General features: G+C 67.5%; 3 protein-coding genes across 5 annotated transcripts in view; 1 reads left to right on the top strand and 2 right to left on the bottom strand.

Moving 5' to 3' along the window:
- Positions 1-19,077, bottom strand: part of PKP1 (plakophilin 1) — a 24,639-nt gene extending 5,562 nt beyond the window's left edge. The window contains exons 1-11 of one of the 3 annotated variants that reach the window (XM_016150583.2): positions 18,655-19,077; positions 12,926-13,032; positions 6,172-6,566; positions 5,414-5,558; positions 4,526-4,733; positions 3,640-3,817; positions 2,494-2,608; positions 1,728-1,883; positions 1,015-1,191; positions 254-407; positions 1-3 (exon numbers count right to left, since the gene is read on the bottom strand). The exon at positions 1-3 is cut by the window's left edge and continues 184 nt beyond it. In XM_016150583.2, the coding sequence (XP_016006069.1) occupies positions 1-3; positions 254-407; positions 1,015-1,191; positions 1,728-1,883; positions 2,494-2,608; positions 3,640-3,817; positions 4,526-4,733; positions 5,414-5,558; positions 6,172-6,566; positions 12,926-13,032; positions 18,655-18,856 (1,840 nt within the window). In that variant the 5' untranslated portion in view covers positions 18,857-19,077. Of the gene's footprint in view, positions 4-253; positions 408-1,014; positions 1,192-1,727; positions 1,884-2,493; positions 2,609-3,639; positions 3,818-4,525; positions 4,734-5,413; positions 5,559-6,171; positions 6,567-9,938; positions 10,250-10,814; positions 10,984-12,925; positions 13,033-18,654 lie in introns of those variants that run through there. The other 2 variants (XM_036235511.1, XM_036235512.1) reach the window with 2 other exon arrangements.
- Positions 19,078-34,140: 15,063 nt separating this feature from the next.
- IGFN1 (immunoglobulin like and fibronectin type III domain containing 1) lies at positions 34,141-56,327 on the bottom strand. Its single transcript, XM_036235378.1, has 24 exons — positions 55,767-56,327; positions 55,250-55,372; positions 54,025-54,164; positions 53,391-53,490; positions 53,081-53,125; positions 52,840-52,885; positions 52,143-52,320; positions 51,210-51,323; positions 49,967-50,135; positions 49,206-49,478; positions 48,073-48,528; positions 44,062-47,418; positions 43,508-43,623; positions 42,863-43,004; positions 42,319-42,618; positions 41,620-41,919; positions 40,939-41,112; positions 40,222-40,350; positions 38,908-39,210; positions 38,075-38,163; positions 37,171-37,366; positions 36,319-36,618; positions 35,289-35,615; positions 34,141-34,555 (listed from the first exon to the last, which is right to left on the bottom strand). The coding sequence occupies exons 1-24, from the start codon at positions 55,771-55,773 to the stop codon at positions 34,542-34,544; spliced, it is 7,398 nt and encodes a 2,465-aa protein (XP_036091271.1). The 5' UTR covers positions 55,774-56,327; the 3' UTR covers positions 34,141-34,541.
- Positions 56,328-56,423: 96 nt separating this feature from the next.
- On the top strand, positions 56,424-61,414 carry LOC118613345. Its single transcript, XM_036235377.1, has 8 exons — positions 56,424-56,462; positions 57,021-57,171; positions 57,801-57,863; positions 59,437-59,510; positions 59,998-60,103; positions 60,687-60,758; positions 60,802-60,948; positions 61,230-61,414. Exons 1-8 carry the CDS (start codon positions 56,424-56,426, stop codon positions 61,412-61,414), a joined length of 837 nt encoding a protein of 278 aa, XP_036091270.1.
- The last annotated feature ends 5,265 nt before the right edge of the window (positions 61,415-66,679 follow it).

Genomic DNA, 66,679 nt, shown 5'->3' with positions numbered 1-66,679 from the left:
TCCCTGGAGAGAAAGCAGCGGCCTTGAGGGGTCAGGGGAGCGAGGGGCCGAGAGGCCCAGGGGCCGAGGGGCCATTGTCGGTGACCATCAGCCGCGCCGAGCCGGGCGGCCCCTCAAGGCCTCGTCCCGGCTCCCACATGGGGCTCGGCTGGGATGCCACCTCGACCCTGCGACCCGCCCGCGACTGCCCCCTCCCACCTCTGGCTGCCGCTCCCAAGGCACCCCCCAAGGCGCCCTCTCCGGGGTCACTCACCCATCACTCTGTGCAGCGCCGGGTGGCGTGACATGTTGCTGAGCAGGGAGGCCCCGGACCGCACCACGTCCGAGTTGCCGGACTGCAGCAGGCGGGCGATGTGGGGCAGGCCTTTCTCCTTGAGCCCGATCAGCTGGCTCATGCCGCTGGACATCTGGACAGGGGGTGGGGGGTGAGCCGTGCTGGCCGTAATCCCGTCTGGGCCGGTTCAGGCCCCAGGACCCCCGACCTCACTGCACACAGTCAGAGGCTCCTCACTTACCGTCAGCCCCCCGTGGCCCACCTGTACCCCGCTCCTTCCGCCCCCTGTGCAGACGGGGTGGCTGGCTGCCTCCCCGCGGAAGGGCTGCCCCCGGGGCTGTCGGCCACGTCCTCAAACCAGGTCTGTCCCCAAAACCTCTGATTCTGCGCATTTTACCCCGGACTTGCCCGCACCCTGAACCCTCTCTTTTTACCGCTATCACTTCAACAAGCGCGGGACGCCCCCTCGCCACCAACACTTTCCACCCTGTGCCCCGCTCCAGGCAGGGCCAGCGTGGGGCCAGGCATCCCAAGGCAACGGGGACCCGTGGGCGCAGAGTCCAACGGAGGGGGCTGGCCCGCTCCACCCCTCGTCCTCCCCCTGGGGCCCGGCCCACTGCCGGGCACGTGCCAGGCCCTCCGCTGTGTCTGCAGCACGAAGCCCCGAGCCCCCACGTGTCTGACGCGACTCGGGGCAGCGCTGGGGAGTGGGGGGCGGCCGGGGGGCGGGGGCTCCTCACCAGCCCCTTGCTGGCCGTCAGGTTCTGCAGCGCCCCCGCGCAGGCCTCCAGGGTGGCGTCCTTCCTGCTCTTGCCCATGAGGTTCAGGTAGGTGCGGACGGCGTCTGAGTGGTACAGCCAGCTGCTCCCCTTGGGGCTGGTCTCCTCCTCGGGGAGCGGGTAGTCATAGTTGTTGTTCTGCAGACCAGGGCCAGGTCAGCAGGCGGCCTCTGAGCGGACCGAGCCTGCTCCCACCAGCCCCGCCCCAGGGGCCTGGCTCCGGCATGGCAGAGGACCCGAGGGCACAGCTCCGAAGGTGAGCGAGGGACCGGCCGTGGTCCCTGGGCTGAGTCCAAGGCACAGGGAGCCGCTCGGATCTCGGGCAGTGTGGCTGGCCGCTGCCCAAATCTTCCGGCTGTGTGAGGCTGCCTTGGGGACTCACACCCTGATGTCCTCCCACAGTCCATGCTTGACCCACCCTGGGTCCAGGGGTGGCCCAGGGCCTGGCCCACACCGCCGTGCCGTGGGCGGAGCCCGCACCCCACGCAGCCCAGCACCTTCTGCTTCTGGGAAACTGGGCGGCTCGGGAGGCAGAGGGAGGCGAGCCAGAGAGGGACGCGGCGGGGCCCCCTCACGGTCACGCGGGACGTGGCGGTGGCGGGGGTGGGGCGGCGGTGCTGAGGCTTGTCCCCGGGGCTGGCTGCAGGCCCCGGGAGCACGGGGGGCCCGCTCACCGTCATCTTGCCGCTCTTGTTGCTGAAGCAGCTGGTGGAGGACTTCTCGGTGTGCGCATTGCGAGCGTAGTGCTCCAGCTGGCGGTAGCGGGTGGGCACCTCGGCGTCCAGGCGGTACGAGAGGTTGTGCAGGATGCACATGCAGTTCTCCACCGACTGGGGGAGCAGAGCGCACCCTGAGCCGCTGAGGGCCTGGGGCCGGGCCCCCCGCGGGCAGCCCTCGTTCCCCGGGGCACATCTGGAACCCGGGTTTCCTGCCCCTGCGAGCTGAGGGGCTGGCTGGCCACCTACTCCTGGACTATCAGGGCGATCGCACATGGAAAGTGCCTATCGTGGGGCCGAGCACCTCGGAGGACCACAGACAGAGGTGCGTCTCCTCTGCTACGCCGACATCCCTGTGGTCGCTGGGCTGCAGGAGGACACACCTCCCGTCCCGGTCACACCTCAGGAGCAGCCCTGACAGGCCCCATGTCCCCAGCCCTCAATAGTGAGGTGCTGGCCCAGCCCACGTCCCCACGATCAGACCCTGGCACCCGGCCAGCCGCTGCTCCAGGAGGCCCCCTTTTCCTCTGGGGGACCAGCCTGGGGTTTGGACACAGAGGCCTCCCCTCCCTGTGTCCTGCCTCCCGGGGCCCCCAGGGGGTGTTCTATCTGGGTCAGAGAGCCACGTGCCCACTGGGACCGGGCTGAGCAGCCAGGGGACAGGCTGTGCCCTGAGGCCTGCGGTCGCTCCCAGGGGAGGCGCCAGCTGGGGCCACCCTGTCACCTTGTCATCGCAGCGGCTGGCTGCCACGCAGTTCTGCACGTAGGCCATGAGGGCGTCGATGAGCCCCGTGTAGTTTCGCATGGTCTGACGGCCCGCATCAGCCGAGCTCAGGTTCCTGCGGGAGGGGAGAGGAGCGGGTGGAAGCGTGAGGGGCCGGGGTCGAGAAGGGGCGGCGTAGGATGCAGGTGGGGGAGGAGGCGCAGAGAAAGGGATGAGGACCAAGGAGAGCTGAGCCGGGAGCCGGGAGCCGGCCCGGCAGCCCAGGCACGCACCTGCCCCAGCGGGCCCCGCGCACAGGGCCTGGGAGCTCCTGCCCGCCCTGCTTCCCTCGTGGGGCCGGACACTGGGTCTGGGCGTGGGGCCAGAGGCCCCTCCCCCGGGGAGCAGTGTGCGCCCCCAGCCCTGGGCTCCATCCCAGGTGGCCCTGCAGCCCTGCGAAGTCCTTAATTAACCCTGCTTTTCATCTCCCCAGCCCCTCCCCCGCCGCTCCCGGGGGCTGCGGCTGGAGGCTGGCAGGGAGGAGGAGCACAAGCCGAGACAGGGAGCCCAGGCCGCCTGCACCCCATTCTGGGGCGTGCCCCCAGGACCCGGGGAAGGCAAACCCCAGAGAGCCAGGTGTGACCCCAAAGGGACTGCTCCACCTTGGGACCAGCTTGTCAACCTCTCCGGGAATGAACACACCCAGGTCCCACCTCCCCTCCCCGGGGGCTTTGTCACACCCTGGGGAGGAGCTGTGGGACACTTGGGGTGAAGCGCTGCCATCTCCCCGCCAGTGGATGTGGGAAAGGGCTTCAGCACGGCAGCTGGGAAGTGACTCATCAGCAGACTTGCGCCGGCAAGACTGGCCTTGCAGACGGCACATGAAGTGCGTTTTGCAGGCGGCACAGGAAGTGCGTTTTCCAGCGGCGGGCGCAGGGGTGTGGGGGAAGCGGGCGGCGTGTTCCCGCCCAGGCCGTCCTACTCTCAGATTTGGAGGAGGTGGTGGGGTCGCGAGCCCCGTCCAAGACAGGAAGTCGGGCTATGGGGCCACGTGTCTCGGGGCTGGCCCCCGAGGTCCAGGTGTGCCTGTTCCACGCTTCGCCCCGCTCGGCCTTGGCTGACCGGAGCTGCCCGGGGCAGGGGGACCCGCTCGCCCGCCTCTCTCACCTCAGGCAGCCCGTGGCGTTGAAGAAGACCTCAGGGTCCACGATTTCTCGGGACACGTTGCTGTTGCCGTCACACCAGCCGGAGAAGGGGACGATGACGCGGTCGGTCAGGACGGGCAAGGCGTCGGCGATGAGCTCCTCCTTCAGCTCGTCGGTGGAGGACAGGTTCCAGAGCAGCCCTGGAGTCGGGGACGGTCATGCCAGGCTCAGGGTGACCGAGGGGCACCCCGGCCCGCTCGGGCCAATGAGCCTGCCGACACGTCGCCTCCCAGCCGGACCTGGTCCGTCAGACCTACTGTCCTATTGCTTCGTGAGCCCATTTCCCAGCGTCTCAGATGGACTGCGGGTTCTCTGAGAGCAGGGTTCTGGAATCCTCTATCTAGGGCAAGATTACGCACGCGGAACGTGACCAAAAAACATGGACAGGTCGATATTCTCCACGTGCACTCGGAATCTCCCACTGGTCTCTATTTTCCACCTGCTGTCATTCTAGAAACATCAGTTACTCAGCCCACGGTCGAGGACTAGGGGACTCTGCCTCTGCGTCCGCCGAGCGCGCGGCGTGTTTCGTGGCCAGGGCGGGTGCCGCTACCCCTACAGCCCTTTCCGCCCTTCTCCTGAAAAGGTCTGCTGAGGCTGGATCCCGCCTGGACGCCAGTCTTCTGGCCCTTGCCCAATGTCCTCCGAAAGTCCTTGACCCCTCGTGGGCATGCGTAGTGCCCGGGGTCACCATCTGGACATCCTGACACTGGCCACGGCCGGTGCCATGGACATCCAGGACACCACAGACCGGCACCCTGTGCTTGGCCCAGCCCCGGGCACGGCCCGCGCCCCCTCCGGGCCTGGGCCCCCCACGTCCGCCGGCTCCCGCCGGCCGGGCTCCGTACCGGTCAGCTGCTTCTGGATCTCGGCGTTGCCGGTTCTCTTCAGGAGGCTGACGGCCTCGCGGATGCCGCCCTGCCTCCGCGTCTCCAGCTTGTTGGTGGCACTGCGGAACACCAGGTTGCGCAGGGCGCCGGCCGCCGCCTGCTGCACGTTCTGGTTGGGGCTGCGCAGGAGGTCCACCAGCTTGCAGATGCCCCCCAGCTGATAGACCTGCGGGGGGCGGGGGGGCACCACTGATGACTCCGGCCGGCGGGCCCGCCTTCAGCTCAGGAGGGCCCGGCCAGCCCGGAGGAACGGGCCGTGTGGCCAGCCCGGAGGAACGGGCCGTGTGGCCAGCCCGGAGGAACGGGTCCTGTGGCCAGCCCGGAGGAACGGGCCGTGTGGCCAGCCCGGAGGAACGGGCCGTGTGGCCAGCCCGGAGGAACGGGCCGTGTGGCCAGCCCGGAGGAACGGGCCGTGTGGCCAGCCCGGAGGAACGGGCCCTGTGGCCAGCCCGGAGGAACGGGCCGTGTGGCCAGCCCGGAGGGACGGGCCCTGTGGCCAGCCCGGAGGGACGGGCCGTGTGGCCAGGGGCCACGACGACCCAGCAGGGACCCTCGGAGGGGCACTCCTCCCCGAGCCGGCTGACCTCTGGACACCAGTGGAGGAAACACACCCGAGAAATGTCCACAGACCAGAGGGCTTCGCTCCGCACACGGGTTAAGGTGCCCAGCTCTGCCCTTGATAATGCCAAGCACACTCCCTGGCCCAGACAGCTGGGCAGGGTGAGGAGGAGCCAGCTGCAAATGCCCCCACCCATCGCTAAGTGCAGGGTTAGGCCGATGCACCCAGGCCCTGCCCAGGCCTTCTGGGTGGGGGGGGGGGCGGTGGGCAGGGGTGCGGCCAGGTACCTGCTGCTTGGCGGACTCGTCCTGGAAGCAGGTGTGCTGGATGTAGTAGGCCCCGATGGCCTGGTACTTCTCGTCCTGGGAGCTCAGGTACTGCACAGCCTTGGGGATGGTCAGCCCGCTGCACTCAATGTCCTCACTGCAGATCCTGCGAGGGGTGGGCCGCGGGGCGGGGGCGTTACGGGAGCTCTGGCGCGGGGACTCGGAAGGCCCCCTGGCGTCCCGAGCTGCCGCAGCCTTGTCTGCCCTCTGGAGAGCCAGGACGGGGCGCCGCGTCCCACGGGGACACATCCCTCCACTCTTAGAAAACCGATCGGGATGCCTGCGGGCTCTCACACTCGGGCGTGAATCGCAGCCCCCGGCGGGGCTCAGGGCGCGTGCAGGGCAGTGTCCTGCCCAATCCCAGGGCTCCGCATCGGCCGGGCTGCGTGGGCCTGAGAACGAGCATTGCTCATACGTTCCCAGGGCTGCTGCTGCCGCCGGCCGAGGAACCCACTCTGAGAACCACCAGCCTAGCTCACCTTCTCTGCTCATGGCCCGCAACCCTTCCAAACCTGCATCCTCCGAGCCTGGCCTGAGCTCCCGGCTTCTGCAGCCACTTCCCACTGGGAACATGCCCAGGCAGGGACAGGAGGATCCCTGGGGACAGAGGCCCTGTCCTTCCCATCTCAGGAGCTCCCTCCGGGGCAGCCAGGCGGGGTGTGGCCCCGGTCCCCAGCCCCCCGGCTCCCCGGCCCCCGGCCTGGCCCAGCAGCACTCACTTGGAGCTGGCCCTGGAGTGGCCGAAGGACATGTCCTTGCTGCAGGACATGGGCGGGATGTACACCGGCTCCTGCTTGGAGGTGCAAGAGGGCGGGCGGGCCGGGCACTTCTTGGCCGCCTTCTGGCCGCTGCAGGTGCTGTAGAAGCTGTAGCGGCTCTGCGTGGCCTTGTGGCCCTTGGCGCCGGGCACGCCCTTGCGCAGGGTGCCGCGGGGGTCGCAGTACAGGTCCGGCTCGCTGCGGCTGGCCTTGATCTTCTGCAGGAAGCAGATGTCGCTGCCGGCGCCCGCGGCGGGACAGCCGGCCCGGGGCAGGTGGCGGCCCCAGCTCTCCATCTGGCTGTAGGAGCTGAAGCGCCGGTGGTCAGCCTCCCGCTTGAGGGTCCCGTTGTAGATCTGGGGGAGAGAGGGGGGCTCGTGGGGCTCCTGACCGCACCCCGCGCCACGCCGGGGGCCCACGGCCTGGGGGAGGGACTGCGGCCGGGCGGTTCCCAGCAGTGGGCTGTGACCCGTTACGGACCGTGCGGTCCATTTAGCGGACCGAGACCGCCGTCCTAAAACCAGACTAGAGTAAGGTGCACGGGGACTCAAGCTGGCGGCCCCGGTGCCCAGACAGCCATGCTGGGCCCCGGCCGCGGATGCCGGCTGCAAACCGTGATTCCCGCTGGGGGCCGTCGGGGCGTCTGACCTCACGCATCTGTTCCCATGGCCCGTCCCGAGGGGAAAGGCGGGGAGCCCCGGGCCCCGCCCCCAGCCCTCAGCCCGCTGCTCCGTGCCATCCTCGGAACCAGCGGCTTCCGCCAGCGCGGCCGGCTCAGCCACCGCATGCAGCGCGGGCTCCTCGCCCGGGGGCGGCCTGTACCCCCGTCGCTTCTCTGCCGAACACGTACGTCCTCTGATACCCCTCTGCTAGGGCGAGAGGCAGACGGGAACAGGCCCCTCAAAGGCCAAAGGGGGGCCCTGGGCCTTCTGTTACGGGTGCCTGCACACGGGCGGGCAGGCGGGGGCCGCAGGGCAGGCTGTGCGTGAGGGGGCCTCCTGGGCTTTGTTGTCAGGCTTGCGGGGTGTGGGGTGGGAAGCTGGGCTCCACCCAATGGCAAAGCACAATGACAGGTGCCCCCCAGGCCGTGGGAAGCCGCCCGAGGGGCCGGTTGCTCTGGGGAGAGCCTGCGGGGCTGGGGACGGCTGGGCGCGAGCCGCAGGGGCGCCGTGCAGGGCTTGGCCGAGCTCACACGTGCTGGGCCTGCCCGCCGAGACTCGTCCTGAGACCACAGGATCAGCCCGGGGCCCGACACGCTGTCTGCAGCCAGCAGCCGCCTCGGGACGCAGGTCTGCGGTGGCCGGAGCCGGCCTGCACCCCGGGGAGCGAGCGAGCGCGTGTGTGGGGAGGCCTCGGGCACCCGGGTGGATCCCGTCCACGCCAGACCTAGCCGCACAGGCTGGGCAGCAGCCGCCCCTGGCCGGGTCCCCTTCGTCTCTGCAGGGTCAGCCTTGGGCAGCAGGAAACGACCCCTGGGTCAAGCCGCGGCCAGAGCGGCACCTGGACTCAGACGCCACCGTGAGCCCGGGCAGTGGCCCTCACCACCCATACGCCCAGCTGTGCACCAGGCAGTGAGTTTTCTTCCCCAAACTGGGTCAAACTGACTGACCCAGAGGGAGCTGGTGTGTGGGCGTCAGGGGCCGTGAACACAGAGTCACAGGCAGGGCCACACCGGCGGCTTCCTGGCTTTTGCACAGGAGTGTGCACCTTGCAGATCACAAAACACTGGATCGGGACGCTCCAGGCCGGGGCCACGCCCCTCGCCCCCGCTGCCTGGGGGAGGACGGTGACATGGGCTGGCTCCTGAGGGAGAGCCGGTTACTCCCAGACGGGACCGCGGGCCAGGCCTTATATGGACATGCAACAAGGAGCTGCCTTGTTCTCAGGAGATGACACTCCCCATTGTCATCTCAGGCACCCGGTGAGGCATGGGAATGCTCGCCCGGCCGAAACCCAGCAAAAACGCCATGGTGCTGACGGCGCCTCCCAGAGGCTTTGGGCTTTGCACTCCTGCACGCGGTGGGGGCGGGGAGCAGCAGGCGGCCCAGCCCCCAGGGGCGGGGGACCGCGCGGCCTTGCCCGCAGAGGGGCGGGGGGGGGGGGGGCCGGCAGGTCGAGATGCCCGTGGGCTGCATTTCCCAGCACCTTGTCAGCCACGCTGCACTCCTGAGACCCCCACTCCAGCCCCCACGCCCCGGCGGCTGAGGGCAGCCGTGGAGGACCCGTCACCATGTCACCGTCACGAGGGGCAGCCAGGCTTCCTCGTGGCCCCGTCCTCTCCCTGTGGCACGTGGGTCCTGGGTTCCCCTGCACAGATGGCCAGGCCCAAAGCCCAGGACCTTCCTCGCTTTTCAGTCAGGCTGAAATGGCCGTGGCACCTTGGGGCTCCAGACACATCCGTCAAGCTCACTGGGCTGAGATGTCCACAGCGCGGGACACGAGGTGGTCAGGACGCAGCCCTGGAGCCCGACCGCGTCCAGGACTGGCGAAGCCGGACGCTCCCGCCACGTTCAGACCAGACGGCACTGCTGGCCTCCACTCCCTGCTCCCCGCAAGGTCCATACGGCCAGGACAGTGACAGGTGACACCGTGCCATCTCCCGGGTCTGGCGCTCCTCACTGGGGCAGGAGGACGCCAGCCCCAGGCCAGGAGCACGCCTCCCCCTGTGGAGGGCGGCCCCTCTCCTTCCCTGCCCCTTCCGAGCTCGGCTCCTCCGTGGGGCTGCCCTTGGGACCACTGATTCGTTCTAGGGACCCAGCCCCCCACCCGCAAACCGATGGTGCTGACGTGGGGAGCGTGCTCTGCTTCGTGTCCCCAGAGGAAGGGCACAGGGCTGGGACATCACGGCTGCGAGGAGCTGGTCTGAGCAGCAGGTCTTGCTGATGCTACACCCGAGGCCCAGCGGCCGCCTGGGCAGAGATGGAGACCCCGCCTCTGGCCAGTGCTTCCTCTTTCCCTCCACCTTATCTCTGGTTCCCCCAAAACTCTGGCCAGGAGGAGGGGCCTCAGCACCACCGCCACCCCCCGCCCCCGCCCCGGAGGTGGGGAGTAAGCGCAGAAGGAAGGCCCTCCCGTGCAGCCCCAGCCTGGGGCCAGCCGGGGCCGCTCCCTTGGGAGCGGGACCACCCCAGTGGACCGGGGCTCACGAGGGGGGCTCATGCCCAGGGGACACCCCAGACGCAGACGTTCGCCACCAGCTTCTGCCGCAGTGTAAATACAGGGGGCGCCTCCGGCCGCCGCCAGCTGTCTGCGAAGACGCAGGCCTGGGCTGCTCCTCCGGGCGGCGGGGGGAGCCGCCCGCCCCCGGGCTCCTCGGCCTCTTCTCTCTCAGGCACATTCTGTCCCTTGGCAAGTACGGTCACGGTCTCTGCTTGTTGGGTAAGAGCCTGAGGCCCTCGTGGGAACTTCCTATCTCCCAGGGCTGAGTGGGAGTGAGTCACGAGCTGGCATGGGGACACCGAGTTGGCAAACGCAACCATCGTCACTCCTGGCGCAGGGGCTGGGCACCTGCGTCCACTCTGTCCCCCTGTCCTCCCGCCCCCACCGAGCTGGTGGATGCCCGGCGCGTCTGGCACCGGCGTTCGGAGCCGAGACGTGCCGCGGGCGGCGGGCTGGGTGCTGAGGCGGGCAGGGGCCAGGTGGGGCCTGTTTCCTCCCTTCCCAGCTGCAGGAGACGGCAACCGCCCTCCCGGCAGGGTCCTGAGCCGCTGCTTCCCCAGCACCCGCACCTGCTCGGACGAAGGCAGGATGCGCGGAAGCCAGCACCCGTCTGCAAGCCTGGGGTGGCAGGCTCGGCGGAAGGGGCCGCCCTGCCCCTGCGGACACTGGTCCCTGCGGCTACCCGGCCCCCTGAGAGGCTGGCGCCGAGGAAGGTCTGGGCCGGGCCTGACCTTCTGCCTTGCTCCGTGGGCGAGCGCGTGGCTGTGACAGGCCCAGGTGGCCCTGTGTCCAGGTGTCACGGTCACCTCTCCTCCAGGGACAGGGCCCCTGGCACCTGGTCCGCAGGCCCTTTCATGGCGGGGTCGGTCAGTCAGGTGCAACCGAGAAGGGGCGGGGGGAAGGCCGCTACGAGTCCTGGCTTCAAGTGGGGAAGGGGGCTGACCAGCAGGACAGAGCCAGGACAAAGGTCCACTCCTGGGCACTCACCCCCTCGGCTCGGGAGCATGCAGCTGCACCTAGCTGAGCTTGGCGAGTGACTCAACATGGCGGGCCCCCGGCCAGAAATGGAGATTTCAGTCTTAATCCAGAAAGTCCCCGGAAATCGAAACTCTCCCCTGGACTCAGCTTCTCCAAGGACAAAGCCATGTGAGGAAGCCGGCTTCCAGCTCTGCCCCCTGGGCTCTCACCCCTCGACCTGGTCCCACCTGGCCCAGAGGAAGGTGTTCGGGGGCCATATTATGCGGACCTCATGGTCTTACCAGAAACAGCTGTGGCCTGAAGCCACTCAGCTTGGGTCCCTTGCCTGGGAGAGGAGTGTAAGGTGTGTGTGTGTGTGAAGCTACCCTAACCTGGGGTGCCAGATGTAGCAAACGGAAACATCGGACCTCAGTACAGGTGTGACCCTCCATATGCGGCTCACGCCTGCATTCGACCTGTCTGCTGACCTCCGCTTCTCCCAGCTGGGCTGCAAGTTCATTGAGGGCGGACAGTCCCTTCAGCTGTGTCCGCTCAGCTCTGGCCAGGCCCCCATGGTCGCTGAGTCCTACCCAGCTGGCAGGAAATGCCCCCAAACCTCCTGAGGGGCTGTGCAGACGGCCGGCCCTGCTTGCCTCACTCCTGGCCCTCTGTGCCCTGTGGGTCTCAGCAGAGGGGAGGGAGTCACGCCCCCACAGGCAGGGGCCTGCCTGGCCGCCCCTCGTGACCTTGCCCTGCTCTGCCCAGCCCCGGGCCGCCGGTCCAGCATTGGCTATGCGGTTTCCGCCTACTCCGCCCTCCCACCGCCTGGGCCTCCTGTGCGCTCAGCTCCTGGCTGTTCCCAGAGCCTCTGCTGAGCCGGGAAGGGACGGGACGTGCCTCGGCAGCTGCCTGGAGTGAGTCACGTCTGAGGTCCCGCCAGCGAGGGAGGAGCGAGGAGGGTAGGCCTCCGGGGGCCCAAAGGCAGGGGATTTTCGCTGGTGGTCAGAACACAGGCGGGCGGGAAAAGGGGAGGGTCACATGGGAGCGTTAAGAGACGGTGAGAGCAGTTAATTAGCCAGGAGAAATGCTCTCCGCGGGCCAGCTGGCGAAGTCGACAGTCCTTGGCTACAAACTTACACGTTTGTAAACAAATTGGTAACACTCTCCACTTGGTAATGCAACATAGTAGCGGCCTGCACGCACAGAGGCGTCATCGTTGCCATTCCCACGAGAGCAAGTGCACCCCGGGCAGTCAGGAGGTTTGCCCAGAGTCACAGGGCCAGGCCCGGCCTTCTGGACTGGCCGCGTGAGTGCTCACGCCCACTGCGCGTCCCATGCGGCCGCCCGCCCTCCCGTGCCGCGCCTGGTTCTTACTCTGCACGACCAAATCGTTTCCCCAGACTCTGTGCGGTCACCACTCTGCGCCAAAGCCCTTTACTCACATCGGTGCCCGACCCGCCAGCTCCCTGGGCTCAGTCAACCAAGTGTATTATGTTGCACCGAGAATCAGAAAAAACGGGGAGAAGTAAATTTGCAGCAAACCTGGCTAATTCCTCCCGTCAGCCCTTAACCTATGAGAGATGCGAGAGATGAGTCCTCCAAAATTAGCCCCAACAAAGACGGAAGGGCAGCCCTCACCCCACCCACACGATGCCTGGGTGGGGGGCTCGCAAAGTTCCCAAAACAAAACAGGCCAATGTTGAAATCAGCAAAAAGAAACAAAAACCTATCGAATCAGGGTGCTAGGAGAGACGCTGGGTGTCATACAGCCCAGCAGGCCTGAAGTCAGGTGACAAGGGAAGTCATTTGCTGGGCTGGATGGTTGGCCCCGATCTCGGCCTCAGGGCGGGCTCCAGGGATGTCTGTTCAGTAGCGGGTGGGCGGGGCTTGGAGGGTTGAAGTCACATAGAAAGGCAGTGACAGGGCCAGGATTAAAGGATCAGGGGTCATCTCTACCCATGTAAATAAAAAAAATCTTAAGACTGATTATAATCAGTGTTTTCCATGTGCATTATTTTGTGTGATCCTGGAACTAGCCCCGCAAGGGGACTTTGTTACAGCCACGTCACACACGAGGAGGCCGAGCCCTGGGGTGGAAGGGGTCTTCCCCCGCGAAGTGGCGGAGCCGGACGCCTAACCCTGGCCCCCGTCCGCTGGGTCAGGAGCTGCCGCAGCGGCCCCACTCCTGGCTTCCGGGGCGCCTCGGCCATTGGCACAGACCGAAGGGACAGCGCCTTTCCGGGATTTCCCAGAGGCAGCCGCCTCACCCACAAACGGACCTCAAGAAGCCAAACCTCGCACATCTGCGACTGAATCGGATTGCAAGATGGACTCTTGCAAACGTGGCTCCTCTCTCCTTCACGCTTTTCCGAAAACGTTCTCACCCGAGACATTAAGAAACATCCACCGGCCCTAACAGGAGGGTGTACTGAGAGCCACCTGTGACACGTGGCCAAGCGCAGGGACCTGGTCCTATCCCGTGGAGCAGAGCAGCCTCCTCCCCCTGCACCCCTCCCCTCAGCGGCCGGTGCCCACTTCCTCTGCCCCGCCCCCTCCATCCCCCGACGCCTGGTCCCTTGGAGGGGAAACCGCTCCTTACCGGATAGGCCCACGAGCCGGGCCCCGCCTGGAACTTGGAGTAGTAGCTGCTCCGGTTGGCGGTCCCATAGTTGTTGTAATTGTCGGCCAGGCCATCGTACATGGAACCTGAGGGCAGAAGCAGGGTTAGAGGGCGGCAGCCGAGCACTTCGCCCCACCTCCTCGCTGGGCATCACTGGTCGGGGTCCAGGGCGCCCCAGGAGGAGACCCGGTCCGCGCTCAGTGGCTGGCGGGGGGGGCTGAGTCGCCCTTTACTCCGCCCCCCTCCACGGCCAGGCCCAGGGCAGCGCCCCTATAGACCGCTGTGGGACAGCTCCGGGTGGGCCAGTCCCTCCGGGAACCTCATGGCCCCTGCTCGTGGGGCAGGGGACACCCACAGGTCAGGAGCCAGCGTGGGGGGCCTCCGACCACCACTGTTCCAGTCCAGGGACCAGCTTCCCACTTGGGGACAACGGGCGGGGCCCCCACTGCTCTGTCCAGAGCTGCAAGGTCAGTGCCGCAGAGCAGCGATGGCCGCTCGGAGTCCAGCTCGGGCGGGACTCTGCTTCCAGCCCTCAGCCCGGCCCCGCCAGCGACGCCGTGACCCCCCGCCCCTCCCTGCATACCCTGGCTGCCACAGGTGGTGAGGGGGGCGTGGCCACGCCCCCAAAGGCCCGTGAGCGTGAGCGTTAATCAATGTTCCCGAGGGCCGGAGGCCACAAACCACAGGCGGGAGGGCGGTGTCATCAGGTTTTAGGACAAAGGGCCTTGAATCACGGAAAACAGCGCTGGATTTGGGCTCCTGGTGGGGCCACTCCCTCCTTTCCCCCTCGTCAGATGGCGGGTTGGGGTGGGGGCGCAGGCCCCTCGCCGAGCCCGCCTTCCCTCCTCGGCCACAGCCGGCACACCGCGTCCACCTTCCGAAGCCACGCTCGCGCCCCACGCGTCCGGCCCACCTCCATCGCCCTCCCGGGCTCGGCGGGCCGGCATTCGTTTGGTTCCGCCCCACGAGCGGGGATTTCTCACCAAAGGGCAGGCGTGGGTCAGCCAGATGCTGCCGGGTGGAAAGTCTGGAGTGCTGACAGAGGCCTGCAGAGCCGCGGGAGCCTCCCGCTGGCACAGGCCCCCGCGGGCCCCGGCCGCGTCCTGGCGGGTGCTGTCAGCAGCGCGGTGGGCAGGCAACGCGCCTGCACGTCTCACCCCCCTACTCATCCCTGTGGCACTGGGGGGCCCGTGGGGCCTTCTCGCCGTGGAGGCGGGGGCGGGAGCGGGGGGAGCACACCGCCTCGGGAATGCCAGCCCCCCGTCCCCGTGGTGACTCTGGTGATGACAAGCATTGGCCTGTAACGCTCTCCCCGCGAGCTCCTGAGCCCCAGCTGGGCTGAGGCCGCCGGGCCTGGGCCCAGGGTCGTGAGGCCGGGGGGGCGTCCAGAGCTGTCACACACCTGCGGTCACCCCTCGCGGTGCGGGTGGGGGCGGAGCTGCCTGGGAACCACCTTCGAGTTCAGCAGCTGGGGCGTGGGGCTTCCCACGGAGGAGCGGGGCTAGGCGTGGCCGCCCTCGCCTCCCCGCTGGCTTCTAGGAAGCCTTTCCTGGTCCCCGCCGCGGCGCCCATCACGCCAGGCCGACCGTCTCAGTACAGGGCGTGGTGGCCGTGGTCTCCCTTGGCCGACTCTCGTGGGGAAGGTGCTCCGGTACCCACAGGCCCCAAAGTCCCCATCATTGCTGTGTGGGACCAGGGTCCTTGAACTCTGCCCAGCCAGGCCTTCATCCCAGCCAAGCAGGCCCCTGGCAGGCCGGGGAGACCGGCAGAGCGGGGAGCGGGGTGCAGCCCTCACACATCCACGGCCACCTCCTTGGGGAGGATTCTCAGGGGAGGCGATCCCAGCACCCAGCTCGCCCAAGCTACACCCCGCCCAGGGGAGCATCTGCATCCTGCCGTGTGTCCAGTGGGGCCGAGGACGGCGCTTCTCAGGGAGGCTGTCTGCCAACCGGCCCAGAGGCACCTGCCCCCCACCCAGAACCCCGAAGGCGAACGTCCGCCCTGCTCATGGGCCAGCGGCACCGGCTGCTCCGTCCACACCGCTGGCCTGCTCGCGTCAGGGCCTCGGGTGTACGGCCGGCCATCTTAGCGCCCTGCCACCCGATGACGCTCTTCCCTGGACACTGCTTCCCTCTGTGCCTGGTCCCTCTGTGTCACGCCCCCCACCCCCCACGTATGCTTTCGAAGCCAAAGCGGTGCCTTTGTTAGGACACACGAGCTCTTTCTCCAGTGGGGACAGGCGGGCCTTGGCAGGGATGACTCATCCTGCTCACCTCTAAGCCTTCAAGTAGGTTACACCCTCCGCCCCTGAAACAGCTCTTCTTCTCGGCCCAGCCCTCTCCCTGTCTTCACAACCTCACGGGAAAAGCAGCCTCTCCTGGGGAGGGCCCCGCCCAGCTCCTGGCCGCAGGCAGGACCTCGTCCGTCAGCACCCGGCAGCCCGTCTGGCCGCTCGGCCGCTCGGAGCTTGCCGTGGGCTCATGAGAGCGACCTGCACGGTGTGTGTGTGTGCGCGTGTGCGTGTGCGTGTGTATGTGCGTGTGTTTGTGTGTGCGCCTACAAAGAACGCCACCCAGCATCCAATGTCCTTCCGTTTGGTTTTGTTCAAACGTCACCAAGCTTCTGGGGTTCGCACCCCGTCTCAGAGGTCGTTCCCACATTTTGAAACCTAGAACAATTGGCTTATTGATATTTACGATTTTGTGTGTGGGAAGAGGAATTTGAGGGCTTTTCTTGTTGTTTAAGAAAGCTCCTCCAACGAGCTCAGCCAAGGAAAAAGAGCCAGAAAAGTAGCATTTGCTGCAAAACGCCCTGGAACACCCGGCATTTTTGCATGTGTTGAAACAAGCCAATGAAAATTCTGACTCAAACCTCCACTTCAAGCCAAGAATTGGTGCATTTGAAGTTTAATTAGTGTGTTTTGCCGCTGGAAGGAGCCGAGGCACAAATACTGCCCTTTACTGTCTCCTGTGTCCGCTCTGGTCCCCAAAACACAGCGGCAGACATGATGCCTGTCCAGTCTGTGGTCCAAGGACAACTTTCAGACAGCAGCGTGAGCAGCGCCCCACGCGGGCAGGGCTTGGTGCTGGACGGAGCCAAACACAAATGCGGGAGGAAGGGCTGACGGGGCGGGCCTCAGGTGCCTCTGCCGGGAGGGACAAGGCCGGACAGGCCCCACCCCAGCCCTCCGCCACACGCCCCTGTCTCCCACCGAGGGGGAATCAGGGCTGGCCCTCTAGATGGGGAACGGGGCTTCTGGGAGGAAAGGAGGGGACTCGGGCCCAAGGCCAGGTGCAAATTACAGCTGCCTGAGTGACAGGGAGACACAGCGTGAGACTCTCCCCAGAGAGAGGGGACGGGGCGAGATTCCGACCTCACACACCTTGTGGCTGGTGTGAGTCATGGGGAGCTGGATCTTGAGATCTGGGTGAGGCTTTGGGATGGGGTTCCCATGAAGTTACAAAGCACCCAGGTGTGGAAAAGTGTCTCCCTTCAGGCCGGAAAGGGGGGAAGCTGTCCTTTGCCCACAGCCTCCGCTGGTGGCCAACCCCTGCGGGACTCCCCAGCCCGGCAGGTCGGGCTCCCCGCAGACACCTGTCTGAGCAGCCACATCCCCCAAGGCCGCACGGGCGGGCGGGCCGCAGCAGCCTCCTCGCAACCTCAGGGGGCCCGACCAGGGCGGGACATCTGTCTGGAGGGCACGTTTCAGGAAGGTCGGGCAGAGGTGGCCCTGGGCCGCAGGCCCCGGCGGCTCCCGCAGGGATAGGCTCCGAGAGGAGGCCGGCCCCACCGCGGGGCCCATTCCTGACCGTCCTTCGTGGGCTACGGGCACGGCGGCCACCTCGCCCCACACCTGTGGGGTGTGGCTGGCCTTGTCCGGGGCTGCAGTTTCTCACTAGAAGGGCCCTGGGCGGGACTCGGGGGACCCAGGGGCGCTGCTCCCGTCTCGTGGGCGAGACCGAAGGAGAACTCGAGCCTCCCACTGCTGTGAGGGACACCGTCAGGGTGCGGCCCTTCCACCGCCACCGAGCCCCTCCCGGGGACCCGAGGAGGTGTGCGGGATGCAGCCGCTTCGAGGGAGAGGCAGCGAAGTGAGTGGCCATGGTGCCGGCCAGGACCGACCTTGGGCGGTTCCGCGAAGAGGTGGGGACTGCGTGAAGCCGAGCCGGATAAACCAGAAGCACCGGCTCCCGGTGACTTAACCGCCTCCCCCGGCTGTGCTGCCGCCTGGGGGACTGGTCCCAGCTGAGGGGACCGCGGACACATCTGCGGGGCCAGGCGTGTCTGGAGACGTGTGCACGAGCCCCTGGAGTGGACCCTCGCCTTGGCCGAAGGCCCCTGGAGGACCCCGGCATGGACGGACACTCTACCGGTGTCCCAACAGGCGGGGAGAAGGGATGTTCGGGGCGCGGGGCCGGTCTGAGATTTTTCTGGAGCTGCGAGCCTGGAGCTCGGGCCAGCGATGGCGTGGGAGTGGGAAGGGGGCAGGGGACAGGGGACGAGGGCATCTTGTTCAGAGAAGAGAGGAGACCGGCGGCAGCTGTGACTGGGCCATGGCCGGAAATGGGGCACTTTGCTGCCCCCAAACTACTCCTAATAAAGGCCAATGCACACCGAGTACCGAGGCTCCGAGTGAAAGAGGCCGAGGGTCTGGGGGCTGCGAGACCTCGCAACGGGGTCTGCGGGAAGGGACCAGGGTCTCGGACCAGGGCCACGGGGAGCAGAGCTGTGCCATGGGGAGGGCGCTGGGCGAGCCTCCGCCAGCCACTCCCCCCACCCCCGACTCCGCGCGGGGGCCACCCGGACAGGGGGGGGGAATGGGAGCCAGAGGCGGGGTGTGAGCGGGTGTGGGGGGAGCGTGGGCCCTGGGGGAGCGGGGGCGCCTGCAGTGTGGTGGGCGGCCGCGGGGGGGTCGGCCTCTCTCTCTCCCTCTCCCTCCCCTGCACCTCGGCACCCCGGCCCTCCCTCTCGAGGGCCTGACCCCAGACGCAACCCCTGGCTGCCTGCTCGCTCGTGCTGGTCTGCAGGGTCTTTACTAGCATTTTACTAAATTTAGCTAAGTAAATAGGTAGAAGAGTCACCAATGTGTGTGTTGTTCTCATTCAAATCCTTTGCATTAAAGCATTTGGTCTTAACATTCTCCACAAAAGCCCTGATGTGGCACCTCTCTCCTTGTTTCCCGGGTCCTCTTCCTTTCCCCTAGCACCCAGTTCCGCGGGGAACCCAGGGGTGGGCTGGTCAGGTGAGCAGCGCACTGATTGGACAAGCGCCGCTCTGAGGGCCCAGCCCGGGGCCAGCGGGAAGTCCCTGGTCTCCCCCACACACTTACTCCCACCGAAGCTGAGCGCGCAGGGGCAACCCGTGGGAAAGGGGGCGTCCCCAGGGCGCACGCCTGCCCGGCGGCCTCTTCCCGCTAGCGGGCTGCCGCGCTCCCCGCGCCCCCTCCCACCCCTGTCTGGGTCCAGGTGCCAGCCTCGCCCGCCGGCAGCCGCGTCCTGGAGAGCCGGCCGCCTGTGCGTTCACTGGCGCGCGCCGACCGGGTCGGGACAGGGCCGGGCGCTCTGGTTTCGTCCGCCGCAGACCGGCCTCTCCCGCACCCCCTCGCTCCCAGAAGCGCGGACCTGCGCGCCCCGCCGCCGGGCAGGGGCGCACGGACCCGGCGCGGACCCGGCGCAGACCTCGCGCGTGCGCGCGCGCGCAGCCTTTACCTCGGTTGGAATGGCTCAGGGTGGACGACTGGGAGGACTTGGACTTCTGCCGCCTGACGGTCATCAGCACCTGCTCCTGCACGCGCTGCCTGCCCGACGTGCCCGTCTTCATCTTCTGGTCGGAGGGCAGGGCCAGCGTCGAGTTGTCCTGCTCCTGAAAGCATTCGTAGGCCAGCGCGGTCTTGAGCGGCGAGTGGTTCATGGTGGTGGCGGAGGCGCAGGTGCGCTGTGCCTGGAGAGCGCGGGGCGGCGAGGTGGGCGCGGAGGGCTCTTGTAGCTCAGCGGCTCCCTGTGGCCATAGAGTGAGTGTTCGCGAGGGCTCCGGGCTGCTCCTGGCGCCTCCGCCCTGGCTCGTCCCTCTCCTGGCACTGGCGAGGCCCGCCCTGCGTCAGACTGGATATACCGCCCCTGCCTGCACCACCCACTCCGCCCCGTCCTGCCGCGGCGGCGGCGGCGGGCGCTCCTGGGGGCAGGGCCGCGTCGGGAGTGTGGGACTGCTGTCCACCCTGGCCCTCCCCTCCCCCATCGCGCCGGCGGGGAGGTCCGGAGACGCTCGAGGTCCTGTTCCTGCTGCGGTAGAGAAAGTAGGGCTCAGCTCAGGAATCCGGGGAGCCATCTCTCTGGCCAGACGCAACGGAAGCGCTCCCTCTTAGGGGACCCCGCCCCCCCCCCCCAGGGCAGCTTCTAGCCTGCAGGGAGAGGGGTGGGGGCTTGAAGCCAAGCCAGGGACCAGCCTTGGGATGCAAACCCGAGGGGCAGTACCTGCCGGAGGGTGAATCTGCCCAAATTCCAGACTCAGCCCCTAAAACGGGGCCTGGCACACGTTTGAGGCGCAATAAAAAATACTTTTGAGTGTATGAATGAATAAAGGCCAATTTGCGGTGAATTAAGTCTAGTGTAAATCTTATCCAGATCCTTACTGAAAAACTCAAAGTCTGCCTTGCCCATAAAACCGCCTCACAGGGACTCAGGGCTGCAGGACGCACGTGCCTCTCCCGCAGCCCTGAGGACTCGTGTGGCAATGCCGCGTCCAGGGGCATCGTCTCCAAGCACAGTAGCAGCCTACGCCAGGCAATTTGGTGTGACAGGAGCTGAGTAGTTTTTAAACGACCTTGATGGAAATCTTTGCAAAGGCGTCACAGCCCGCCTTACCTCCTTACGCAAAAGATCCTGAACCCATTTCGCACACTGCTCCACGAACCGGGGCTCTCGCGGTGGACGTCGGCACCGAGCGGTGTCCTAGTGGCCAGCTCCTGAGCTTTGGGGCTCCCCTATTCTGCTCTCATTTGTAGTCACCGCTCACAGCTCACAAACTTCTCTTCTAATCCGCAAAGCAAGAGCCCATCAGAGTCGTCTACACTTGCTGGGAATTTTATGTCGAGGAAGGGTGGAGGGGCTGCTTGAGAGTCACGCGCTCATTACCTGAGAAGTGGGTGTCATACGTGGAGAGCCCCAGCTCTTCCCAGAAGGCACCCCATAGGCACGTGCTAAGCTAAATATTGTAAAGCAGATGATAGTCCCCAATAGAAATAGTTTTATAATTGAGGCTTGTGCTCCTAAGGACCAAGTGTCAAATAAACCAGAGATGTGACTAACAACATGTCATGGGCACGAAAGGTCAACACCCGTAAGCCTCGATCAGCACTTAAAAATGGAAGATTCTGCTCCCAGCCACAGGCCAGGGGGCCGACGGAGCCCTGGACACCCCCGGCCCGGCCTCGGCATCTTTCTGACGGGGGCCGTGAGGTGGCTCGCCCGAGGTCACCAGTTAACCCCTGCGGAAGCCAAGCCCGGCGACTCCTGCCCGGGCTCCTGTTTTTCCCTGCAACTCTCCAGCCTCCCTTATAAAAGTCCCATAAAATGGGCATTAACGTCCCCTGCACACGGGTTATGTAAGGGCCCGGAGCACTATAAAGCGCACGTGACGGCACATAAAAATGTGACTCCATCGTATCACTCATCGGGCCCGTCCAAAACCCAATCTGCCAGCTACAATAAATGGTAATTGTGTCTTTGAGGAGGATTGTTTTGCTACCTTGGGGTGCAGGAAGGCCTTGGAGGAGGCGCCTGGAGCGGCCCGCACTGCTGGGAAAGGTGTGCGTAGCCCCCGGAAGCTGACGGCGGTGACCTCTAGCATCGTGTCCGGCTTCTCTGCTACTTTCGTGAGCCAGGCGTGGTTCTGGCCCTGCGCGTGGACCATCTCTTCAGAGTCCGCGTGGCGGCCCTGTGGGGGGCGGGGGTGCCAGAGCCATCACTGAGGCTCCGTGAGGTCACCAAGCTGGGAAGCGGCAGGGACAGGGCCCGGGTGCACAGTGGCCGCCAGGCTGCCTCCTCGGGTTCGAAAGCCTTCCAGGGCTCAGTCCGTCAGCAGCACCCAGTTCCCTTACACGGCGTGGGAGTCAGGCCGCCTGGGGCCGGAGCCCTGTCGTGTCCCTAAGGAGCTGCGCGATGCTTGGAAGTCCCTCCCTTGGTCCCCAACTCCAACGCCCCGAGTGAGGAGTGCGGCCCTGCACTCGGTCCCTAATCCGTCGCTTCGCGCGGGTTTGGAGAGCAGGAGCCCCCAGAATCAGTCTTCGGGACGGTATTTTCTGCCCGCCACGCCAGCACCGGAGGGCAGGGACCCCGGAAGTGGACGGAGGGCACATTCCCACCGCCGAGCCCTGCCAGGCGCAAGGCGGGTCACCGCGTGCATTATCTGTCGAATTCCCCGACAACCCTGGAGGAGACGCACTCAGAAGGGCTAAGGCAGCAGGGAGGCTGGCTTTGACCCTCGGTCTGACTTCCCGCCTGGGAGCAGGGAAGGAGGGGGCAGTCACGGTCGCCCCGGGGGAGGGCGGGGCACCCAGGCTGGAGAGCCTGGTTGGGGGCCTGATGGGCCACCTCTTCTCCGTCATCGCCATCTTCTGCCTGCCTGAGCCCTGCCCTCGGGGGGCCTGCCTCGGAAACGGACCGAGGAAGGGGGTGACACTCCTAGACGGCGGTGAGGCTCGGTCACGAGCTCCGCGAGGGCTCGCTGTCAAGGTGACGTTCAGAACACGCTCGGAGATGGCGAGCGCTGTCGAGTACGTGTGCCTGCGAGTGTCGGGGCCGCGGGGGGCCCGGGGAAAGCACCTCGAAAGAAGCTGATCCAACGCTGGCTTGATTCTGACGCAAGACGAGAGCGTTTTCATGGTCACGGAGGTCAGGCGGGTGTGAGGAATGGTCCAAGACGCCCCTGCCGCCGGCCTCGGGGCATTAAGCGGGACCCGATGTTCGGCTCTGCAGGCTCACAGTGCTCATGAAAGTAAAACCCTGTGACCTCAGGTTTCACCGAAGAGTGGAATCCGGATTCACTTACGCAACGGTGTGCGCTGAGAGGCAGGCCCTGTCCTAGGCAATGGGGACACCGGGGGGGTGGGGCGCAGTTCCCGCCCTTATCGAGTTTACCCCAGAGATGGGGGAGAGCGGGCGGCTGGCCGAGGGGGCTGAGAAGAGGCCTCTGGGGCTCCCGCTGCCTCTACGAGAGACCGGGCTGAAGCTCCTCCAAGTTCCAGCCCCCAGGGGAGGGGATCGCATCTACCTGAACCCCAAGCTGATGCAGACACCCCCGGGGGGCTGGCTCCTTTCTTCGTGGACCTCTAAGCTTGCCAGCGTGGCCCTCCCTTACGCAGCCCAGTCCTTACGCCCTTGACCCCTCTCCAGACCCGTCTGGCTTCCTGGGCAGCACCCCGGGGCCAGCTTGCTGCATCCGGCTGTTTCTGGCTGAGTCCCTGCAGTCAGCGAGCAGGCCGCCCAGTGGCGGCCAGCTCGGGACCACACTGCCCTCCCCCGGACGGTTTGCTTCCCCCGCAGCCCTCGGCCTCTCTGTTTGCACACACGCTGCCCTGGCTGTGTGGCTCACGCTCAGCCAGCGCCTTGGGTGTGTGGGCTGTACACCTCGCCAGGCCCTGAGGGTCCTGCCCTCACGGGGCTTACTTACATTCTAAGTGGCGGATGATGAGCCAACTTGTAACGAGCTAGTAAAAGGTTTGCAAATGGTACTCGGGGCTGATGGCTGAACAGAGGGGGGACGTCCCCCGGGGTGGTCGGAGACGGGGGACCTGTGGCGGGTCCGTGCGCGGGCCACTGCCCAGACGGTGCACAGTGCCCACGGAGTGGCTCCCAGCCATGGATGGGCGCACGGAGGCCACTCTCACGCCCCGGGCAGGCGCCCCAACTGAAAGACCCATGTCTGAGACAGTGAACCCCTGTCCGCCGGACTCAAGGGGGGCTGTGGCCGTGCACCCCGCCTGCTGCGCCCTGGAAGATGGGGGCGCCTGGCAGTGAGCAGGAGGAGGGAGAGCAGAGTTCGGACTGGAACCTGAGAGCAGGGCCAGATGAGTCCAGGGCGGCCGGGCTGGGCCGGCGAGGGGTGAGGCCGGGCGTGCTCCTGGGCCCGGCCGCGCCCGCCCGGACTCTCCCAGCTGGCATTCTGTTCTCTCTGGGCGGGGCGGGCGGGGCGGCTGCTGGGAGGGTGGTGACGGTGATGAATAACTGGGCAGCCGCCCCGCCCGGGCCCAACAGGCTGCCTCAGCACTCGGCCCTCTCCGCGCCCCGCCCCTCTGCCCACCCAAAATTCCAGTCCTGTGCTCCCTGCCTGCCGCGCGGGCACACCTGGGACCCGCCTTCCCGCCTGCCCCTCCCCCTGGCCCGAGTGCTGTTCACAACCCCCCCCCCCCCCCCGGCAGGACTGGGCGTCCGCCTCGGGGTCCGGGGAGCCCCCAGCTCTCTGCGGGGCTGCATGTCCCCTGGGCACTCCCTAGGGGGGCCGCCAGGAAAACAAGGACGGGCCGTGCCACACGCAGACCGAGGTGCGCGCCGGGTCCACGGCCAGGAAACTGAGGCACCGAGCGGTGGAGTGGCCTGCTCGGGGCCTCACTTTCCTCATTTGCAATGCCGGGCTAGTAACACCGACCTCACACGCTTCTCGTGGCCATAAATAAGTGTGAATGCCGGCACGGCCCTCGGAGCACCGCGAGGGCCTCGTTCGAGCAGGACCTCCCGCCCGCCGCCCACTGTGCCTCCCGCGCCCCCTGCCGCCCTGCCTTCCGGACTCCCCGGCTCAGACCCCTGCCAGGGCCCCACCCGCCGTGCATGCCCCACTCCCGACCCCGGCTGGCGCCGCGCTCTGCGGTCTCGGACGTCTCTGTCGCTGCCCCCCACTGCCGGACCCTCCGAGGGGGGCTTAGCCCCGAGAGAGAGGAGCACGGTGCCGTGGCTTCGGGGGGCCTGGGCGTCTGGCCCTGCGGGCCCCACCGTGGGGGCGCCATCTGCTCTCTTTCGGGGAGGATGAGAGTGGGGGCTGAGTGACAAGCCGGGGGCTCGAGGGAAGGTGGGGGGGAGGGGGAGAGCAGCCCGAGGCGGGGCGGGCAGGTGCCGAGATTGCCAGCATCTGGGAGGGGGCGCGGCTCAGGGAAAGGCCGTGGGAGCTGGCAGGAGCTCGGGGCGTGCCCCCAAAGAGCTGAGCAGGCTCTGCGCTCGCTCTCTCTCAGTCCCAGTCACCTGCCCAGCCCAGCCCCAGCCCGGCACAGCCCCATGGTAATTTGATGAGTCACCCGCCCGCGCCCGCAGACGGGCAGCCACACCCCGGGCAGCTGGCACCCTGGACGGCGTTTCTGCTCTGGGCTGCTGGGCTGGCGGCAGGCTGCCAGGCCGTAGATGGGCGCTGACAGAAAGCCGAGAGGCTCTGGGCCTTGGGCCGGGCTGAGAATCTGCTGAGTGGCAGAGACTCCCGCCGGCGTTGCCCTACGGCCCGTCAGGCCTCCTGTGGACAGCCGGGCCCAGGCGCCCCCTTATTAGGAGTGCCAGTCACAGGCCCTGGCCCGGCACCTCCCAGCTGTGCCCAGCGGGCCTGGGCTTCAGGCTTCTCCAGGGGGTCGGTAGTCCCCCATCGGCCCGGCCTTCACAGGGGCCACGGCGGGCCCGGCGTGACGCCCTCCAGCTGGTGGGCCCCTGCCTCATCCAAATTCCACCACCGCCAGCCCTCCCAGGCCCACTCAAATGCCCACCCTCCGGCCCCTGAAGTCCAGCGCTGGACTAACCCTCCCCCCGCCCCCGGCCAGCTCTGACAGTCCTCTGTGCCTCTCCGTGACACTTAGCACCTCCTGCTTCTCCCAGCACACCGAACGCGCCCGGCCTCACCCACAGGCCTCCTGCTGTGTTCTGAGCCATGTCCTGGCCGTCCACTCGTCTGCGTGTGGCCCACGGCACCCTTGGCCGGACGCCTGGCTCAGCAGCTCTGTTCCTGCCTCCCCCCAACCCCTTCCGGGCTGTGTCTTCGCACCGGGGGACTTGGCTTCAGGTCCTGCCGAGTTGGGGCCCCAGATGGATGTGGGCCCATTTGACAAAGAGCCCTCGAAGAGTTAGGGGGTCCATGACACCCTGACCCTCCAGCCATCTCTGGCCTTAATTCTCCACTGGCCACTGCAAGCCAAGGTCAGCTTCTTCCTACAGCCCCAGGCCAAGTACTTCTCCAACACGCTACATGGCACACGGCACAGAGCACGTGCCATACACGCCACACACGCCACACGCCACACATGCCACACGCATTGCACGCCGCACGCACCATACACGCCGCACGCGGTGCACACGCCGCACACGGTGCACACGGTGCACCGCGAGACATTTCTGGGTGGGGGGAGCTGCCGAAGTGCCGTGTTTGGGGGTCACCGCGCCGCTGACTGGTGCTGCCCTGGGAAACAGACTCTGACTCTGAAACCGTCCGTCGCCCGGCGTGACGGTCAGCCTCCCTCAGCAAGCCCACGCGGCACGTGGCTCACGGGTTGTGGGACCCCAGACCGGCCCCCGGGGGCCACGCCCAAGTGACACAGCCCCTCAGCAATGCCGCCCGGCCAGGGCCAGCTGCCCGGCCAGCCCCTCGCCCTCTGCCATGCCCGGGAGGGTGGGGGAGGGTGCACCGACGGCCGCGGGACTCGTGGGGCAGGACGCAGAGGGCCGGCCTCTCGAGGCCGCGGCGTCTCGGCCCGCCCTTCATGTTCCCGCTTCCTCGCCCGAGGGGGGTCTTTCGGCCGTCAGCGTAACACAGCCACCGTGGACACACGAGGACACACATGGGGCTTGGTCTTTCTCTGAGCGCTCGGCAGTGTCGCGGGCCTCGGAAGGCCTCATGCTTTCTTTTCAGGTGGGTAAACCGAGGTTCTGGCCAAGAGGGAGCCGGGCCGGGGCTCTGGTCAGTTATCGATCGGTGTTTCTGGCCAGGCACTCGGCTTCGAAGGCCCGTCCGGCTCCAACACTGGCCAGGCCTCTTCGCCTTGGGGTTCACTGTGCCTTCTTGGCCGTGTCAGGGTGGGGCAGGGGGAGGCGGGGGTCCGGGGGGCTCCTCGGCGCCTTGGTCTACCTGGCACGAGGCAGATTCTGGGTCTGGCTCGGCCGCCGGCCTGCTGTGTGACTCTGGACAAGCCATTCGCCCTGTCTGGGGTCAGTTTCCTTGCCCGTGAGATGCTCTCAGCCTGTCCCTCTGGACCCTCAAGTGTGTAGCTGGCCAAGGACTTCTGCTCCAAGGTGGACTCTGCTTCATGGGTGTGGGGTGCAGCCCGAGACCCTGCATTTCCAACAAGCGGCGTCGGCTGCTGACACCAGGAGCCCCCGGCCGGGGTCTGCACCAAGCCACCGCCTCAGTCAGTGCCCTCTCCTGGCCACTGCTGGAGGACCCTGGGCAAACGCTTGTTTCTCTGAGGCGTGAACGGGGCAGAAGCTAAGCCAAGGCTAGAGCGAAGTCACAGACAGCACTGCCACCTAGAAGGCCCCGTGCACAGGACACCCGTCACCTGACCCCACCACCATCGGCCCACGTCCGGGACGGGCGCGGTCGGGGGCCGCTGCCCCCACCCCCGACCTCCTTTCCGCCCTGGAGTCCAGCCCGCCAGGCCATGCTGTGACAGGCACTCAGTGCCCAGGGTCCCCGAAGGTCCCATTTCCCTGCCATCCCGGGGGCTGAACCAGCGGCTCGCTCCGCCAAGTCCCCGAGAGCGTGGTGGCCTCCACCTGGAGCAGCGAGGGAGCCCGTGCCCCCCCATCCCCCACACCACCACCACCTCGGCTCCTGCCGCCTGGGGTCCGGGGTTTGGGCACGCGGGAGGCCGGCCGGCTCGGGCCCCGGCCTCCTTGCTTCATTTCCCTTGGGGAACTGCCTGCCTCACCAAGGTGCTCGGGGTTGGGTGGGAATGTCGGTCTCCATGGCAACGAAGTTTGTGGTCTGAGCGGGCAGCGGGAGGCATGGCGTCCATGGGATGTGGGGGATGCGCGGAGCTCCCACCCCACTCCAGGGACCTCGACGACCGGCACTTCTGCCAGCCGTGGCCCTTCCTGTCCCCCCGCCCCCCGCGTCCTGCCATCCCCCAGCGCGAGCGGATGGGGTGCAGCCCTCCAGAGAGGCTGCCAGGTGTAGACTCTCCTCTAGTCAGGCAGTGAAGTCTGGTTGTCTAAACAGAACAATTACCCTAATTGCTGTTTGTCCCAAGCAGCTGTCATCACTGGTCTGACAATGGGAGGCATTACTGGCCCCCACTGGCCAGGAACAGCCGCCCGGGGGAGCCCAGAGCCCCGGCCGCTGGAGAGGGGCTCGGAGGGGCCCCAAGGCCCCCGCGTCTGATCCCCGGCCTGTGTCCACGCTCCTGGCCCCTTCGTTCACAGGTCTGCAGGCTGAGGTGTGCAGTGTGCGACGCTTCCAGAACACACGGACACCCTGTCCCATGGCGCTCACGAGCCTCCTGCTGATTCTGGTGTTGGTGGATCAATAACAGAAAACAAGGCGGGCCCGGCCGTCTGGGGCGACCCGGCAAGTGGGGTGCTCGTGTGTAATGACCTCTCTGCGTTTGTTCACAGCCACTTGGGAGAGCGGCACCTTCGGCTTCAGGCTGCTGCTCTCTGCCCCCGGCCGGCAGAGCCCCCCGCCGCGTCTGAGCTGAGGCCCTGGGCTCTGGCGAGAGAGCATGGCCCTCTGCCCACTGCCACCGCCGCTCTCACGGGCCCCAGAGTCCTGGTCGTGACGAGAGCTCCGTCCCAGCCTGGGGGTGCCGCCCTGCGGCCTCCTGGCTCCTCGCCCGCCCTGACGATGACGACTCCTGGGCCACTGTGCCAGTCAGCGCTCTGAGCCCCTTTGTGCGTCCTCAGAGGCACGAGGGACCTTCTGGATGTCCCAGGTCGGGAGGCGGGGTGGGGAGGGGGAAGAGCCCCGCCTGCCCCTCAGGACACCTCCCTGGGTCATTCACAGACAGCTGCTCGGCCCCTTCCTGGATGTCATCCCCTGGGGACCCCGAGACCTTTCCGAGGGGCTTGCACTTTTCCCAGCAGGGGATCTGAGGTGTGGAACTTTGCAAACTCTGCACCCAGAACACGAGATAAGCGAAGCCCCTTCCCAACTCGACGTAACCCTGAGGTCTGTGCTCCTGAGCGATACGTCAGTGGCAGACAAACTCTTGGCATTCAGCAAGTTACAGTTTTTCTTGTTGCAACTTGAACACAGCGTCTCTCCTTTTGTTTCTAATGAGCTCCCCGGGCTGCAGTGGAGAAGCCTCTGCAATTATTTTGAAAAGTCGTTGAGGATTCGAGCGCTTCCGATCAGTCTGGTTGAGCTCAGACAGCAGTTGTGTGCTGTACCCAGCTGTGCGCAGGGAGCAGAGACCCGTGTCCCTCGAGTGCCACGGGCGTGAGCACAAGATTTACACGCATGAGGCAGCCCGGGGAACCACGCAGGACAGACGTGACTCACCGCTTTATAGCGAAGCTCACGGAGGGTGTGGATGGAGCTGCGTAAGCAAATGAGCAAGAGGCAGCTACGAAAACATCCTCGGGGCGCAGGGAGCCAGGAAGGGAGCAACGCAGCTCGCAGCTCAGAGCAGGCGGCATCGTCCCGCCTGGAGGAAGCCTGAGCGGGGAGGCAGCCCGGGTTCCTCGCTCGCTCGTGCCGCACGCCTTCGAGGGCCCCGTCGCGCGGCGTAAAGCTGAGCGAGATGAGAGGAGGCTGCAGGTCAGGAAAACATGTTGAAAGGGAAACGCGGCCCCTTAGCTAATGGAAGGTTTCGCGGCGACAGCACGTGAGGCTAAACATAGAAGGAGACGAAGGACAGGCCGGGAGCCATCGCGACCCACGCGGAGACGGGGGACAGGCACACAAGGCGGTGGGGGAGGGGGGAGCTGATCAGGGACAGAAAGAGAGAGAGAGAGATCAGCCGCTCTAAGATTGACCAACGTCCTTAACGCAGGGAACTGGACGGAGGAGGTGGAGAAGACGTTCGGGGCCATTGTACAGAAAAACGTCCCGTAAATCAAGGCAGGACCAGATGTACCGATGAAAAGGGCACAGGGCGTCCCCGAAAACCGACAAACCGAAAAGGAAGTGGTCGGCATTGACGCGGGTTCTGTTTCAGTTACTGAACTTCGACGTCTAAAACAATGGCCGGGTGTCCACGCAGAGCGAGAGAGGCCAGGTACAGGAGGAGGGTCCCAGGTCTGCCTCAGGTGTCTCTGCCTTCGAGGCTGGGTGGCCGGGAGGGAAAATCCGCAAAACGCAGGGAGAGAAGGCGTCCGGCCTGGAGCCCACCTTACAGAGTGCCGTCTGGCCGCGAAAGGCCGAGACTGAGAGCGGTTCTGGCAGCGCTCAGACGGAGAACCCAGAGCAGAGGGGAGGGCGGTGAGCATCGAGCCATCGGAAGACAGAGCTGGTCCCCAGCGGAACAGAAACGGTTAAAGCTCCCGACAAAACGGATGTCAGGATATCACGTAAGATCAGAAGTCAGGATGTGGGAGACTCGGGCAGGGACGGATCACCCGTCTGTCCCTTCTGTCGCAGTCACGAGCCCACGTGCTGTGCTGTCCACGATGAAAGCAGACTTTAAAAATAAAAAAGTGACAACGACCTGTGAAAGAGATTTTGAAACAAAATGTATTTTCTTAACGTTACAGGTTCTTATAGGTGCAAATATCTCTTGTGGTTAAGAAACATTTATCCAAGGTAGACAAATGCTGTGAGCAACTTTTGTTTGTTTGTTTGTTTGTTTGTTTCTTTCTTTCTTTCTTTCTTTCTTTCTTTCTTTTCCTCCCTCCCTCCCTCCTTCCCTCTCTCTCTCTCTCTCTCTCTCTCTCTCTCTCTCTCTTTCTCTCTTTCTTTCTGTTATAAGTACACATAAACTTAACACTTACATGTTTTAACGCTTGTAACATCTGGGCCCATTCGTACACAGCTGTTTCCTCTGCCTTCCATCCTCTCTGTTTATGCTTAAAGATACATCAGGACTGATGCTCCCCGAATATTGATGTGGGTTATACCCGGGGGGGGGGGCAGAATTCTGGGGGCGATGTATCACTTTCTATCTGTAGGTTTCCATGCTGTTCGAATTATTACAATAAGCGTGTACCACTTGGACAAAAATCTCAGAACCATGACGTAAAAACGAGAGCAGTTCAAGTGAGTGTGGCCCGAAGCGAACCCCAGAACAGAGGGCGAGGCGCCCCGGCTCAGTGTCCCTCTGAGGACAAGCTGACAGGGCGCCGGAGGAGGTTTCTTGGGGAGATGGGGTTCGAGCGGGACTGAGGGTCGGGCAGGCTGGAGAGCACCCGCTTTTCCCGGTGTTTCACGGATTCTCTTACTCAGCCCTCTGAGGTCCGTGGAGTGGGCAGCATTGTGTCCATTCTATGGGTGAGAAAGCTGAGGCCCAAGCGGAAAGCAAAGGGGGGACGTGGCGGGCAGAGCGCAGGGCCCAGGGCCTGGGCCTCGCAGGGCGGAGCCGAGCAGAGCCCGGGGGGCCTGTCCCAGGGGCGCGAGGCAGGACTCTGTGACCGTGCGAACACAGCACCCACTGGCCGCAGGCCCTCCGTGGAGGTCCCCAGGCCCAAGAGAGGAGGGGACAGAACCCTGAAGCGGCCGAGCAGAAGGTCCTGGTGGTGACCACACCCACTGAGCCCACGGGCCAGAGACGCGGACTCCCGGGGTCATGCCCTCAGAGGCCATGCGGCGCCCTTTGGCCTCCCAGGGTCATTAAGTCATTAATTACAGAGCGAGTGGCAATGAAGTGGCCTCGGTCTCCTCGTCCTCCCCGGGGCCCGGGCCTGGGGACCCACGACAGGATCCGCCCTGCGCAGGCCCCGCTCCCGCTCCCGCAAGGCCCAGGCCGCCGCTCCAGCCCTGGCCCGCGGTCCAGGCTCACTCGCCCCGCCCCTCTCTCCCTGCTCCCTCTCTGGTCCTCGGCGCCCCCCTCGGGGCCCGGCTGGGAAAATCAGTGGGTCTGTCCACTTGCAGCTTCACTGCCCTGCGGTTCACGGCTGGCCTCTCCTCCGGAGGTCCCCGGCCCGGCGGGGACATTGGGGCGGTCAGGGGGCACTTGCGGGGGGTCTCTGGAGAGGCCCCCAGGTGCTGGGCTGCCCTGGAAGGCGGGCGTGAGCTGCCCGCGGCCGGGGCGGCAGGCCGGGGCGCGTCTCCTCGCTTGGGAAGCCGATGCTAGTGCGGACAGCTCCCCGGGCGCAGGCGGGGGTCGGGCGGGTGCAGCTGCCGGGGCCGCCCCGCGGCTCCCACCCCGGAGCCTCCCTAGGCCCACGGGTAGGGAAGCTCCCAGTGGGCTCCCCGTGAGCCGGGCTCGCTTCTCCCAGGCGTCCAGAGCCCACGGCCGGGGCCTGGGCGCAGACCCGGGGGGCTCCCAGCTGGCAGTGTCCTGGGCAAGGCCAGGCTTGGGGGAGGGGTGGCCCCCTGGCCGCAGCCCTGGGAAACAGTAACACCAAACCTCCCTCACCCGCAGCAGAAGATCGTCCTCCCTCCCCACTTCCTAGGTCCCTCCTGACCGCAGATCATGGCCACCAGCTGGTGCTGTGACGAGCCCAGCACCCCTGTTCAGGGAGGGGGGCAGTGGCCAGCATCCGCCCCCCCAGAGAAGGAACAGAGGGCCCCAGGGGAGCCTGGCGGTGCTGGCCATGGTGATGCCGATGAGCCAACGGGACCAACTCCCTAGTCGCTAAAAAACAGCAGACTTCTTGGGAGGGAGACCGCGGCCACCAGCCTTTCCCGCCCCAAGCCCCCCAACCTGGGGACAGGCCCCTGAGGGTGGCCACCATTCGTGGAGTGGGGACGAAAGGCGAGGGGGATAGAGGGCTGAGGCCGGGCTCGGGGTGGGGGCCGCTGCAGGGAGCAGGGCTCCGCGGGGCTTGTCGGGCGGGCCGCAAGGTCCAGGCTTTGCGGGCAGCTTCCCGCCAGGCCACCCCTGCGGCCTCAACGCGGCCGAGCGCTGCAGCAGCACCTGCCCCCGGCCTTGGGGCGCCGCCGTCCCGGGCCCGGGCCCAGCCTGCGCCCCGCGTCCCAGGCACCTCACCCAGGACGCTATGTCCTGGGACGCATGGGTGCTGTTGGCACTGGGGCCACGCCCTGAGGCGCCTCCCGCCCGCCTGCCGGCTCCCCGACTGGCGGGCAAGGGCCGTCCTCTGCCGGCCGGAGACGAGGTCTCGCCTGGCGGCCGGCGCCGGCTCTGGGGCTCAGCCCCGGGCTGGGCTGGGCCTCAGCTTCCTCCGCCGCCAGCCCCGCTCTCTCTGTGGCCCGGACTGCACCCCGTCCTCTACAGGACACTCTGCCGTCCTGTCCAGGCCGCCTGAGCTCAGGCCTGGGGTGGCTCACTCTGTGCCCTGACACCCCTCCTCGACCCCCAGAGACCCCAGCTTTGAACCCGGGATAAAGGAGAGCAGAGCCTGCTCCGCGGGCCAGGCCTCTGCTCTGCCCGCCTCCTCCCAGCGTCCGGCCGGCGTCCCCCTCGGGTCCAGGAGGGACAGTGCTGCTGGGGGGCAGCCAGCCGGGCGCAGGTGGCCGCCGCAGAGGGAAGGTGTGCCAGGCGGGGTCCCGCTGGCCCTGCCCGCTGTCCCCACCCAGGGGCCGTCCGGGGCACCCAGACCTCCGGGGGGGCCTGCCCTGGACCTCCACTCTGAAGCCCCCCTTGCCGCCCCGGGCGCGAGCCCCAGCCTCCAGGAGACCCCAGGCGGAGGCGACCGGGGAAGGGCGCTGCCCAGGGCCCTCGGCCAGGCCGCCACAGGGCGCCTGGGTCCAGCAGGGGCGAGAGCCTGCTGGGGCCACCTCCGGCCCCAGCTGCGGCCACCTTCCACGTGCCCCCTGCACCGTCCTCGGGCTGACCCCAGACGCACCCGCCACCTTCCCAGCTGCTGCAGAGCCTGTGGCGCCACCTGGTGGTCACGTCTGAGATGGCAGGCCACTCGAAGGACTCGGAGGAGGGGGCCGAGGCCTGGCCTGCCCGCCTCCCCAGCCCCTCCTGCCCATCCCCCGACAGGGACCACATGAACCGGTGGGGGGGGCGGGGGGGGGAAGCTGCTGCCGGGGCTCCTGCCATGGTCTGCAGCCCGACCTGCAGGCAGCCAGGGAGACGTGCTTGGGGCGGCCAGGGAGCCTCAGTGACCAAGCCGGAGGGGGCCAGGGGCACAGGTGCAGAAGGCACTTAGGGACCACCCCTGTGCCCCGTCCCCCCGTCCCCCAGTTCCCGAGGACTCCTTCTTGTCCTGCGGCTGAGCTTGGCCTCTGCGGGAACAGAAGGAAGACGGGGAGAGGTGTCCAGAAGGGCGGGCCTCGTCTGTCCCCCACGGGGGCTGGAGGGAACCACGTCACCTGGCCCAACCGCCCCCCAGGACACACGTGGTCTGTTCGGGCAGACAGGTGTCCCTCCCTGGGTCATGGAGCCCTGTTTCTCAGAGAGCTGCCTTGACGCGTCCCCCGCAACCCCCGCCACCCTCCCTCTGTGTCAGACCTGGTCTTGGGCGCAGGGCCACTGTGGACAGCGGGAGCCTGAATCGGAGCAGACTGTCCCGCTCGCTAGGGGACATGCCAGGCCTCGAGCCCACATGCCAGGATAGCGTGGGGCTCAGCCAGCCTCCGGCCCTGAAACTTCCAGGGTTTCCTGGAGCCTGGAGGCTCAGGGTTTGAGGACGAGGGGGCAAGTCCTCCCAGCGGTGTGGGGGTCGTGCAGGGGTCCTCCTAGCAAAGGCGGGCATCCCCCCCACCTGTGACACGGGCAGGGGGCCATGGAGATGGCGATGGGGCCCACGGAGCTCTGAACGAGGGCCCAGGTCCCGGCACCTAAAGGTCTCTCGGCCCCCAGGGCCCGGCCGGCAGCAGGACCCGCCAACACAGACTCCGCGGTCCCAGCCCCCACCCTGTGCCCCCCACACGTGTGACAGCGGGGAGCTGCTGGCTCTGCCGAGCACAGGATTTTTGCCAGATGACGGTGGAGACACGGCCCAGAGACGGGGCTGGGCCCACAGCCCGCCTGCCTCCCCAGCTCCCCCTCCTGGGAGTGGCCATGGGCCGGGGCTGTCAGCCCCGTTCCGACCTGGTTCTCCCCTGGCAGAACCCGCCACCCGCCCCGCTGGAGCTCGGGCGAAAGGCCCAGCGTCGGGAGCCCCCCTCCCCCACAGCAGCGTCCGGGTCGTGAGCAAAGGGTTCGCCGAGCGTTTTAATGAGGATAGTGCAGATGCCACACACGCGCACGCGCCCTCGGTGCCCCAGGCCCCACCCAGGGCCTCGGACCTCCCTGACTGGCCCCTGCCGGGTCACGGCAGGCCCAGCTCTTCCCCCCCGAGGGGCCTGGCCTAGGAAACGAGGCCCCCGATGTCCTCACACAGAGACAGGATGCCCCGTGGTGGGAGAGGCTCACTGTCCAGTCTGTAGCTTGTGGCTGGGAGGCTAAAGGCCCCTGTTCCTCTTTCTCTTCCCCAGGGACTGCACGGCCTCCTGCTGGGACCCCCGAGTCCCAGCTCCTGTCTCCTGGGGTCCTGTGCACGGCACTGTCCTCCATGCCTGAGGCCATAGGCACTTGCCGTCACCCGGGGCTGTGTGGCTGGGCAGGGCCATCCCAAGGGGAGGCGGGCTACGAGCTGGTTTCTGCAAGACACAGAATACTGGGCTGGTCCCGGGGGGCAGCTGTCCCCCCTCAACCCCGACACACACCAGGCGGAGGCTGTGCCGCAAGGAGTCAGGCCCTGCCATCGGGGCCACCGTGTGCCCTGCGAGCTTGAGCCAAGTCCTTCCCCAGACCCTGGGCACCAAGCCACCCAGACATGCAGCACCCGCCCGGGCCGGGCCTCTGAGAGGCCCCTGGCGGCTAAAGACCGTTTAAGGACAAATTCAATTCTGAATAATTAAAAATGGTCAGGGGTTACTATTATTATCATTATATAATATGAGATGCTTAAGTACGATCGGGGGAAACACTCTCATACGAATATGGATCATTTGCTGATCACCACCGAGCGAGTCGCCCTGGCTTTGGGGCACTGAAGGTCGGGATCTGGGCATTTTACGAAGGCCCCGCCTGGAAGCCACACTCTCTCCTGCTGAAATGTGCGGCAAGGCCACCCTGGGGAACCGAGGCGGGCGACACGGAGCCCTCCGACCGTGAGCTGCTCATCGGTGACCTTGTCCACACGCCGCGTTTTACAGACAGGCAAGCCAGGGTCCCCGGACGGCCACCAAGGGCCAGGTTCAACAGCAGAGTCCACGGGAAGCTGCACAGGGGACCGTGACGTCCTGACCCCGGCCCAGCCGTCACCCCGGAGCGGACGGACCCAGCAGGGCCCCCGGGGACAGGCACACGGCCAGGGTGGCGCGCCTTTACCTGTGACGATGAGGGTGGTGGTGCTGACGGCCTGGCCCAGCGCGTTCTCGGCCACCGCCTTGTACTGGCCGCTGTCCTCGGGGCAGACGCTGGGGATGACCAGCGAGCACACGCCCAGCACGTTGGTGCTGTACACGGCGGGCTTCCCCTCCAGGCTCTGGCCGTCCTTGAACCAGGTGACGTGGGGCCGGGGCCAGCCCCGCACGGCGCAGCTCATGCAGCATTCACAGCCCGGGGGCAGCAGGTGCGGCCGCAGGCCCACCAGGAACCAGGGCTTCTGGCTCAGGTCGGGCTCCCGGCAGCCGGGGGCCTTCGCCGTGCTCCGCTCTGTGGGAAAAACAGGCGAGACGGCCGCTCAGAAGGGGACGCCGGCGGGGAGCGCCGCGTGGGATGTGGGCCCCTCCAGGGGCTCCTCGCGAAGCCGGGCCGGGGCGCAACGCACTTCTTTATCCTTTTCTACGAATACGTTGGGATTTTTTTTTTTTTTGCTGCAAGCTAACACATTCACTGTGCACACATCAGAACATAGAGCGCATCAAAAGGAGAAAATCAAAACCGAGCACAACCTCGCCACCTGCCGACGGCCACGGCTAACCCTTGGTGTGGAACCTTCTGGACGTCATTATGATTAGAAAAATGAAACCGTGCAGCTGGCTTCGTGAGCTGCTTTTCCCAGCGGCCGCTTTGAAGGCCCTTCTATCCGACTGAAAATACGCTTTGTTGTCACTGCAGACCTACTGCCTGCCACCCGAGGGGACACAGGACATCAGTGCTGGTGGCTCGAGCCGGGGGTGGGAGCCACGGCTCCGAGCCGCGTGCTGGGCCCCGGGTCCAGCCGCTCACGGCGATGTGCATGGGCCCCTCGGTGAGGCCCCCGGCCCCCGTGCGCCCCCACCCCCCGTGCGCCCCTGGCCCCCCGTGCGCCCCTGGCCACCTCGGTGAGGCCCCTGGCCCCCTCGGTGAGGCCCCCGCCCCCCGTGCGCCCCCGCTCCCCCCCACCCGGGCTCCGGGCCCGCAGTGTGGAGCTCGCCTTGCCGCCGCGGGAGGTGCCAGGGCTGGCTGGTGTCCGAGGGCTCGCTGGCGCCCAGCTCGTTCTTGGCCACCACGCGGAAGTGGTACTCGTGGCCGGGGAGGACGCCCAGCAGGGTGAAGCGGTGGGTGTGGACGCGGTCGGCCACCTCGCGCCAGGGGCCGTGCCCGGAGGAGCGCGTCAGCACCGTGTAGTACAGCGGCAGGTCCCCGGCCTCGTCCGGGGAGGGCTCCCACTCGGCGGTCACCGTCCCAGGCACGTTCTCCTGCAGGCGGATGGGCCCGGGCGCCAGCGGGTACGCTGAGGGGCAGAGGCCAGAGGGAGCGGGTTGGGGGCGACCCAGCGGAACCCCGACAACACCCACGGGCTTCTGCATGGCCCTCCCTGGGTCCCCGCGTCTTCTGGGAACAGTCTTGCTGTGCAGGGCGCTCGGCGTCCACAGGTCTCTGGAGTGGGGGGGGGGGGGCAGGAATGTCCCTTTGGTCTGTGATAAAATGACCCAGAATGCGACAGAGGCGGGATTTCACAGGCCACGTTAGGGATGCCTTGTCAGTAGTTCGTTCTGCCTCCTGAGACCCTTCCCAGGTGGGTGTCCCCTGGGGAAGGCGCCTTCACCTGCAAGGAGCACAGCTCTCCCCACGGCTCTGAGTGAGGTACAGGGGGTGACCGTCTGCTCAGGGAGACTCACTGAGGTCCAGTGGGGGGCTGTGGCTTGACTGTCCCTGGTTCCTGGGGTCCCCCGCATACCAGGCCTGGTGGAGCAGCTGAGGCCTGGGACCCGGCAGGCAGGAAGTCCCATGCCTTGGTGTGTGGCCCGGCCGGTGTGTGGCACCCCAGCCCGGGCCCCCTCACCTGCCACCCTGAGATGGAAGGTGTGGGTGGCCTCCTTCCCCTGCGGGCTCCTCAGCCCCACGGTGTACAGGCCGCTGTCCGAGAGGCTGGCCACAGGGATCAGGAGCTGGGTGAGGCCGTCCTTGGTGGAGGTCACACTCCTCTTAGGCAGGGGCAGGCCGTCCTTCAGCCAGGTCACCTCCGGCATGGGTGCAGCCTGGGGGACAAAGGAGACGTGAGGGGGGCTCTGCGGAAGCATGAGGGGTGTGCGTGGTGGGGGAGGGGCGGGGGCAGAGACAAGGGGCAGGGAGAGACGGCGGGGGGCACAGGTGGGAATGGGGGGCGGCGGGGCTGGATGCCGTTAGGCGAAGACCCACGGACATCTGGACTTTACTCCGTAAGGTTCTGGGCAGGAAACGATCAGACCTGGACACACGCGGCTGGGGCGTGAGGCCGGGCGGGGAAGCTGGGACCCAGAGCGGGTCGGGTATCCTCTCGAGAGCCCGTGAGAGAGGGTACTGGAGCGCGAAGCGGGTCTGAGCCTCTCGCCCCTGCCCACGTGCGGACCCAGGGCCATCCTGGGTCAAGGGCGGGTCGTGCGCTTGCACGAAATGCATTCTGAAGGCAAAGGAGTGGCCCACGCCTCAGGCCGCCCCCAAAATTCTCTGCCTCGGCGGAAAGTGGACGCACCGATTTGGGGGTGTGCAGTACCGGGAGCTACCACTAGAGGGACTCGCAGACGCGAGCAGGATGGCCACCTGGCAGCCAGGTCTTCAGAGAGGACCCTCCCCCTTCCTTCCTCCTTGCAGCACAAGCCCCTGTCCCTGAGCAGGGGCCGGAAGGGGCCGGAAGGGGCCAGGGACGGGCGAGAGCCTGGCTCCCTCGGTGGCTCGGGCCCCTCCCCGCACCCATTAGATACACTCACTTCGAACTTGACGGGCACGCGAACCGTGTCCCCAGCTCTGACCGTCAGCGAGTTCCTGGTGCTGGAGCCCAGGAGGAACCTGGGACTGACTGGAACACACAACGTGGCTTGTCACCCCCCTTTGCAGTCGGGGACTCAGGCCACAAGCCGGCTGGAGGGACAAGGCCGGGCCGGCCTCCCCCGGAGCTGGGAGGGGGCCCCAGGGGGCAGCTCAGGAGCGGAGACGGCTGGGCCTGGGCAGACGGGACTCTGAGAAGCCGCCTGACATCTCCTTTTGCAAGCGAGGTGACCGGTGATCTGAGACAGGACGGGGCATCCCTGGGACCCCAGGAGGTCCAGCGAGGCAGACGCCGGGCGTGGTGTGCTTTCCAGTGTACGCCCCCCCCCCAAATCGTCACTGTGTCAACGAGGGGTTGTTGGGACGGCCTGCTGTCGGCTCGGGTTGACGACGGGTCAGCCGCCTCGAGCCCAGGGAGCCCGACGGCCCGCCTGTCCGTCACAGGAAGCGGGGCCGCCCCTCCGAGCCGGCCCTGCCCCCCCCCGGGCTGGTGCGGGGAGCAGAGGCCTGGGGAGGGCCTGGGCTTTGCAGCCAGCCACTCGGCTGAAATCCTGACTGCTGTCGCCAGTGGCGGGACCCAGGGAAAAGTCCCTTTGACCTCAGTTTCCTTGTCCCTAAGTATGGGAAGCAAGTGTTAACCTTGTGGGGTTTTATGAGCTGGAAGGACCAAGTGCTCAGGAAGTGACCCTTGATTAAGCCAGGTGTCCTGGCCCAGCGTGTACACGGATGCCACTCAGAGGCCACTCAGGGTGGGGACAGGGCAGGCGGCACTCACCGGCAGCGGGTGCGGCCTCCACCGGTGTGTCCAGGGCAGTGGGCTGGCCGCGGCCCCCGTCGTTAACGGCGGTCACCCGCACGAAGTAGCCCCCTCGGGGCCGAAGCCCCTTGGCCGTGTAGGTGGTTGTGAGCACGGTGCCCGGGTGGCAGGGGCTCCACTGGAGGCTGTCTGAGTCCCGGAGCTCCACCACGTACCCCTGCGCCTCGTCCCCGTCCTGCGTGTCCGGCGGGGCCCAGCGCAGAGTGATGCTGGTGTGTGACGTGTCTGCCACTTGGAGATCCCTCACGGGGCCGGGGGGGCCTGGCCGGGCACCGCGGGGATGTCAGAAACGGCACCGCCCTGTCCCGGGGGAGGCCGCCCCCCGGACAGTCCGCTTTCCTGGGGGAGGCCGGGGTCCTGCCTGACCCTCCCGATCACCGACCGGGAACCAAATCCACACGGCACACATGCTCTGCCTGCCGGATCCCTGTCACCGCCTCCAGGCAGCCTCCCCACTCACTCCTGGCACTCGGCACACTGCCGGCCCTGCCCCTCGCCACCCTCCCGGGACTCCTGGGAACAGGTGCTTTCGTGGATGGCTTCTCGGCCCCCAGATCCTGAAGACTTGAATCCTCTCTCCTTATTCTGCGCCCTCAGTGCCTGGTCAAGGCCGTCTGAGAGGCGTTTGTGGAAACGCCGTTCTCTGCTCAGATTCGGAAATTTCGGAGCAGAGGAAGCAGGACAGGCGTCCTTCCTGCAGAACGTGGGGGCATCGCAGGCCGCGCGCCAAACACCCCCGATCGCAGACGCGTTGCTTTGCCGTCGTCCTCACGGCTCCTCCCGTGCCCTGCGACCAGGCGCCGGGAGACGCTGCCCTCGGCCTCCAGGACGCAGTCGGGCTGTGTCCACCCAGTCCCGACAGATGCAACTGCCTGGCTGGGGGCGAGCGGGCGCTCACGGGGCACAGCGTCGACGGCGAGATTCCGCCGCGAGCCCCCAAGCCCACGCTGCCCAGACGATGCTCCCTCACTCGGTGAGTGACGGTCATAGGATGGGGCAGGAGGCGGGGGGCAGCTCGGGGACTGACCCGCCCAGGGCTGACTAGCGAGCGAGTGTGGCGACCTGGGGAGGGCCCTCTCTGACCCCCATCGCCTGGCCCTTGGGTCTGTTTGAGCTCACTTTGGGGACTAAAGTCTCCTGCACCCTAATGTATGCCTTTGACCTTGACCTCCAGCCGTTCGGGACTGGCCCTGACCTGCAGCTGTCCCGCCGGCCCCAGAGCCACCCCTGCCCACCTCCGCTGCCCACGCCCCGGCTGGGCGCTCCACTTACTCATGGGGTCCCGTGCGAAGACGGCTTCCGACGGGGGCCCAGGCTGTCCGGGGCCAGAGGGCCCCAAGGCCGTGACCCGGAACTCATACTGACAGCCGTGCCGCAAGTCCACCGCCGTCCACTCCCGCTCTGCGGAGAGGCCAGCCGCGTGAGCCCCGCGCCGGCAGGGCCAGGTGGTGGGGACCCCTGGCCGGGCGGCCGCGAGTGCGGAGCAGACCGAGCCAGCTGGCCAGCGGGTGCGGTGCGGCTCTGTCCAGGTGGGGGCGGCACCACTCAGGGTGTCAGGGCCCGGAACCCCTGCCTGGCTCAGCCAGCCACGTGCTGGGCGGCCATGGCACACGCCTCGGCCCCCCACCTTCGGACAAGGCGCTGAGACCCAGACAGAGTGTGAGCCGAGGGTCTGGCCGGATGTGGGAGCAGGGCCGACGGCTCCACCTCCGACTGCACCCCGAGATGCCCACTGAACCCGCCCGGGGAGGTGGGGCGGGCGGGGCCGCCCCGGGCCTCGTGGGGCGCTTGGCAGCGTCGTCGGCCTCCACACCAGATGCCACTCCCCACCTTCCCCGCTTCAGCCGTGACGACCAGAACCGCCGAGCATCGCCCAGCGTCCTGTGGGGCAGAGCCCCCCGGGGGGCCCGCCGCGGGCCCTGAGCCAGGAGCCCGGGCGGAGCAGAGGCCGGGCCGAGGCGGGGCGGGGCGCGCGCTCGGGCCGCTCACCGGACACGGGCTGCTCGGTCGCCGCTGTCCACGTGCTGCTCCCCTTCTTGCGCTTGTCGATCAGGTAGCCCAGGATGTGGGCGCGGCTGAGGCCCCGGGGCGCCGTCCACCTCATCGTGATGCCGCGGCTGGAGGCCGACAGGATGGCGGGGGCGGAGGGCGGCCCCGGGAGCACTGGGCGGAGGGGGGCCGGTCAGCCGGGGGCTGGGGCGGGGGGGCGCCGGCCCGCAGAGGTCCTGGGGGCAGGGGCGTGGGGGCTGGGCCACAAGCCGTCCCCTCCTGGTCCCTGGTCTGGCTGCTCCGGGGATGATGGGAACAGAGGAGCAGTGTGGCCCAGCCCTGAGGCCCAGACGGAGACCCAGGCGGAGGCCCAGGCGGAGGCCCAGGCGGAGGCCCAGGCGGAGGCCCAGGTGGAGGCTCAGGCAGAGGCCCAGGTGGAGGCTCCATCTGATGGGGGGACGAAGCCAGCCCCCCGGGGTCCCGAGTGGGCTCTGCATGCCCATGCCCGGGAGAGCGCCCCTGGGAGCAGACCCCTCGTATCCTGCCCCCGATGGCAGGAGGAGCTGAGGGGAGCGGTCCCCCCGGTGTCCTGGAAGGGCCCGGGACCCTGGCATCCCTCCGCCTCAGGGCACAGTGGGGACCTGGGACGCTCCCCACCCTCAGCCCAGCCCGTCCACTCACCCTCGGGAGCCACCAGCACCTCCTCGGACTCCAGGGCCTCGCCGGCGCCCTCCGAGGTCACGGCCCGCACGCGGAAGGTGTACTTCCTGCCCTTCTCCACGTGGGCGTCCGTGAACGTGAGGCTGTCTGTGGGCAGCTCGCCCACCTTCAGCCACGTGCTCCGGCCCGCCTGCTGCCTGTCCACCACGTAGCGCTCCACCGGCCGACCCCCGTCGTCCCGAGGGGGGCGCCAGCACAGGCAGACGCCGGCCCTCCCGCAGTCCTGCACCTCCAGGGGGCCCTGCGGGGGCTGCGGCTTGTCTGGGACCCCACGGGAGGAGCAAGAGAGAAGGGGGTCAGGGGAGCCGCGGGGCCTCGGCAGGACCTCGAGGGGCCCCGGTCCCCACCCCAGGCACGCACACACTGGGGGTTGGGGGGGATGCGGAAGGCCGGGGCCCGAGCCCAGCCCCTGACGCGGCGGCTGGCAGGGGCCTCGCTGTACCGGCTCCGCGCCAGGCGGGGCCACCGTCCCCCCCGCACCCCTCACAGGGCCCGGAGCAGCAGCAGACAGCCAGGCCCCCCGCCCGGCCCGGCCCTGTCTCCCGCCCGGTCTGAGGGTGGGACGGGGGCAGGGGAGGGGGTTCGGGCCCCAACGTGTGCAGGCGGGGGGCGGAGCGGGGCTGCCCCGGCCCCTCGGGCCCGGCGGGGGCTGGGCCTCACCGATGACTTGCAGGGTGAGCTCGGCCTGCACAGAGCCGCCCTTGCTCCTCAGCGTCACGCTGTACTGGCCGCGGTCCTTCCTGCTGGCGCTGGGCAGGCACAGCCGGGTGAAGCCGTCACCGAGGGCCACCTGGGCACCCCCGCCGCGGCCGCCGTCCACCTGCGCCCCGTCCTTCCACCAGGTGGCCTGGACGGGGAGGCGGCTCTGGAAGGGGATCTTCACGGCCAGCGGCTTCCCGGCCTTGACCACCAGCGGCTCCTTCAGCCCGTCGGTCACTTCTGGAGCGATGACAGGAGGATCTGGAGATGGGGGGCACCAGGGGGTCAGAGAGGCCGGGGCACCGGGTGCCCGCGTGGGCGGAGGGCCCAGAGACGAACCAGGGAACCCACGCCCCGCCTCACGAGGATGAACCAGGCTGGGGGCCCGGAGACCAGGGACCTCGCCCAGGACTTCCTGACAGGGAACGTTAGCTACTTCCCCGGGCTGGGGCTGAGGCTGGACCCGGCCACAGGCTGGCCGGTGTCCGGCAGGGCTGGGCCTCACCTTTGATGGTCAGCGTGGCCTCGCTCTGCTGGTTGCCGACTGCGAAGGTGTACCTGCCGGCCTGGGCCCCCTGCACGTGGGCGATGTGGAGCCTGTGCACCAGGCCATCCTGCTCGATGACGAGTCCGTCCTGGGCACTGAGCTGGAAGCGGCCACAGCGGGGCCGTCACTGCAGCCCGGGGCCCCTCCGCGGTCTGTCCCGACGCGGGCACACAGGTCGGGGCAGCGGGCAAATGGGACGCCCGGCGCGGGCCACGGCCACCGAGCGGTCACCACGCCTGACACAGTGACCGGCTCATCTCGCAGACGATGCCAGAGGCCAGGTAAGTGGGGTCAGACCCGGTCTCTCCGAGGCCCAGGCCGGAAGCACGCAACATGCCTCCGCCAAAATGGAGGGCAGAGGCCCGTCCCCGGGCCGAGGAGGTGGCCTTCGCACAAGGCCTCAGGGACGCGGATGACCCAACAGGTGTTGGGGCAGAGAGGGCGTTTGGGGCGGCAGCAGAGTCAGGGGTGCGTGTGAGTGGGGTGACACCCAGTTTCACTCCTGGGGCGGAGGCCTCGGAAAATGAAGGCCGATAGGCCTGCCTGCTCCTCCCGTCTGTACCCCCGCTGCCCACCCCCCGGCGGAGGAGAGGGGAGCCCTACCTGGACTCCGTCCTTAAACCAGGCGCCGGGCCCCAGGTCCCGGCTGAGGGTACAGGAGAGCACGGCGTCCTCCCCCGGCCGGGCTTCCACGTCAGCCAGGCCCTCGAAGAAGTGGCCTGGGGAGACAGGGAGAGGCTGGGGACCCCCGGGAACCCCCCGGGCCCAGCCTCCCAGGCCGTGGCCTGCGCCGCACCCTGGGAGGCCAGTGCGGGTCAGCAGAGCCAGCCCCCCATGGGTAGGGCCCAGGCTAGTGCAGGAGGGCCAGGGTGGAAGGTTGGGGAGGGCACCCGGGTCACAGGGACGGGGGGTCTGGGTGACCCCACAGAGCTCAACAGCTCCGTGCTTCGAATATAGGCTGTCAAGACAGGTGCTTGGGTGACCCCGGATCCCTTAGCTTGGGTCCCACGCCCACGCTGCTTCTGAGGCCGGGAGGGGACCCCGGAACATGGGGCACTGGGAGGGACAAATGCCTGGGGCTGGGAGCAAATCTGGAGCCAACCCGGGCGCCCCACTGCACGGGGCTCCCACGGGAGCCGGCGGCTGAGAAGACCTACCTCGGACCTCCTTGGAGACGTCGCCCGTGCCGGGCTTGCGTCTGGATCTGGGACTCGGGGCGGCGTCCCCCGCCTGGCCGTAGGCGCCAGGCCTGCCCTCCGTGCCCTCCGTCTTGCTGCCGAGACGGTGGGGGGGCCTCCGGCTCTGGTCGTCAGGCAGCGTCTGCCCGGGGCACGCTTCGTCCCCTCCACCAGGCGCCCGCCTCCTGCCTCGGGGCTCGCCCGCTGTCCCCCGCTCTGCAGCTCCCGCCTGGGGCTCTGGCTGTGCCTGGGATGAGCCCCTGGGTGGGCCGCGCCTCCTGTCTGACCCGCCGGGCTCCTCTGCAACCTGCCTCCCACTGTCTTTTAGGGTCCCTGGACCTTGGGCCTTGTCGTCCTCAGCCTCTAGGGAGCCCTGTGACCCCAGAAAACCTCTTCCTCCCAGCCGTCCTCGGCCCTGCCCGCGAGTGTCTGCGGATCTGTCTCTAGAGCCCTTTCTGCCAAGAGGAACTTCTGGGCCGTTCTGGGTCCCCCCTGAGTCCCCAGGGCTGGCGGCCCTGTCCCTTCCAGCAGCTGAGCCCTTGCTGTCCAGGGTCCTCGGGCCTGGCCACCCACCAGCCTCCCCTTGGCCAGCAGCCCCCTCCCGGGCCCTGCGGCCCTCTGTCCCTTCCTGGGTCCCGCTGACCGGGGCCGCCTCCCCCTGCAGAGAACCAGCTGCCGCGGAGCCCGGGGGCCGGCTCCCAGCGTCTGCGCTGCCCCGGCCAGCTTCCCGGCCTGGCGCCCGAGCACGGCCTGCCCCCCGGCCCTCTGCAGACTCCGTCACAGACTTGTTCCTGTCCCCAGCGGTCTGGCTGCTGTCTGGGACCGGGCCTGTGCCTGCTGGCCTTCCCCGCGCTGCCGCCAGCCCTCTGCCTCCCGGCAGCGAGTCCCCTGCTCCCTCAGACCCCTGTGCTCCCCGGCCAGCGCCGCCCCCTCCGTCTGCTGTCCCCGGGCCTGCCTTCCGGAAGTCCCCTTCACGTCCGGCCTCCAGAGCAGCTGTCCCTGCCCGGGAACCTTTCGCTGCCCCCTGACCCTCAAGAGAGCCAGGAGCCCGCACGCCCCCCGCGCGGTCGGCAGCTCTGCCTTCCCCACCGGGGGGTCCTCTGTCCCCAGGAGACCCGGGGGGCCCAGCGCCATCTTGCCACTCTCTGCCGCCTGCTTTTCCCATTGAGCCAACAGCTCCCGAGGCCCCGGAGGTCCCCGAGGTTGCCAAGCCCTCAGGCCCATTCTCAGAGCCCTGCCCGTCTGCAGTGCCGACCACGCTAGCCGCCCCAGAGCCCAGCCCAGGACCGGGCCCGCCCACCAGCCCCGGCCCTGTCCCCCTGCCCCTCTCTGGACCGCCCTTGGAGCCTGTGCCACCGCGAGACCCCTCTGGTGCTGCCCAGGACCCGGACCCACGCCCCACGGCGTCCGGGCCTCGGGGACCCCCACGCCCCTCTCCAGCCAGCGAGTCTGAACCGAACTGCCCTGACATGTCTCTGTAGCCCTTCTCACTCTCCGGCCCTGTTTCTCCAGACCCCCCTGTGCCTCCCCTGGGACCTGCCTCAGCCCCTGACCTGGTTACCCCAGACACCCCCAAACCATCCCTGTGCCCTGCCTTGCTCCCTAACCCCATTCCCTCAGGAGCCCCCAAACCATTCCCGTAGCCAGCCTGCCCCGTGGACCCCAGCCCTCCATGGCCCCCCGAATGGCCTCTGGAGCCGGCCTCAGCCCCTGGCCCCAGCTCCCCAGGCCCGAGACCCCCCGACCCTTCTTTGCCAGCCGTCCGGCCCCCTCCCGCTTGCCGAGGCCCTGCAGCTGGGGAGCCAGGCCCCTGGCCCAGCACGGGGCCAGAGCCACACGGGCCCCCGCTCTCAGGGCTGGCCCCAGTGGGGGGCGCTTGTGCCTCGGGGTGCCTGGCATCGTCTGCATGACCAGCTGCACCCCCAGGAGCCCCCGACCCGGCCTCACCACTCACTCCACCCACTGCCCTCAGAGACCCCGGCAGCACGGCTCCCAAGCCCCCCGACCCGCCTTCGTGGCCTCCTTCTCCAAAGGCCCCCCCTGTCCCTGAGGCTCCGAAGCCCCCACCATCCCCGGGTGAACCCCAAGGCCTCACTCTTCCGGAGCTTCCTAGTTCTGCTCCCACACGCCCCTCTCCGGAAGCCTCCACCACGGCAGAGACCCCAGGGCCAACCCCGGCCCCGGGGCTGGCTGTGTCCCCCGGCTCCAGACGCAGCCTGGTTTCACCCCCGATTTCCCCACCTGGGCCCCCTGAGCCATTCTCGAGACCCCCGGTTCTCCCCGACCCCCCGTCTGCAGGACGACCGTCTTGGTGTCCAGACCACAGGGCCGCAGGCCCCCGCGAGCCATGCCTGTCACCAGCCCTGCCCTCAGGCTCCGCTCTCCCGGGCGCCCCGGACACGCCAGAGCCTGCGGCGTGAGCGGACCCCGTGTCTCCCGGTGCCCCCGAGCCGTCACCGTAACCAGCCCCCTTTCCAGGGCCGAGTCCCCTGAAATACCCCGAGCCCCCGTCATACCTGGACACCAGTCCCCCGGGCCCACCCGAGCCGGCCTCACCCACCTCACCTCTGCCGCCCCACGTCCCGTTCCAGGAATCTGGTTCGGACCCCACTGCCCCTGGACCTCCCGATTCACCTATGCCGCCCCGTGTCCCCCCGGGCCCCTGAGCCCCCGGGCCTAGAGCCCTGGGCAGCTCCCCATGCCCACTCCGGGCCCCGGCTCGGCTGAGAGCAGACCCTGTGTCCCCCTGAGGACCTGCATGCTCGGCCTCCATTCTGCCAGCCTCCCCTGTCCCCCTCTCCCCGGCTGCCCAGCCCTGGGAACCCTGGAGGCTCCCGTAGCCATCCCCTGCCCTGCCCGGGGCCTCTGCTGTCCGCTGGCCCTCCCGTCCCCAGGGCCCCTGAAGACCCTTTCCCCGGCCCCCGGGGCCTCCTGGGTCTCCATCAGCTGCCGCCTGCCACGACCCCTCAGCTTGGGCCTCCGGACTCCTGCTCCCCGGGAGGAACTTCCTGCCCCCGGACGCCAGGTACTCCTGGACGTCCTCACCCGCAAGTGTCTGACCCAAAGCAGGCCCCGGCCCCCCGTGGTCACCGTCGCCACGTGCCTGAGCCCCCCAGGTCTCGGGGCCCCTGCCTGCCTTGGCGCTGGACCCCCCTCTGCCGGGAGGCTGCAGGGCGCCAGGACCCCCCGCGGCTTCGCTGTCCCCGGCCTCCCCCTGGCCGGCCCCGCTGCCCCATGCTGCCCACGCCGCTCCCCTCCCCGCCCCCCGGTGCACACCATGCCCTGCCCCCACCTCGCCCGGGCTCTCCCCCTGCACAATCTCCTCCATCCCCTCCCCTTCGGACCAGGACCCCACAGGACGAGACTGGGAGTCCCGGGAGGCCGCCCCTCCCGCCCCAGGCCCCACCCGGGCCCCCCAGAGCTGCCCCTGGCCACACCTGTCCTCTCTGTCCTCCTGTCCTTCCCCCCTGCTCCCCAGCCCCCCACGCCTGTCCTCCCTGTCCGCCTGTCCTTCCCCCCTGCTCCCCAGCCCCCCACGCCTGTCCTCTCTGTCCGCCTGTCCTTCCCCACTGCTCCCCAGCCCCCCACGCCTGTCCTCTCTGTCCGCCTGTCCTTCCCCACTGCTCCCCAGCCCCCCACGCCTGTCCTCCCTGTCCGCCTGTCCTTCCCCACTGCTCCCCAGCCCCCCACGCCTGTCCTCTCTGTCCTCCTGTCCTTCCCCCCTGCTCCCCAGCCCCCCACGCCTGTCCTCCCTGTCTGCCTGTCCTTCCCCACTGCTCCCCAGCCCCCCACGCCTGTCCTCTCTGTCCTCCTGTCCTTCCCCCCTGCTCCCCAGCCCCCCACGCCTGTCCTCTCTGTCCGCCTGTCCTTCCCCCCTGCTCCCCAGCCCCCCACGCCTGTCCTCTCTGTCCGCCTGTCCTTCCCCACTGCTCCCCAGCCCCCCAGCCTGAGGGCGCCCGGACCCCGCCTCCCAGCCCCCTGCTGTCCGACCTCGTCTGTCCCCATCACTGTCTCTGCCACCATCTGGCTGATGCCCCTCCGTGACGCCCGACCCTGGTCCCAGGTCCCGGCCCTGTGTGTGGAGGCCCCCCAAAAAGCTCCTGTCTGGGGCTCCCTCTCCGTGGAGCTCGTCGTCCCTGGCTGACGCGATCCTGCCTTCCTCGGCTTCTAGAAGGTCCTTTCTTGCCTGCCCAGGGCCCCAGGCTGAGTCAGCTGCCCTCTCGCCCCCCGTGGTGTAGCCTTGCTCCCTAAGGCCGCCTCTATCTGGGCTGGCTGTGGGCTGGAGCCCTGGAGCCGGCCGCACCCCCCGGAGGGGACCCCCTGCGGAGCCCTGCTCCCCGGGCCTCCCTCCCCCACTGCTGGTGCGCCTGCCGTCTGCTCCCGGGGCCTGGGCTCCTCGCCCCTGGGCTTGCTGGTCAGCGCCGGTGCTCAGGCCTTTATCCTTCCCTGCTTTGGCGAGAGGTCAGCACCCCATAGAGAGACAAGAGGAAAAACGGTGGAATCAGGCCGGTCGCCAGCTGTCACCGCCCACCGCCCCCCGACCCTCGGCTGCCCAGCGAGGAGGAAGGAAGCCAGGGCCTGCTAGCTCGGGGGGGGGGACCCCTCGCCCCCCAGCCTTGTGCCTTCAGCCCGCCCACCTGTCGCGTGCTTCCCGAGGACCTGAGCAGAAGGTACACCAGGCAGAAGTTACTTGCTCATCAAAGGGCCACAGGCGGCTGTGGGGCTTTTAAAACTACTTGCCCTGCTGCCTGCCTTACGGTGTCCGGCCTGCAGTCCCCTGGGGTCGCCTGCAACCCAGAAGCCTGGCGGGGGGCTGCTGAGGGTGTGCTTTGGCCTCAGCCAAAGCACCCACGGAACCTGGGCCACTGTCTCAAGCCCTGCACCAGCCTGCAGAGCCACCCCAGATCTGTGTCCTCAGCAGCCCAGAGGCCCAGGGGAGCAGATGCCGCTGAGTGGGACTGAGCTGGCCGAGGGTCCGGACAGAGCAGAGGGGCCTTCCGCATCCCCTGGGAGCGAAGTCACTGCCCAAAGCAAGCGACTGGCCGAAGGAAGCCCCTGCCCCCTTCCTCAGCCCGAGGTGCGGCCTCAGGGCCTGGCAGGCAGAGACAGGTGTGGCCGCTCACCTTCCACCACCAGCCAGGCGCTGGAGCTGTGGAGCCCGGTGCTCAGCGAGTAGGTGCCCATGTCTGAGAAGCGGGCTCCCCTCACCACCAGCCGGTGGGTCAGCCCGTCGGGGGACACGGACACTTCGTACTGGTCACTGCGCCGGAGCGGCTGCTGCTGGAAGCTCCAGGTGGCGCTGGGGCAGGGCTTAGAGAGGACGCACTCGAAGACAGCATCGCCGTGCTCCTGACAGCGGGCTTCGGCCAGCGGCTCCACCACCCTGGGCGGGATGGCTGCGGGGCAGGCGGCGTGGGGCCGTCAGCGGGCGGCGCGGCCGCCGGGGCTCAGAGACCCAGCTTCACACGGGCAGCCACGAAACCCCTGTGTGACCACGGACGGGTCACCGCTTAGCCCAGCGGTCAGGCCCCCCAAGCAAACCAGGGATTACGACTAGGAGCGCGAACAGGAAGCCGATTTTTGGCTCTCGAAGTCCGTGCTTCTGAGTCCAGCAGTGACCGGGGCAGAGTGGGCGCTTGAAGGACACGGCGCGCTCAGTGCGTGTGTCTCTGTGCGCGTCCTCTCGCCGGTCCTCGTGGCCACCCAGACCGTGAACCCGGACTTTGGAAAAGCAGTCGCCCTAACCGAACCCTCCGGGGTGCGTGGGGCGCGTGTTCCCGTAGCCACTGTCTCCCCGTCTCCCCCGCCCCGGCCGAGGCGCCGACGCGGGCCCGGCCCGTCCACCGGCTCTGCCCGCCCGCGCTCCCACGGGGAGCCCACTCACTGCCGGCCTCCAGCTCAGTGGAGAAGACGTCGGCGTCCTCCACCTTGACCTGGTAGATGCCAGCGTCCTCGGGCCACAGGTCGTAGATCAGGAAGTGGTGGCGGTTCCCCATCTGCTGCTTGCTGTACTTGCTCTGGCTGCCGGAGTCGTAGGAGACCTTCTCGCCATCCTGCGGCCGGAGGGAAAGAGGGGGTTCAGGGCCCCCACCCCGCTCTGGCGGCAGGCAGCCGCTGTCTCCCGCTGGCCGGGCACCTGACGACACCGTCCTGGACCCGAAGGGGCGTGGAGTCGGGGGAGGAGCAGGCCCGGAGGGGGAGCAACGCCCCGGGGACGTCTCTGACCACACGGTCATTTCTCTGCCACCATAAGTGACCAGATGGCAGCTCGGATTGAGTGGAGCTGCCGCCCAAGCAGCCCTGTGAGCTTGGCGGGAGCGGGAGGCAGCACCCCAGGTCCCGCCCGGCGCTTTCACCCATGGGAACGAGAGAGGACGTCGCGCATCCTCAGGGCTCCACGGGACCTGCCGAGCCGCACGCGCGCCCGCCTTGGCGGGACCCCGGAGAGGCTAGCTGTCGCCAAGTGTTCTAGCTAATGCCTAGCCACCCGCGGTGCGCCGGGCACGGAGTTAGTACTCGAGACACGTCAGGGAACGAAACAGCCAGGGGTTCCTGCCCCAAGGAGCTAAACTCCTGTTGGGGGGGGACAGACAAGCGGGGAACACACGTCGGAGCCGCGAGCGCCCCGGGGTGCAGCCCGGGCTGGAGGCCGCAGCAGCGCAACGCAGGGCGGCCGGAATCCACCCGTAGACGTCGGGACCGACACGGCCAGCAGAGGGAGCCGCTGCAGCAGAGGAATCAGGACGAGGCCGCGGGGAGAGAGCAAAGGGCTGGTCCCTGCACCTGCCCCGCCCCCCCCCAGACTCGCCCCTGTGCCCAGCTGGCTGGCGGGCAGTGGCTCCTGGAGCCCAGGCAGGGGCGTTCCAGTCTTGGAGAGCTCAGGGCAGAGGGGGTGCGCTTTCTCAGAGCCCCTGTGCCCTGGCTGGAGGGCCCGGCCGCACCAAGAGAAGTCAGTGGTCTCTGCAGGATGTCTATGCTGGGGTCCCCAGACCCAGGCAGGCACTGTGGGGTGCAGGGCCCACCACCCGTGGACTCCAGCAGGGGGACGCGGGGGACCCACAGTTCCTGCCCCCAGAACCTGCACGGCCCGGCCTGAGCCTTCCCCGGTGGGGCCCTTCCAGCCTCACCTTATACAGGTAAATCTTGCTCTCAGGATCCTTGAGATCCAGCTCCAGGTCGAATGTCGCAATCCCGTCCTTGGTGACCCTCATGTGTCTCAAGTTGGACACGGAGTTGAGGTACTAGGGAGGACAAACCGGGAGGGGAGCACTGAGCTCCAGTCCCCGGACCCCCGCCCCCTCGTACCCCAGTAACGTGCATTTCCCGTTTTGCAAGCGGGAGCCTAAGCCGGTGAAGAAGGAAAGGCTCCAAGCGGACATCTCACATGGGGGGGGCGGGCAGAACGCAGGTGTCTGAGGCCCCTGAGAACTCGGGGCGTTTCTCTTCCACCCGATAAGGACTCGAGCACCTGCTGTGTGCAAGGCCCTGTGCTAAAGCGGACGAGGAAGCCTGAGGAGCCAGGGCTGAGGCCCTGGACGGGAGGTGGGCTATGTCGCCATTTCCAGGGTGACGACGAGGTTGTGTTTGCAGACGGCACTGCCCCGGGGCTGGGCACAGGGAAGAGCGTCTGGTGCGGTTTGCAAGACGCTGGAAATGAGAATGTCCACGGCCCCTCCCCGCACCGGAAGCCTCTGGAACCAAGGCAGATCCCGAGGCCCGTGATGGTGACAGACGGCCATGACGGTGGTGGTGACTGTGACGGCTGCCGGTCAGCGCTTACTGAGTGTCGGGCTAAGGGCTTTAAGTCCGCTCTCTCGGTGCCCGTCTCGCTGACCCTCTGCGGGAGGCGTGATGCTCACACCTGTGTTTCAGGGAAGGGAACCGCGACCCGGCGGCCCTCACCTCCCCAGCGCCCCAGACGCTGTGTCGGAGCCGGTTTCAAAGCCGGGACCTGGACGTGGAGGCTGAGTCGTGGCCGGACACGCGCCGGGGGCGGGGCGCGCGGAGACCCGGCCCGGCCCCCCGCCGCCCCCGCGGCCCCGCCCCCCCCCCCCACATACCTCCGCCAGCCGGTCCTCCCGCTCCTTGCGCATCTGCTGCAGCTTGCGCAGCATGCCGCGGAAGTCCACGATGCCGTACTTCATGCACAGCCGCTCGTAGTCCTTGCGGTCGGCAGTCATCAGCAGCTGCCACACCTGCTGCGGGTCCACCTTCTTCTCGCGGGCCGGAGGCGGGGCCCTGGGGAGCAGAGGCGCCGGAGAAGGGTCAGAGGCCGGGGAGCCCCAGGAGCCGGCGCCCTCAGGGGGCCTGGGGAGCTGTCCTCTCTGCACTCCCGGAGAGGGACACGGACATGGGCTGACCACCGTCGGGACTGGAGGACCCGGAGATGGGCAGCAGCGGCCCTTGACCCCGGCTCTGGCTCCCGGGGGGAACCCTGCTCCTGACGGCTTGCGTGGCAGACTCCGGGCTAGACGTCTTTTGGGGAGAATTGCTCTGTGGCTTTGAAAAAATTTTAAGCTACTGTTCTAGCGGAGCACCCCGTTTCTACCAAGGAGCAAAGAGAGGGGAGACGGCTAAGGCGAGGGCGCGGGGCTCCGACGCGGCCGGGCCGTGTCCATGCGCTTACCTCCCCCCGCCGGCCGCCTGCGGTCTGTCTTCTCCGCCCGCGTCCGGCCCAGGCCGGGCAGAGCCCGTGGGCTCAGGGTGGCAGGGCACAGTGCCCGGAGCCCCCGCCCCCACGGACAGGCCCAGACTCACCTCTTCTTCAGCATCATCCTCAAATCCATCAGGTCCTGCTTGAGGTCTGCAAAAGGGACGGGAGTGAGGCCCCAGCCCGGGTGGGCAGCCGAGGGGCCAGCGCCTTCCCGTAGGAGGCGGGGTGCAGTGGGGAGGGGACTGAGGAGGGCGGGCCCTCTGTGGACTGGTGAGGACCTCTGGGGTGTCCGTGGGGTCCTGACCAGGGAGAGCAGCCCACCTCCCAGATGCCCCTGCCACCTACCCTCCTGGGGCTCCTGGTTCCTCTTCCGCTTCTTCCGAAAGCCCACTGTGGTGGGGAGGAGGGAAGGGAGTGAGGGGGACAGGCGGGAGGGGAGCTGGACACACCAAGGAGGACGGAGCAGCGGCCCGGCCTCCCGGCTCCTGGGCGCGCGGCCCAGCGGTGCGGCGAGCGGGCGGAGGGGCTGGCCACGGTGCTCCCCACATCGCCCGTCCCGCGGGGTCCACCCGCCGCTCCCCGCTCCCCGCGAGGCCTCGGACACCTCTCAGGCTCCCAAGCGCCCGAGCCATATGCCAGGCGGGGACAAGCCCACCTTCGATGACGGTGAGCCTCGCCGAGCACACGGCTTCTCCATACGTGTTCACGGCTGTGCAGCGGTACACGTCCGTGTCCTCGCCCGTCAGCTTGTTGATCTGCAGAGAGGCCCAGGGCAGGGGCCGGGTCAGCACTTCCCTGGGCTGCGTCTCTGGACACGGCTCTGTGCGAGGGGCACAGATCCCCCGGCGACAGCTGGACCACCGCGGGGGCGAGGACCGGCTCTGCCATCGCAGGCCGGAAGAGCCGGCTTTTCCCGGCCGGGCCGCCGGGGCCTGACCCGTCCGTGCCGTGCATTCCGGGCCATTGGCCTAACCTGCCTGAACCTCCGTTTCTTCACTAGCATGGTGAAAATGATCCGCTCGAAACACAGTGAATGGTCAGGACGAAACGGTATCATCTCTGCCACATGGTTAGCACAGGGCCCACAGCCGGGCCCACGACTGACCGCTACAAACGCCACTCACGCTGAGCAGCGTCAGCAGTGGCACCTGCGAGCCTGCCAGGTGCACACCTGGCACAGGCCCCCGGGAGCCTCAGGACGGAGCTGAGCCCTCATGGCTCACCCCTCGGTGGCCGGAGGCCGCCGCGGAGCCTTCGCGGGGACGGGCGGGCAGCACGGGAGGCCTCACCTGCAGCACGTGCTCCTTGCTGTTGGGCGCCGAGGAGATCTGGTACTTGCTGGAGTCACTGAGGTCCCCTTTGCTGCACTGCCAGCGCACCTCGGGCCGGGGGTCCCCACAGACCACAGCCCTGAAGATGGCATTCTTCCCTGCGTCAGGAAGAGAGGCGGGCGGCGTGAGGCCGGGGTCAGGGTGGGGGCCGTGCCCTCCACTGAGCTGTTAACTTCTGTTACTCTCCCTCCCCGGGTGGCGCTGGTCGCCGGCCCCAGGGGCCTCCTCTGGTGCCCTGGGGATGCCAGCAGTCTGCAGGCACCCGGGACGGTCCCCACGGGGTTTCGTGCCGTGGGAGCCGGGGTCTTGAGGGGGGAGGGACGAGGCTGGACCGTCCGCAGAGAGAGGAGAGGCGAGTGGGGCTCGGGGGGTGACCCTTTTTGTACAAGTGGGTGGGACGAGGGGTCTGAAGACCATCCCTGGACTGGGAAGTGATGGCCTTTTGTGGTTCCGTGTCACTGTCTGGGCAGGCGTGACAGGCTTGGCGAGCAAGCCCATTTCGGTGCCCACAGGAGCTGGTCCTGAGACCGAGGGCTTCACACAGAAAAATGGGAGCCGCTGCCCTCGAGGACCGGCCAGCAGAGAGCAGACCAGCGCCCGGGGCCCTCCCCCTTCCCCCGATAGCTTCCCATGGCCTCGTGGTGTGGACCCCGAGGCAGATTTAGACAATGTGTCATGGTTTCCTTCCAGAGCCCGTAACTGAAACTTACTGCAGGGGCCCATGCTGGGAAAGCACACTGATTTATACCCCCCACCCCCAGCCTGGGCTCCCACCCCCCGCTGGGGCACCGCCCCACGGGGCCTTCCAGACGAGGCTTCCTTAGCGCAGACTGTGGGCCCTGGGGGTGCATGGGTGCTGGATGCGACGGTGGGGGACCCCAACTCCGCTGGAGGCAACAGCAGGAGGGCCCCAACTCACCCGGTTTGAGCCCCACTCACCCGGTTTGAACCTATCTCACCCAATTTGAGCCGTGCCCCCTGCAGCAGCTGCTTGCAGGCGGGGAGAGGGGAGGGGTACCAGAAATGCCACAGCACCCCTGGTCCCCAGTCTGAAGTCCTCCGCCCCTGTCACTGCTCTCAGGCATGACAGGGAGGTGGGTCAGGAAGGACCCCAGCCCCCCCGACCATGTGCCACAGGCGAGGAGCGGGCGCCCCCCTCTGCAGCCCCCCGCCCGGGCCTCACCCTCCTGCAGCGCCAAGGTGACGGGCTTCTGCTCGAAGTCAGGTGTGCTGCACCCTTCCGGAATCTCCTCCACCAGCTGCCAGATCTTCACCCCATACAAGGAGGACTTCTTGGGGGTCTTCCCTGGCAGGGACGTGGCAGAAAGAAAGTGGGCCCTGGCTCCTCCTTCATGGGCGCCGCCACAGTGGAGCCCTGACCCCCTGGACCAGGGAGCAAGGGCCCCTGCTCTCTCCTGCCTCTGAATCCCCCCATTGAGCCTCCAGCGGGGATGGAACCTGAGGGGTGGGTGGGGCACCCTGGGGAGACCCTCGAGGGGGGTCCTGGGGAAGAGCAGGAGCAGGGGAACTGGCAGAGCCTTTCTCCCCAGGGGGCTTTGCACCCTTCGTTCCGGAAAACAAATCAAAACCCACCGGAAGCTGGAAGAAGCGGAGACAAGTGAGCTCCAGGTCCCCGAGCCCTGCCCTTTCCGCCCCCACCCCCACCCCGCGAGGGCCGCAGTGTTCCCTCAGGGTCTCACCTGCCATGGCTGGCCTTCTCTAGGGCTCCCGAGGTCGGCAATTGATCTCCTGAGAATGGAGGACAGAATTGCTTCTGGGAGCACAGCTGGTCTCCCCCGTCTGCTCCCGTGGCCTCGGTGAGCACCCAGGCCAGTGTCCGGGGTGGGCCCTGGTGGAGTCGCTGCCCCCAGAGCTTGTCTAACCCCAGCTAAACACACCGACTGGCCTCCTGCAGCTCCCTGGCCCCAGCACAACCCACGTCCTGAGACAGGGAGGGGTCGGCTGCCTTTCCCAGGAGAAGGAAGCCGGGGGCTGAGCTTGCAGGGGCTGGTGGTCAGGCCCTGGGCCCCCAGGCCAAAGACCCTGCAGAGGGTAAGATGCAGAGTTCAAGCTCCCGCGAGCAGGGTTCTTCCAGCTCCAACAGCCTCGACTTCAGACTCAGAGTCCTGGGGACAAACAGGCTTTCCGGAGGGGCCCCCAGAGTCTCCCTCCCAGCCTCAGCCACCGGGTCTGCAGGGAGAACCCCCTGCTGACTGCTCATCAGCTCTCGTCGGCCCAAGACAGTGGGGTCCCCATGAATCCAGCTGCCCATCTGGGACCGGCGAGTTATACGGCAAGTACACGGGAGCCCCCCAGCCTGTTCCGACGCCCACCGCTGCCCCCACGCCCTCCGTCACATGGTCCACTGTGGCCTAGGGGCGTTCCCCCCAGCAGAGGTGGGGGGGCCCGGCCCCGGGGTGGGGCGAGAGCCCTGAACTGGAGGGGAGGGGGCTCTGCGTCCCCGCCCCCCGCTCCACCCCCCCGTGGTTGGCCCGTGGCCATGGCATTTCGTTTCGGAGACTCTGTTTCCTGCCCAAAGAGCCCTGTCCTCAGAATGGACACATGACGGGGCACATTCCACCCCACGGGGCATCTCCCGTTTCACAGCTGCCCACCCGCTGGCATTTCTGGCCCCACGGCGTCCCCGCTCCGGCCCGGCCGCGGCCCCCCAGGGCGCTGGAATGTCACGGGGCCCAGCGGCGTTCTGCAGCGGTCACCACTGCCCTGCCGCAGGGCGTCACGCGGGGGGGCCGAGGGACAGCGGCCGCCAAGCTGGCCGGCCAGGGGCCTCTGTCCCACCCACGCCCAGGACGGCGTCTGGCACCCGCCCACGACCCCACCCGGCGAAGTTCTACCCCGCTCTGAGTCACTCCCGGCCCTGACACTGATGTGGCTGTTTGTCACCCGTGAAGAAGGGACACTAGCTGGTCCTCTCCTCCACCTCCTGCCTGCAGGTCCCAGCTGTGCAGGGCGAGAAGCGCAGAGCCCCCACGGGGCCTCGGGGGGGCCTCTGCTGCGCCATCCTGCCCTCGGGACCTGCGTTTCCTCCGGGCAGAAGCCAGATTCGGTGCAAGGTCAATGGCACACGGGCAAGAGCTCTGCTTGGTTGGCAAGTGGGGGGACGAGGTCTCAGCAGGAGGGGACGGAGGCAGCAGAGCCTCTCGCCCACCATCCCCCGTTTCAGAGGAGTCGGGGTTCTCGACTCAGCACCAGAGAGCAGCTGTGCCGCCCCCTCCCCGCCCCCAGCCTTTCCCAGACAGACTGCCGCCCCGACCGGGGCCTGCACCCCTGCCCTCACCGCCGCTTGCCCCTGAGGCCAGGGCCCTGCTGCCTCCGGCCCTCCCTCCGCTGGGAGGTCTCAGCAGGGAGCGCCGCACGGGGCCCCCTCAGCTGCGCTGCCCATGCTAGGGGTCAAGCCGGCCCCCGCCAGGCTGCACGTCAGGTCTGTGGTTTGGCCATCGTTTCACACTCTAAGCCAAGCAAAGCCGCGAAAATCAGAGCCAGGACAGAGGCGCCCGGACGGGGTCACCAAAGTCCTCCCTGCAGGGGCCGTCCTGGGCTGATCACGCCCTCCACGGCCCGTCTTGGGTGCAAAGGTCAGAGGCACTCAGGCATCTCCACCTGGGCTCTCCCCCTGCCCAGTGAGAAGCCAGGTGTGCAGGGCCCGCTCACCTGGGCGCACGGCCGGCCCCCAGCCTCCTGCCCTCCTGCCGGCTCCCCCTCCCGGTTTCCAGGGGCCGCCGCTGCGGAGGCTTTGCGGCGACTGACTGAGCGGCCCAGGCAGGGCTGGGTCGGATGTAGGTCGCGGCAGCCTCGTCGCTCCCGCGGCCCCGCCCACTGGCCCCGCCTCCCTCCTCCCCCGCCCGCCTGCGGGCAGAGCCGCGGAGGTCAGAGTCGCGGTCCCGGGGCAGCGGCCCCCCCCACGCCCCTGCCCCTGCCGCCTCGTAGAGCTCCACGCTCCTGCCCAGCCCGGCTTAGTGAGACGACCGCTCTCTCAGGGTCCGAAGCCTCAGTCCGTCAGCTGGGCTGACCCCTCGGGGCCCAGGCCAGCACAGGTCCCGCAGACACACAGAGCAACCGCCCTCATGGGAATCACACCCCAAAGCAGCACCGAACAGACAGTCACAGGCACGGGGACCTGGTCTCAGGCTGTGCCGTGGGGCGCAGCCGGGTGAGCTCTCTGGGGGTCGAAGGGGCCAGGGCGGCTCACAGCAGCTGTTCTTAAGCGGGTGGGCGGCAGGTAAGGCCCAGAGGGAGACGAGGTGCTTAGGCCACCTGGTCCGCGGCTCCGGGAGAGACGCCTGTTCTCTCCTTGAGGACAGAGAACTGGGTCGTTGCCACCAACGAGCCAGACGTGACTGGGGACCCAAGCAGAGCAGGAGGAAGTGGGGTCAAGGAGAGCCGCGCGTCCTTCTGCGCATGGAGCCAGCTCCGCGTGGGCTCTCGGGAGCCGCGTGACCGCATGTGCGCATGCGCGTGTCGTCGCACGCCTGTGGGCGTTCGGGGGTCCCCCTCGCCCCGGTGTCAGCCCGGGACAGGAAGGGGAGGAAGCTGCAGGCCACCCCGTGGGGGCCCCGCGCTCCGGCGGGGCAGATGGATGTCAGATGGCCCGCTCCAGCCCGCCCCGCCCCCCACCCCCACGCCGGAGGGAGCGACAGGGACCCGGGAGCTGTGGGGCTGGGGGGCAAGGGCGCGAGGTGGCTTTGCACAGGTAAGCTCTGGAGGGCACCGAGAACGCGACCTCCGACCTCAGGGCAGTGAGGTTTGTCTAAGCAATCTGCCTTCTTCCCTGAGGCCTGGAGATGGCCAGCGGGCCACCCTGGGATGCCTCTCGTCGGGGCCCCAAGGAACCGAGGTGGGGCAGACGGTTTCCGCCCGCCCCGTCCTCTGCCCTCTGGCCTCTGTCACATGGAAGGTAATACTCTGTGCGCCTGGCAGGGAGGCGGGAGCCGTGGTCGAGAGGCGGGTCCTGGGCCAGACGCTGGCATGGCTCCCGTGATGCGCACAAGGCAGGGAGGGGGCTGAGGCGTTGCCCATGCCTCGGTCCAGCCCCTTCTGGAAGTTTCCAGGCTGCCGCTGGAGCCAGTGACAGGACGTTCTGCCCGTTCTCCAGGGGTCCTTCCCGGCGCCCCGGTGTGGGTCAGTGGTGACGTGGTCACACCGCCTCCGCTGGTGGCACGCCCCGCGCCAGCTCCCGGTGCATGTCCCTCGGGAGCAGGGGAGCCAGTCCCTGCCTTCATCACCGTAAGTGGAAATCGCGGCCCGGATGTGGACAGGACTTGTCCCCGGGAACGCTCGCTCCCACTGGCCGGCAGAGACAGGACCCTGGGGGTGACACCCGTGACACAACCCTCTGCCCCCGGTGCCAAGGGCGCCGCGGCTCCTTCCCCACGTCCAGCTGTCCTCCCTCTGGCACCGACTTCTCAAATTCCCAGCAGCTGATGGTAAAGATCAGGCTGAAACGCCATCCGTGCCGGCGGCCTGGCCGCGGGGCACCGTGCCGAAGCCGGACGCCGCGGGAGGGCCCGGGCCGCGGGCTGGGCAGGGAGCTAGGCCCGGGCTTGCTGGCCGCCTCGCGTCCTTGGGAGGCCCGGCCACGGGGAGGAAGGGTGGCTAGTCTCCCGCTGGAGGACCTGCAGGTGACGCCTCACCCCTGGGGACTGGACGGGAGACCAGCCTTGCCCTCAGAGGGAGCGGGGACCAGCCCTGTCACCCCCTCATGACAGCAGCCCAGCCCTCCGAGAGTCCCCGTCTCCGCTGTCGGGTCAGCAGCAAAGGGCGTTGGCCACCGCTGAGGCTGGCCGGGGAGCCAGCTCGCCGTGACAGGAGACAGGGACCAGCACTAAGCGCCTGCAGTGGGGGCTCAGCGGGGCCCCCGGTCCCACCGTGTCGTTCCATCCTCGTATCCCTGGTTTCCCCGCTGCGCTGCAGGGAGGCGCGTGTGAGCAGCCTGCCTTCTGCCTCGCGACTCCTCGTCCCTCAACTGGAACCGTCCGTGATCACCCAAAGCGGAGTGGCCGGCACTTACTGATGGCAGGCGGGTCCGCCCCGTGTTCACGAGTGGCTCTCGCCCCACTTTGAAACGCAAAGCCCGGGCAGAGTAATTCCGTTTCGTTTACTGCGCTGAGGACAGTGCTTGTCACCCGTTCCTTGAATGAATGCCCCCCTTCCTGAGAATCTGCAGGTGGTCCCCCTGACTAACTGGGGTGACGCGGCCTCCCCACCACTCGTGCTGATTCTGAGAGGGCGTGTCTGGAGGCCTCTTCGTAGCTGTGATGGTGACAGAGAAGATGCCCACCCGTCTCTGAGGGATGACACCGGAGGATGGGAAGCCAGAGGTTCCAACCAAAGGCACAGGAGGCTCGGAGTGGGACTCGCCCAGCCCCCTCGGGAGCACGGCCTCGAAGCTGGGGCCTGAACGCTGAGGGTCGGGGTGTCGGGTGAACGGAGGGACCCTTCCTTGCACCAGCCAAGACCGCATCGTCCGTCACCACGCTGTTACACAGACCCCAAAGCCCCCGCCCCCCGACTCGGCACGGAGACGGAGTGGCTAGCGCTCAAAGACACACGGGGAGTCGGCCGCGGCCCAAGCCCGATCCTCTTGTTTGGTTTTGGTTCAGAAAAGAACAACCAGAATTCGGGACGCAAACTGTTACAACTCCATCGAGTAAGAAAATATTCTCGAATAGACACCAGCGGGTGACGACTCCGTTTGGGGGTGCACGAGGCTCTCGTCTCCCCGGGGGTGGGGGCAGCCACGCCGTGGGGACGTGCGACTTCAGATAAACACTGCCCCGGAAGGTGACGGTCCTGTCTGCGCTTCACGGAGCGGGGGCCGGACGCTGAGAGGTGAAGGTGCCGGGCGCGGAGGCAGCGCGGGCCGTGAGTCTCTGCGCCCCCTGCTCCTGGGTTTCTCCCACCAGTAAAACGAGAGAGGCTGAGGTCGTCTTGACCGCGGCCCTGTCCACTTGCCCGGCGAGCTTCCTCCTGGAGAAACAGAAGGGACGGAAGGAGAGGGAGGGAGGGAGGGAGACCCCTCCAGAAAAAGAGAGAGGGACCTGAAACTCCCACCAGGGGACACGGGTAGCACCAGCCACAAGCACAGGTGACAGACCCATCTGGACTGTGAGCTCAGTGACGCCTTTTGGCGCTGTCTCGGCCAGATGCCCGCCAGCACCTACCGGGGCCCTCGGGACCCAGTGCGCGCCTCCCCCGTCCCCACTTCCCTTTCCCTCAAGGTCCTCTGCACGCCACTCTCCCTGCAGTTGACTCTGGGAAATGCCCGGGCGGCGTCTGGGCGCCACCGCAGACCTCGTCCCAGGGGCCACCTGTCAGCCGAGGTTGCTAGATGCTGGCCCCCGGGAGACTGACAGGACCGGCTGGGCCCATTAATGCCCGAGGCGGAAAAGGGCTTTGCCGCCTGGTGACTGGCTTGTGCTCCTGGAGGAACTCGACCAGGAACCGGTTGACGGGGCGCCAGCGTGGTGGCTCCACGGAGCCGGGAGCCCGAAGACCCGAGGGCTGCTCGCGGTCCAGCCTTGTGTCCGTCCTGAGCGTGGAGACTCTGTGTCCATGTGTGTGCCGGAGAGAGTCCTCCCGGACCCTCCTGCCGTTTCTTCTTGTGGCATGGGTGTGAGCTGGGCACCTTGCGTGACGGGCCTCTCTCTGTCTCCGGGACGGTGCCGCTGATGCTACGAAGCTGTCACCGGCCCCTCCTGAACCAGCCCTGAGCCACCTCTCTGCGGGAGGCTGGGAGCAGGTGTGGTCTCCGGCCGCCGAGGGGTCGCCCTCAGCTTTATCTACAAACACCACGGGGTTGAAAACTCGCCCTGACGTTGCGGGCAGCACAATAACTTAAAGAAAGACAAATTTTCACTTCCTGGCTCATTTTCTGAGATCGGTTGAAAATGAACTTAGGCTAAGAGGACCAAGACCACAAGCTAAGAAGAAATAAAACTCGAGGGGAACTTGGTGGAAGAGATTTGAGCTGCCAATGATATTGTTTCCTGGTCCGCGGCCGTGGACATTTGTGATCTTCTGGAAGAAGTGGCAGGCGGGGGCGGGAGGGTCTAGCCCAGGATTTGCAACTATGCAAACAGTTACAGCTCTAATCTGCAATCGTGGTCACATTTCCTCATCACGTGACTGTAGCCTGCTCTTAAACGGATCGGACATCAGTTTCCTCACTTATTAAAAGGGGCGGCGGTGTTACTGGGTGTTGAAGCCCTGTTTTCACTCCCTGGGGGCCTGGGCCAGGAGTGGCTGGAGCAGAGGGGAGGTGGGAGATTCTGTCGGAGAAGCGAGAGAGGGGACAGGGGACCGCCGTCGCCAGGGCCATGCGCTCCGCGCGCGCACGCCAGCTCCGGTGCCAGGAAGCTCGGGCTTAAGGTCGCAAGTCCCTCCCCGCTTGCCTTGGAGGGAGAAAGAGGAAACTCTCCTGACGGCATTTCTGTCCCTGTCCGTGTGTCTCCCAGGACATCGTCCTCGTGTTGCTAGAGTCGAAGGCCCTTTGCGGCCCCCGAGCCCGCTTTTGAGGTCGCTTCCTCAGCCCGGGACCCGGACCCCTTTCTTTCTGTCGAGCGCCCGTTGTTCCAAGCTTGTGGAAGGCCCGTCTCTGCCCCAGAGCTTCCTGCTTAACTCCCCCGGACGCGCCGCCCGCCACCCCCCGCCCCGGTCCACCTGCTGCCGCCCCGGCGGACTGGGCCCGAGTCTCGCCCTCCTTCTCGCCCACACACGTTCGGACACAGGCCCCACGAGCGCCCCAAGGAGAGGACGTCCTCCCTCTGGCTGTCCCCACAGCGCCCCATCCTGGGCTCTGCCCAGGAATTACTCATCCTTGGCTGTCGTGCCAAGAGATGGATCCTTGAGGCAGGGACCCGAGCGGACCAAGGACGTCACTTGTTTACAAGTGACTCGTAGTGAGCGGGATGGGAAGAGGGCGTCTGGTTCAGGACCGCAGGCTCCGGGGTCAAGCTGCCCGTCCACCGAGGCCCATGTCACACTTGCAGTGGGTTTGCCCAGTGAACCACCTGCAGGCGCGCACCCTGGCCTGTTTGGGGGACGTTTGGAACCTCTGTGCTCTGGCGTCTCACGAGCTGCCCGGGCCCGTTCCTGCCAGGGGCTCGCGCGGGCGAGGGGGACCTGCAATGCGGGCTCGGGGAGACTCTGGAGTCACGGGGACTCGACCGGACCAAGCCCTGGTGTCGAGGTCCCCTGGGACGTGCACGATCAGAGGCCAAGGGCCAGGACGAGAAAGTGAATGACATATTTGCTCGCGATCTATTTTTAATATCCCGTAAACACATCTTGCTTATAACGAAGGCCCGGCTGAGCTGCCAGCCGGGCGCATTCCAGCAGTTCCCCGAGATCACCTCAGAGGTTACCCCGTCAAAGCACAAACCCCTGAATTCCAGGCGGGCGCCAGCTGCCCAGTCACAGGCCTGGCGCTGCCCATGGGCTGTGGTGTGGCCGTAGACAGCGAGCCCCGAAGAAAAGGCTCCGACAGGAGGCCCAGGCGGCCGGCTCACTGCAGTCCGGGTCTTGACCCTGAGCGGACTCAAGAGGGCCCAGGGTGACCGGTTAGAGACCTGTGGACGCCGAGACTCAGGGCGCTGTGGGTGGCCGTGGAGAAGGTCAGGGGCTGACATCTGGAGCCTCAGACCTGGCCAGCAGCCCCCCCCCGCCGCCCCTTGCAGGGGCTGAATCCCAAAGGCCAGCGAAGCCCCCAGACCGCCCTTCCCCCCTGATGCTGGGGGCGCGGCCTTGTTAAAGGAATCGGAATTCACCTTGCTCACCTCGGGACACCTGGGGGACAGCTGGGAAGAGCGAGACTCCAGGTACGCATGCCACCACCCATGTCACCACCGTCACCTCAGAGACACTTACTCTGCTGCTTCCTTCCTGGGGCGGATTTTCAGGCCTCGGGGGTAACGGAAGGCAGCCCCCCCCATGGCCCCGCCTGTCCCCCAAAGATGGTGGCTGTCCCTGTCCCAGGCTGAGCCCCGCCTCCCCCCACCCGAGAGGCACAGTAGGAGACAGCGGCTTCCCTGGGGGGCTCTGGGAGGAGCGCTCACGCCTCGACCCTTGGGAACGGTCAGAGAAGCTCATCTCCACGGACCTCAGAGGAACCCCAGCTGCCCCTCGCCACCCGCCGTGTGCCCTGGGACAGGTCCCCACTCTGTCTGGGCCTGGGCTCCCCGTCTATTCAGTGAGGGGCTGGGCGCAAAACACCGGGCCTCCCCCGCTGAGCGGTCTGGACAGGCACAGCCCGGCCCGCCTCCCTGGCAGGACCCCCGATCGGCAGCCCTCTCCCACGTCCCCCCGACTTGCCTTCTGCCCTCCTGACCAAGCGGCTGGGTTGGTTTCCTTCTAATCAATGACAGACCTCTTAACGAACCCACATTCCTGGGTGGGCGAAGGCCCGAGGCCGGTGTGTGATTGTCAGACAGGAGCCTCTGCCCCATGTCCACCCCAAGCACTATCTGGGGTCTGTCTCTCTTTTGTCCTTAAAAGGCGGTGAGGTGCGAGGAGTTTACTGTACCCTGCCGAGCAGGTGGGAAGACCGAGGTCCGGGGAGAGGCCTGCAGGGTGAGTGGCAGCGCGGACCGCTGGCCCCTCCGGAGGCCGGGCGGAAAGCCTCCAAAGCCTCCCAAGCCTCCCGCCCGCCGGCTCTGAGTGCTCTCTGAGGCGTAAGTGTGAAGTGAGTATGTGTAAACTGCGGATTACTCTCTCCATGCTGCTATGTCTCCCGGGATCAGCAGGACCAGGGCAGCTGGCAAGGACGCCAGCGGTGACCTCAGGGCTCGGCCGGCGCCTGGAGCCCAGCGGCCAGGACACCCCCGCTGGGGCCGGCTCGGTTACCGCCGCCCTTTGCTCCCAGCCGCGCCCAGGCAGGGGGGCTGGGTCTGCAGAGCGGACGCCCCCACGGCTGCATCTCAAGGGAAGGGGAAGGGACAGCCCCCCCAGACCCCCCAAGGCCCTTCCGGGCTCAGCGGCCGGGTGGGCGGCCGGCTGGCAGGAGGGTGCCCTGGAGGTGGGCCACGTTTCCCTCGGGGGGTCGATTACACCAGAGGAAACCCGAGCTGTGCCTGTGTGGGTACAACAAGCCTGTCGCCTGGTGGGGTAATCTCCATGCTTCTCAGGTGACAGCTGCTGGCCCGGGGCAGCAATGTCCTCAGCCGGGGGCGCCACGTCCCCTGAGGGGCGCGGGCTGCGCAGAGCCTCCCAGGGTAGGCCAAGCGGGGCCTGGCGGCCGGACCACGGGGTCCCTGGGCCAGGGCGGGCCCGGCCGGGGCCCGGAGGCCGCCGCCCCCGGCCAACCCCGCGGTCAGCACCAGGGCACTTGCCCGTCGTGTGCCTGGGGCCGGCATCGGCTGTTCCATTTTTGCACTGGCTCTGTCTGTCTGTCTGGTACTCAGCGCAGGGCTTGACACGTCCCCGGCACCTGGTGCTCGTTTGCTGATTCACAGGTCCGGCCGCTCGTCCGTCTTCCAAGAAAATCGTGTTCTCAACCCTGTTGGTATTTTCATCACGCAGTTAAGGCAAGTGTCACATGTGCCACTGGTAAAGCACCAGCGTCCAGCGTCCAGCGGGGCACGTTTCCCTTTTAAGGACAAATTGGGATGGACTGAGGGGTATTCCTCACGGGGTAGCAAATCTATTTTCTTTCTCTCAAGCTCCGCTGGAGCTGGCAGAGGACACCATTGGGCCTTCCTGTGGCTCCGGCGTGGGGGTGACCTCGGGCTGACCCTCAGGGCGGAGGGGCGGCTGTGGGGGGGTGGTTGGGAGGTGGGGGGCCCGTGGGGATGTGCAGGCGGCTGGGCACAGGCACGGCGCCGCGAGCCCCGTGGCCTGTTGGGTGACAGCTCCCCCACCGCCCGTGACGACGTGTGAGCGTGGGGAGGTGTGCAGGGACCGGCAGGCCACCCGGACACGGGCTCGGGGAGGAGGGGGCTTTAAAACAGGAGACTCTGCGAAAACACTCCTGAGCGCAGATGGGGAGAAACAGTATAAAAGTCTCTTCCCTGATGTCCCTGAAAATATGGGGACAGTGACTTTGCATCTGGCCCAGGAAGGGGCTGGGCAGTGAGGGCGGGTGGGGGCACTGGACTCTGGGAGGGAGCAGGGGGTGGGGCAGCAGAGCAGCCCCCCTACCCCGGACTGTCTGGACTTGGCCATCAGGTCGGCTCGGCGCCCGCACTCACCCTGACCCCTGGCTGGACTCTCTCAGCGCCGTGGGCCACCTGCTGTCCATAGGGGGACGGAGTTGGGCCCCCCTCGCTCAGCCTCTGTCTGATGGCCACGCGGAGCTCTGTAAAGACGGTGCCCAGGGCAGGAGGAGAGCCTCAGCCTGTCCTCGCCGTCCTCAGAGCCCTTGAGTCTCCACCCCAGACGCACCCACACCACTGTCTGCTCAGACCCCCATGTCGGGGGGGCATGTGACAGCCTGAGGGCTCTGGATTCCCGATGGCACAGACACGAGGCCCTCAGGAAGCCGCCTCCACCCTGCCAGCCTGGGGTGCGATGGTGACTGGACCTCCGGCACCGCCCCGCAACCTGTTCCTGCCCAGAGGGTCCCCCCTCCACGCCCCTCTGCCCCCACGCGAGGGGCCGG

Source organism: Rousettus aegyptiacus, unplaced genomic scaffold (genome assembly GCF_014176215.1).
Source record: "Rousettus aegyptiacus isolate mRouAeg1 unplaced genomic scaffold, mRouAeg1.p scaffold_m13_p_18, whole genome shotgun sequence".
NCBI classification, from domain to species: Eukaryota; Metazoa; Chordata; class Mammalia; order Chiroptera; family Pteropodidae; genus Rousettus; species Rousettus aegyptiacus.
This window is presented reverse-complemented; position numbering and strand designations above follow the sequence as displayed.

Excerpts from the sequence above, each read along its gene's own strand:
- IGFN1 (XM_036235378.1), bottom strand. Across the intron at positions 53,491-54,024 it reads GCAAGGAGCACGTGCTGCAG|ATCAACAAGCTGACGGGCGA; the intron begins GTGAGGCCTCCC and ends GCCTCTCTGCAG. Across the intron at positions 51,324-52,142 it reads GGGAGGACCGGCTGGCGGAG|TACCTCAACTCCGTGTCCAA; the intron begins GTATGTGGGGGG and ends TGTCCTCCCTAG.
- LOC118613345 (XM_036235377.1), top strand. The coding sequence starts at position 56,424 with ATGGTCCACTGTGGCCTAGGGGCGTTCCCCCCAGCAGAG. Across the intron at positions 57,172-57,800 it reads ACGGGCAAGAGCTCTGCTTG|GGGCCGCCGCTGCGGAGGCT; the intron begins GTTGGCAAGTGG and ends CCCGGTTTCCAG. Across the intron at positions 59,511-59,997 it reads CAAATTCCCAGCAGCTGATG|GGAGGCGCGTGTGAGCAGCC; the intron begins GTAAAGATCAGG and ends GCTGCGCTGCAG.